Source organism: Pinus tabuliformis, chromosome 5_2, assembly GCF_031772625.1.
Source record: "Pinus tabuliformis cultivar Carrire ecotype Pingquan chromosome 5_2, CPIR1, whole genome shotgun sequence".
Taxonomy (NCBI): Eukaryota; Viridiplantae; Streptophyta; class Pinopsida; order Pinales; family Pinaceae; genus Pinus; species Pinus tabuliformis.
In genome coordinates, this window is record NC_142306.1 from 401,390,799 (window position 1) to 401,454,540 (window position 63,742).

The window sequence follows — 63,742 nt, forward strand, 5'->3', positions numbered from 1 at the left end:
TGTATTTGATTACTTGCTCTATATTCATTGATTTCATTTTAGATGGTGATTTCTAATCCTATTTGATTGCTTGGACTAGATGCACTAATTTCATTATAGATGTTGATTTCTAATTATATTTGATTGATTGCTCTAGATGCATTGATATTAGTGTAGTTGGTGATTTCTAATCCTATTTTATTGCTTGCCCTAGATGCATTGATTTCAGTATAGATGTTTATTTATAATTATATTTGATTGCTTACACTAGATGGATTGGATGTTGTTAATCTTGAGACTGTAAACTATTAAAAATATTTTTCAAGATTAGATGGAGGGGAGAGAGTGGGAATAATATTTCTTACACTAGATGCATTGGTTCCAGCGTAGATGTTGATTTATAATCCTATTTGATTGCTTGCATTATATGAATTAGATGTTGTTAATCTCAATGTTTTAGATAATTAAGAAAAAAATATTATCAAGATATATAGTAATACCTACACTATTAAGAATTAATTAGGTGTCAAAATTTGTGATACCAAGAATTAAAATGAAATAGATAGGGAGGATCAATCCTCCTGCAAAGTGAAAATTAATCCTCGATAAGATATTCTTCCTTCTACATCACCAACTAATTACTAAAAGACAATTACATATATTCAAAATTACTAATAGATAATTGCTTATAATAATGTATTCATAATGTTTATAAGAGGAAAATATATATTTATAAACATTCAAAATAAATCAAAATGTTCTTGAAGGAGATGTGATAATTTTTTGGAGAAACAAATATTGTAAATATTTTATAATTCTAGCCACTCATTTTTAAAAAAATCAAAAATACATTATTTCATGAATTTGTTGAATAGACTACAGATAATAATAAAAAAAAAATTAAAATAAAAAAGAAAATCATCAAAATATTCTTGAAGGAAATAAATTATTTCAAACACTAGCAAAGGAAAAGAATATTTCAAGAGTAACCTTGACACAATGTGTTATTACAACTAATCTTCAAGATGTATTTAGTAACACCTACAAGGACACTATTAAGAATTAACTAGTTGTTAGAAGTTGTGATTCCTAAAATTAAATGAAATAGATGTGCAATCCCCCTGAGAAATATTGACAATATTTTCTCCCTTCTTCATCACTAACTAATTACTAATTGACAATTGCATACACATAAAAATATAACACAACAAATGTAACATTCAAAAACATTATCATCCAAATCCAAACACATAAACACACAAACCACTTAAAGAGTCCAAACAAAGATGTACAAACCATTCAAGGCAAGAAACATAGACTAAATTAAAGAAGATAATGATATGTTCATGCCAAGAAAATAAAACATAATGTGAATTCTAAAGTTAATCTCAAATATATACATAATAATGATAATCTAAAAATGTGACATTGTTGTCCTAAACTGGAACCATCTTAGATCCATCTAACACTAGATCTATCATGTGCCGATAGGGATTAAATCACTGAAGGTGAAAACCTTCCATTTGGAGTGCATAATTTGAGGAAAGGTTTACACCTCGAGGGATTTTATCCCTCTCGGCACATGATAGATTTGTTGTTAGATGGATCTAAGCTGGTTACATATTCAATTTTAGTATAGCGTAGTATCAAAGAATTGACCCTCCAATCAACCCATTATGTATGTGTTTGTGGCCTCATTTGCATCACACTTAGAAAAAATATTTTCTCTACATAAATATCAATTTCCCCACACAATCCCTTCATCTAATATAGTTAAACAATCCACACACTCTCACCATATATCTTTCTCAATGACAACTATTGCCATTGCCACTGCTCCTCTCATCCCTAATGCCTTTTTCCATGTTGTTCAAGTATGCTACAGTTCGTGCAACCATCAATTAGACAATTACCATTATCGTTAGTCATCTTTTTATCTCCATCAACCAACATCATTTCCCTTGTCCCTCACCAATGTTGACAAATTGTTCCCCTTTTAAACTTCAACAAAATACCCCTCCACCGATGTTAACAAATTGGAGAACGAACCATAAGTAAAAATTTTAATTATTAGTTTTTTAATATTGTCTAATACTGAGTTTAGTTAAAATTATATTTAATAAAATAAACTATATATATTACACTTTTAAGTTAGTTTAATTTTTAGTATATTAGGATTTTAGTTACTAGTTATTAATCATAACATTTTTTTCTATGTGGTTCACAGACCTAGAGATTGGTGATCGTTACATCAATAGAATATTTTCACTAGGAAGATCTGCCTGAAGGCATCACTTCCTATAGGCTCAATCATAGGGTCAAAGGAATTGAACCCATGACCTCTGAATAGCAACAATGATTTAATGGTGGGAATCCACCAATTGAACTAACCCTAGAGGGTAATTATTAGGTATTAACTGAATAACAATAATAATAATAATAATAATAATAATAATAATAATAATAGTAAATCTTCAAGAAGAAATTCAAGATGGAGCATAACACACTACTAGTTACCCAAACAATGAGAGAATATTGGAAGAATTTGAGAAGAAAATTGTTGGTAATGAGACTGTAGCAACGAATTTTTTTAGCCATCTCATGTAATCAATTAATGATGTAACTACCAAAAAACAAGACTCTTTGTTAAACCTGGAAATCCCACCTCGCATTCCCAAGTCTCGATATTCATATTCCGTACCGAATCCTAAAATAAGAATACCTAATCCTCATAATATGATGATTCCTAACTAATTTCCATCATACCCCAACCAATCAATTATCACATACCAACAATGGTAAATTTTGAATTGTCGAAATTTGACAGTAATGTGAAGCATGATGTGGCATGGTTCAAATAAACAAGAGGAATATTTTGAAAATCATAACATCTATAGTGATGATGAAAACGTGAAGCATGAATCCATGCAAATTTAAGATGACACATATAACTAGTACATGTGGTGGAATAAGTAAACATATACAACCAATTCGAATAAATTCAAAGACGAATTCATTAAAAAATTCACGATATCAATGAAGAAAAATTCTTCAAAGAACTCACCAGAATACAACACAAAAAAAGTGTGGACGAGATACTCTAGAACGTGAAACACTCACTACAAGAGTACATGGATTATCAATTCAATACCTTATTCAATCATATAATATTTAACTTAAACCTTATCTCGAGAATGAATTTAGGCTTCAAGATATTACAAGTATGGAAAAATCAATTTGTAAAGCAAAAACAAATGAGAAATAATTTTAATTACCAAGATTTGATAAATTATAGTCAAGAAAAAATCATGTACAAACTACAAATATCAAAATTTTAAAATTTCTTCCACCTCATTTAAGAGAAGATGTAAAGATTAGGCTAGAAGTCTAAAGACTACAGGGAGGAAAGCATAAATATTATGGAGAAAAATGGGACCGCAAACATAAATGTATTAAAAGAAATAATACAAAAAACCTATGTACATATGAAGCAAAAAATGATTCAGATTGTGAAGAGTTAGATGAACGGGAAGACAGAAATACGCAAAAAAAATCTATATTTTGAAAATGAAGAAGAATTTCAATTGGTATGGGCACATGCAAAAAATGGTTCATACACTCCAAAGGAAGGGTACCTACAACTTATGCAACATCACCAGCCTGAAAATATACATCAGTGGTGGAAGGCTATTTGGCAGCTCAAAGCAGCCCCCATGACGTGCATGTTAATGTGGGCCATCCTATTCAATAAAATTCCTACTAGATCAAATTTGAAGAAAAGGTCTTTCCATGGACCCTTTTGGTGCCATTTATGTAGGAGAAATGACGAAGATACAGAACATCTTTTTTTGAATTGCCCTATGGTCATAGAGCAATGGACCCTTATCACCTCTCTTCTCCCCTCTCCCTCACAGATGGCAAGGGCAAACCATCATGGAAGCCTGGGCGCACTGGTTGGAACACCACTTGGGCAAAGAAAGGAACATCCCCCTCCTTGTGAGCTGTTCTATCTGGATGGTGAGAAATCGCTCTATTTTTTACCATAAGTCCCCATCCTGGCCTACCATCAGAGCACACAACATGGCAGATTATGCTCTCCTCCTTGATGATCCCCCATCGGCCCCGCCCCGAACCATCACCCCAGAGCACATTGACAAATCCTACCCTTGGGCCTATTTTGATGGCTCAGCACAAGCTGTAGGTTGTAAGGGGGCGCGCTTCTCTACCTTCGGGAGGCCCACTGTTTCAAACTACAAATGTTCTTGGGAAGAGGCACAAACAACTATGCTGAGCTCTCCACAGCCATGAACCTGATCCATTTTGCTCTTGAAAAACAATGCACAAAATTACAATTATTTGGAGACTCTCAAATTGTCTGTAATTGGCTCAACAAAAAATCTAATTGCAATGTCTTTTCTTTGAGACATCTACTGGAGGAAACACACAGGCTAACAGCTGCATTTGAAAAATTTGATTGTAAACACATTTACAGGGAGCGCAACTCAAGGGCAGACCTACTGTCCAAGCAAGCAGCGCAAAGGCAAGAGGAAGACTGGCTAATTGAGGAAGAAGTGGATGGAACTATCTACTGCCATTATCACAGGCCTTTTGTAGATCTACAAGCACAAAGAGAAAATCAGCATTAGAGATGGCTCCATCCCACACATACAGTCATTTTGTTTTTTACGGTTATTTTGTCACCATAGTTTGCTGCAACATGGTCGTTTTAAATATGTTTTATATTTACAGACTTTGTTACACATGGTCGTCATAGACCGAAACACTTCCAAATTATTTTGGTGTCTTATTTCTCCACAGTCCCTGCGCGGAGCTCAAAAACATAGCATATGACAGGAATTATAAATGTTTTTACAGAACTTGGAACTCCCTGCGCGGAGGCAAAAGACAATTATATTTTTTGGCTTTCGTTTTTGTGTTGAATATACATGGTGGGAACACTATGTATAACCTATGATACTGATCCGAGAGGAAGATGGCCTCACTTGGTATATGTTGTAAACTTCTACAGAATGTAACTTTCTATTGACTAATGGAAATTACGACTTTTTCTACGGGAAAAAAAGAAGAAGAAGAATTTCAAATATTAGTTGTGGCTATCATAGGTACTTCCAAATTACAAACATTAAAATTAAATTGACATACAAAAAATAATAATATGGTGGTCTTAATAGATATTAAAACTACATATAGTTTAGTAGACATGAAATTGGAAGAAGACTCAACCATTTGTATATCTGATGCCGAATATGAAATTCATAGTAGCAGATGGAAATCAAATTGAATGTGGGGAGGTTCCAAAAGGTTGAACTAAAAATTAAAAACTACAACTTAGAATCTCCTTTTCACATGCTGCGTCAAGGAGGAGTAGATGTAGTCTTAAGAATACGGTGGCTACAAAAATTAGGCACCTATTTTGCTAATCATCAAAATCACTTTCTTAATTTCAAATGGCAAGGACAAAGGTACAAATTATTTGTATTTCGACCACCCCATAATAAAATTGTATCTTCTAAGTGCATGATGAAGTTAATTTGGAAAGGAGCACCAACCTATATGATTCAGCATCGCATTACTACAAATGAGGGGTGTTTAGGATATTATTTCAGACAGTTTTTGGTAAATTATCCTAATTTGAGACCAAAAAAAATTATCATCTTAAATATTATCTTTAGGTGGGTGTCTCATATTATTGTCTTAAAAAATTGTCTCTATAAATACACTATATAGCACAAACATTATTGTCTCTTACGGGACAATTTCGTGTTTGTCTCTCAAGAGACAATAGTTGGGATTAAAGACATATTGTCTTTATAGAGACAATAAGTCTTTAATATTAGATATTGTCTCTCTAGAGACAATAAAAAATGTATTTAAAAGGAATAAAATATCACATTTGTCTCTTTAGAGACAATATAAGACAATGAATCTAGAAAAATATGTCACCATTGAAATCAATCAATATAAAATATATCTAATTTAAAATTAAAATATAATAACACTCGTTAATTCATGTTAGGACATAGTGGGATAGAACAAACAATATCCTACTTACAAGGAAAGTGGTGTTCCATTAAGCTAGCACCCTTTAAATAATTATGTGTGGAGTTATAGTAAACCTTGAAATTGAATATGTAGTCATTGATTTAAAAAATACTCGATGCATAATGGAACAATATTTATAAAATCTATAATCATGCAACACCTATTTTTAACTTAGTAAAAAATAGCTCCTTGGAGTTCACTAAATTTCACACCCTTGTAGCATGACCCACACAAAAAGATAATAATACATAATAATCTACAAATAATTTAATCTAGTCCTAAAAGAAAAGTAACTAGAATTAGCACAAGCTTGTTAATATATTACCAAAACTATCAAATTTCAAACTACTTTCTGCATTAGAATTTGGCAATAAATAAATACAAAAAAGGATCCCAAAAAGGCTTCAAATGGCTTCATTGAAACCATTACCGCTTGGTTTGATTGATTGAAACAAAATGAATAGTTCTTTTAACCAATTTGAACTCTCATGTCTATATGAAAACCTCATTTAGCAAACTAAATAGCTCCTTTAACCCAGCCTATGCTCGTCCCTGCCATGTCTATATCAAAACCTCGATTTTGTTATCTGTAAAATGATTTTAATATAAAAATGAAAACAATGAAAAGTCTCCTACATGATCTTAGATCCAAATTAATTTAATTAAATTCTTGAGATGAAATATTAATTTCATCTTAATTAATTTTCTTAAACAACCCCCTGCATACTAGTGCATAAATATTGCATATTCGTGTCTCCTGCTACCACTATGCTAGGTCCCTATAATACTAATGATGCCCCCATTAATATTGTAGTTGTATCCCTTATTAATATTGCTGTGCCCCTATTTTCCCCATATTGTTATTATTATGCCCGATAGAATCCCTCTATTCTTATTTTTGTGCCTTTATATTATTATTGTTAGGTCGACTTGGTTATATTGTGACCCCTTAGACTGCTATATATAGAAAGGAGGTTTTGTCATTTGAATCACCCAAGAATTATTCATTTATGTAATGTAAACGAGGTTGCACCCTCAAAGAGGCTGAATTCTAAGGCGTTGATCTATCTTTTCTATCCTTTTGTGAGCTGGTTTCGTAACATTTGGTATCAGAGCTTTGGATTCTAGGGTTTCACTACTACAAATAGGTCATCATGGAATTTATTCTCTAACTCTTTTTTTGCAACGTTTCAGAAGTGAAAAAAAAAACCCATTTGAGACGAAATCGCACTGAACCTCGGGTCTGAATTTCAGAGCTTTTCGCACTATATTTGTGGAGATATGATCTGCGGAAGTTGGCATTTTTGTAGACTCCTAAATTACATTCCAAACAGGTGACCTGGGGAAAATCATCATGACTTTCTCTCTGAGCATCAGATTGAAATTTTGTCAGAATTTACAGAAAGAAGACAGACTGTAGTTTATTGTATATATTTTTTAGAGCCAAAGGTCAAAAAAGTGATACATGGCATGTCGTACAAGTTCACTCTACTGAACTAGTCTATAATCAGGTCACTTTGGGAGATTTGGCATAACACTTCCCTGGAGAATCCAGTTTGGATCAAACTAGTGGCATTAGAAAGAGGACACGGAGGGTTACTGCAGATGGAAATTTTAGAATTGGATGATCTGAAATTACAGAGATACATCAGATTCAATATCAAGCTCCTATAAAGTGGAAAAAGGTGTGTAGTTTTTTTTGAATTTTTGCATAATCTTGGTTTGAAAAATTAGTTTGAAGGAATTCAAAGGCCATAGTAAAGAATTATTATTGGTAATTGATACCCCAAGGAAAGAAAATGCAAACACCTAGTAAGCAACCTAAAAGCTCTAGCATGACTCATGAAGAAGAGGAAGAAATGCAACATGATATATCAAAATTACGAGACCAAGTGCAACAAGTGTCACTTGCACAAAAAGTAACAGAATCTAAGATGTATGGTTTAAATAAAGGTGTAGAAGCTAAGATGGATTGTTTAAAGAAAGGTGTAGAAGCTAAGATGGATGGCATAGAAGCTAATATGAATGGAATGGATGCTAAAATATATGGCATGGATGATAAGATGGAAGAATTGAAGATAAATATGGATAAGTTGCTACAAGAAATGGTCACTAATGGTGAAAGGGGTAGTAAAGGAAACTCATGATGAGAATAAAAGAAATGTTAATCATGATTCCATAGAATCTAAAGTTGGATCGAAGAGCCACAATATTCCAAAAATTGATATGAGGAAGTTTGATGGCAAGGATCCCGCAACATGGATATTACAGATGAAGCAATTTTTCGATCTCAATAATGTGCAAAACACACAAGGGGTACATATTGCAACTTTATATTTGGAACAAAATCAGTTTGTATGGTATCAATGGCTTTGCTCTCATAAAAAAGTTATCACGGGCAATTTTTACGGAAGAATTGACAACACATTATGAGGATACAAAAAGCAACACTTTTTTTAGTCAATTCATAAGTCTCAAACAAAAGGGTTCAATAATGGAGCACATTGAGGAGTTCAAAAAATTGAACATAAGGGTAAAAAATATTCCAGGGGAGAATAGGATTGATGTGTTCATAGGGACTTTAAAGGATAATATCCAACATGACGTTCGCCCTTGGGAACCTGATTCATTAGAGAAGGCATTCAGGTTAGCAAGAAAAATGGAAAGAAAAATTATGGCAACCATGAAGCATAACACTCACAACTATAAAGATGGAAGTGTTGTTGCCCCTAGCCTTCCATAACCTATAAGGTTGACACCACAACAATTGGAAGAAAAAAGAGCAAAAGGGCTTTGTTACAGTTGTGATAGCAAATACACTAAAGGTCATAAGCGTGCTGAGAAGAAATTATTTTACATAGATTGTGAAGAGGAAGAACAAAAAGAGCAAGAAAGGTCAAAAGAAGAGGATATACTCCAGGAAAAATGCCTAGATAATGAAGAAATGAATCCGACCATATCTTGTAATGCATTGGCTTGAATTTCCACTCCTCAAACCATCAAGATAGAAGGACAAATCAAGAAGAAAAAGGTAATAGTTTTATTGATTCAGGAAGTACCCACAATTTTAATCATTGTAAGATAGCAAAAGAATTAAATTGCTTCCTATATCCAGCACCAGAGTGTCAAGTTACGGTTGCAAATGGAGGAACAATAAATTGCTCTAGAAAGCACCATAATATCAAGCTATCCATGGGATAATATGTATTGAAAATCCCAATTCTTTCCATTCCAATGGGAGGTGTTGATGTTGTACTAGGAGTCCAATGGCTACAATCCTTAGGTACAATAGCTTTTAACTTTCAATAACTTTTCATGAAATTTTATGTGGAAGGAAAGGAAGTTGCATTAAGGGGTATTACAGGGAAACCGGGAAAGATAATAAGCTCTAATGGTATGACAAAGCTTCTAAAAAAGGAACAATGAGGTGTAATTGCACAATTATGTTCGCTAGATGTTTCCACATCGAATTCATCTAGTGCTCCAGATCTCCAAAAATTATTGGACAATCATTCCAAGGTATTTGAGACTCCCAAAGGTCTCCCACCTATTCGTGATCATGATCATGCTATTCATTTGATTCCAGGAAGTGTTCCTCCAAACATCAGGCCGTACAGATATCCCTATGCCCAAAAGAGTGAAATTGAACGTATGGTTGGAAAAATGCTTGAGGCTGGTATGATTCAACCTAGCCAAAGTTCTTTCTCTGCTCTAGTAGTATTGGTGCACAAGAAGGCTGGATCATGGCACATGTGTCCAAATTATAGGGAGCTCAACAAGCTCACTATTAAAGATAAATTTTCCATTCCTGTCATTGATGAATTATTGGATGAATTGCATGGATAATTTTACTTCACCAATTAAGATATTCATTCAGGATATCATCAAATCAGAATGAAGACTCAAGACATTCCAAAAACAACATTTAGAACTCATGAGCGTCACTATGAGTTTTTGGTCATGCATTTTGGCCTTACCAGCGCACCTTCTACATATCAAGGTTTAATAAATTCCATTTTCAAACCCTTCCTTAGAAAATTTGTGTTACTATTTTTTGATGATATACTAATCTACATCAAGTCTTGGAAGGATCATGTTGAACACGTTGAAAGGGTGCTACAACTGTTGGATGAGAAACAATTATATGCAAAAAGATCCAAATGTTTCTTTAGAGTACAAGAGGTGGAATATCTAGGTCATATTATATCTCATGAAGGAGTTAAGGTAGACCCTAGCAAAATTAAAGCCATTAAGGAATGGGAAATCCCCATATCCATAAAGCATTTGTGAGGATTTCTCGTGTTGACAAGGTATTATTGCAATTTTGTTAAGAATTATGGGAAAATAACAACACCTCTAACAACATTGTTGAAGAAAGATGCATTTTCATGGAATCCAAAAGCAACCAAAGCCTTCGAAGATCTTAAAGAGGAAATGTGCCAAGTGCTGGTCTTAACTACAACAGACTTCACAAAAACCTTTATTGTGGAATGTGATGCTTTCAGAAATGTAATTGGTGTTGTTTTAATGCAAGACGAAAGACCCATTTCTCTCGAATGGCGTCCAATCAAGGGAAAGTATTTACACAAATCTATTTATGAGAAGGAAATGTTGGCAATACTACATGCACTTAAGAAATGGCGACCCTACCTAATTGGAAGACACTTCAAGGTAAAAATGGATCATGATGGCCTTAAATACATTTTAGAACAAATATTATCCTCTGAAGAACAACAAAAGTGGGTCACAAAGATGTTGGGTTATGACTTTGAAATCATATACAAAAAGGGGAAGAAAAATGTTGTGGTAGATGCACTCTCAAGAAGGGAAGACGATGTGGAAGCATTTTTGTGCACCATTTCTATTATCCAACCAGATTAGATAAATGAAGCAAGGGAGGAATGGAAGAATGGTGAAGAAGTGTGAGAACTTATTCGGGGATATTATACCTATGGGGACTCCCTATAGACAATGAGGGGATCTAAGGCACCCACCCACACCTTACTTAAACCCATAACCAAAGTGCTTCAACCTGCCTGTAAGTAAAGACAAATAATAGCATTTTGAAACACCGCCGAAATGAGAAAAATTTGCTCAGGGAGGCATTCGAATAGAGGTTGCTCGTGGCCAAGGAAATAAGTCGAAAGTTACAACAAGATTCCAATACATCTGATACATTTAGCTGGAAAAATGATTCGTTATGGTACAAAGATCACTTATACCTCTGTAAGAATTCCCAACTCAAACAAAATATTCTTCTGGAATTCCACGATTCTCCCTTAGGAGGGCACTCAGGATTTTTAAAAACTTACCACAGGGTTAAGAAGGAATTTTTTTGGGATGGCCTTAAATCGGATATTCAAAAGTTTGTGGCGGAATGTTTAGTATGCCAACAAAATAAAGCTAAAACAATTAAGACACCAGGTCTATTACAACCTTTATCCATTCCAAGCCAATTTTGGGAGGAGGTTTCAATGGATCTTATCACAGGTTTACCCAAGTCTGAGGGAAAGAGTGTCATCATGGTGGTAGTTGACAGACTTACCAAGTATGCACACTTTTGTGCATTATCACATCCATTTAAAACCAGTACAGTTTCTACGACATTTATGGAAACAATTCAAAAACTACATGGAAACCCAAAAATTATTGTAAGTGACAAAGATCCCATTTTTATAGGAAATTTTTGGACAAAATTATTTTATTGTCTTGGTACTCAGTTATTTCATAGCTCATCTTATCATCCTCAATCTGATGGGAAAACGGAGATAGTAAACAAATGTTTGGAAGGATATCTTTGTTGCTTTGTATCTGATAAATAGACACAATGGGTCAAATGGTTGCCTCTGGCTGAATGGTGGTATAACACTTCCTTCCATACTGCAACAAAAATGACCCCATTTATGGAACTTTATGGATATCAGCCACCATCCATCACATCATATTTAGGAGAAAATTCTAAGGTTCAAGCAATGGAACATCACATTGAGCATCAACAACAAGTTCTCCAACTCTTAAAGGATAACCTCGTGTTGGCACAGAATAGAATGAAACAACAGGCAGATCGACATCGCAGTGAAAGAAGTTTTGATGTAGGTGATTGGGTATTCCTACAGCTACAACCATATAAACAAATGTCCCTCAAGCAAGATAAGAAGGATAACAAATTTTCACCAAAGTATTAAGGTCCATACAAGGTGTTACAAAAGATTGGTACTATGGCATACAAACTGGAGTTTCCTGCAGCTTCTCGAGTGCACCCAGTTTTCAATGTTTCACGTTTAAAGAAGGTTATAGGTGACAAGCTCCCAGTTCAAACAATATTGCCAGAACTTGATGAGGAAGGAAAAATTATATTGGAACTGGAAGCAGTGATAGAAATAAGAACTCGACAACTAAGAAATCGATTCATTTCAGAGTATCTCATCAAGTGGAAGAACTTATCCTCTGAAGATTCCACATGGGATGATGAGAATTTTATACAGAAGCATCTAGAACTACTCAAGCGTTGAGGACAACACTTTTTTTGAAGGAGAGGGGCATGTTAGGTCCCTATAATACTAGTGATTCCCCCATTAATATTGTAGTTGTATCCCTTATTAATATTGTTGTGCCCCTATTATCCCCATATTTTTATTATTGTGCCCCATAGAATCCCTCTATTGTTATTTTTGTGCCTTTATATTATTATTGTTAGGTCGGCTTGGTTATATTGTGACCCCTTAGACTGCTATATATAGAAAGGAGGTTTCCCCCTCAAAGAGTCTGAATTCTAATGCATTTATCTATCTTTTCTATCTTTTTGTGAGCTGGTTTCATGACACACTATTTCTATAATTGGAACTACTGATAAGCATGTGATGAGGAGGATCATGCGCCTTGAGATTTTTCAATATTAGGTTTGACTTTGACTAGAAGTCCTTGTTTGGAAACAAGGAATGGGATATACTGAATTCTTCTCTCAGTTCCCACAACATCCCACGTGTGTGAAGTCCAAAAACAAGTATTAGAAGTCTAGATAGATCGCCATTAACAATAAGAAAACAAGAAATCCACCACCATGTCTTTGCCTTGCAATATTTTCCTATGTGCTTCTCCTTACAGTCAACTATTATGAGATTTAATGGGAATGGAGGCCATGATGAGACTTATGTCTTGATGAAATTGCATTATTATTATTGAGTAAATAATAAATTGCTTGGGATTCAAGAAGAGCACTAGAGTGTAGAAACAATATTTTGCATCATACATTATAACATTTGAACATCGTTTTGTTCCAACCTGAACATGAACTTACATAGAAACATTGACCTCATATATTGAATTACGATGTTAGATATGGAGAAAGAGTGTGTATTCTTTGTGGATGATATAGAGAGACAAGGGAAAGGCAGAGGGAGATAGAGATATAGATGGGAGGGGAAGAGAGGAGAGAAGAGAGAGACAGGGAGGTATATGTGTGTGTGTGTGTGGGGGGGGGGGGGGGGGGGGGTGGGGGGGGGGGGGGGGGGGGGGGGGGGGGGGGGGGGGGGGGGAGTGTGTGTGTGTTTTTGTGGGGATAAGATTAATATAGAGAGACAAAGAAGGAGAGATGAAGGGAGACATAGATATAGATGGAGGGGGGAGAAAGGGAAGAATATTTCTTGCACAAGATGCATTGATTTATCTATAGATAATGCTTTATAATCCTATTTGATTTATTGCACTAGATGCATTTATTTTAGTGTAGATGTTTATTTCTAATTATATTTGATTGTTTGCACTAGATGAATTGATTTCCATGTAAATGTTTATTTCTAATCTTATTTGATTACTTGCTCTATATTCATTGATTTCATTTTAGATGGTGATTTATAATCCTATTTGATTTCTTGGACTAGATGCATTGATTTCAGTATATATGTTGATTTCTAATTATATTTGATTGACTTCTCTATGGTGATTTCTAATCCTATTTTATTACTTGCACTAGATGCATTGATTTCAGTATAGATGTTGATTTCTAGTTATACTTGATTTCCAACATTAGATGGATTGTTAATCTTGAGACTATAAACTATTAAAAATATTTTTCAAGGTTAGATGGAGGGGAGAGAGTGGGAATAATATTTCTTGAACTAGATTCATTTATTTTAGTGTAGATGATGTTTTCTTAGAATTATATTCAAGTGCTTCCACTAGATGCATTGGTTCTAGTGTAGATGTTGATTTCTAATCCTATTTGATTGCTTGTTCTAGATGAATTGATTTCAGTATAGATATTGATTTTTAATCCTTTTTCATTGTTTGCATTAGATGCATTTATTTTAGTGTAGATTTGGATTTCTAATCCTATTTGATTGCTTTCACTCTATGCATTGATTTTAGTGTAGATGTTGATTTCTAATCTCATTTGATTGCTTGCATTATATGCATTGATTTCATTATAGATGTTGTTTTCTAATCTTATTTGATTGCTTGCATTATATGCATTGATTTCATTATAGATGTTGTTTTCTAATCTTATTTGATTGCTTGCATTATATGAATTAGATGTTGTTAATCTTGATGTTTTAGATTATTAAGAGAAAAATATTTTCCAGATATATAGTAATACCTACACTATTAAGAATTTTGAGTTTGACCTGGTGGATTTTTCCACATACTAGAATTTGATTACATCATTGATGTATTTGGTAAATACCATGTTGAATATTTTCTTTGTCATAAACAGTTTTAGCTAGTTTTAGATGGAATTGAGATGTGAGAATTGTATTGCAACAAAGCATATATTAATATATTTGCATGGTATTGTTGACTATTGTTTGAGATATGATTATAATGGTGAGATGCAACTGCAAGGATATATGGACTATGACTTGAAAGGGAGCGCGGACAACGGGAAGAATACATCTGGTGTATGCTTCAATTTGGGTTTTACTATGATATCCTATATGAGGAAAATGTGTAATGGCTTGAATTAATAATAATAATCAAAACAATAAAAAAAATGAAATAATAATATATAAATAAATAAAATAATAGATGAATATACTAAGTTTACAACAAAGTTCCTTAAAAAGGTGAAGTATGTAATGCTTAATAATAATAATAATAATAACAAATAACGAGAATATATATTAATAAATAAAATAACAAATAATGAAAAAGGATAATAATAATAAATAACAATGAAATATAATAATAAATAAAATTATGAATAAATATGGAAAAGAAATAAAAGTTGGCATGATGACACTGTTATGTCCCTATACTACTAGTGTAACCCCTTATTATTATTAGTATAACCCCCTTATTATATTATTGTGCCAATGTAATCCCCATATTGTTATTATTCTACCCCATAGAAGCCCACTATTATTATTATTGTGCCCTTACATTATTATTGTTATGTCGGCTCTCATTATATTATGACCCCTTAGACTCCTATATATAGAAAGGAGGCCTTGCCATTTGTATCATCCAAGAATTGTTCATTTGTGTAATTTAAAGGAGGTTGTCCCTTTGAAGAGGCTGAATTCTAAGGCGTTGATCTATCTTTTCTATCTTTTTGTGAGTTGGTTTCGTAACATTTGGTATCAAATCTGACATAACAATAATAATGTAAGGGCACAACAATAGCAATATGGGGACTACATGGGCACAATAATATAATAAGGGGGTTGTACTAATAACAATAAGGGGTTGGTTCCAGGTGTATATACTCTTCTTTTGACGTTTTTTTATCCTTTTCCTCCTCCTCTCCGCAATCAATGTAAAATAATTTCTTCTTAGCACACTTATGACCTTTAATGTATTTTTTATCACAATTGTAACAAAACCCTTTTTCTCTTTTTTCTTCCAATTTTTGTGGTGTAACCCTTGTAGGTTGTGGAAGGCTAGGAGAAAAAACACTTCCATAATTATAGTCGTGAGTTGTGGGATTCCTTGTTTCCATAATTTCACTTTCAATTTTTCTTGCCCACCTGAATGCCTTCTCCAATGAATCAGGTTCCCAAAGATGAACCTTGTGTTGAATGTTATCCTTTAAATTCCCTATGAAGACATAAATCATTTTCTTCTCTTGAATATCATTTACCCTCGTATTCAATTTTTGGAAGTCCTCAATGTGCTCTGCCATTGAACCCTTTTGTTTGAGATTTATCAATTGGCTAAAAAAGGTGTTTCTCTTTGTGTCCTCATAATGTGCCATCATTTCCTCCATGAAAATTGACCACGTGACAAGTGGTTCACGAGAACAAAGCCCTTTATACCATAAAAATTGATTTAGTGCTAAATAATTAGATGTAATACATACCTTTTGTAATAGTGGTACACCATGTAGGTCAAAATATTTCTCCATCTGAAGTATCCAATTTACCGGATCCTTGCCATCAAAATTCCTCATCTCGCTTTTTCTTGATTTTAGGTGCTCGATCTTGAAACGACTATAACTCTGTACTTTCAGATCTTTAATTTCTAAAATTTCAGTTTGTAATAGTCCTCTCAGTCCTCTTTCTAGCCTCGAAAGTATGATCAAGATTTGATTCTCCAATGAAGGGTTATGCCAAATCTACTTGAGTAGAGTAAACTTGTATGACATGTTGTAGGCCACTGTTTCCACCTTAGGTTCTGAAAATAATACCCAAAAAGCTACAGTTTGTACGCTTTCTGTAACTTCTTACAAAAATTCAATCTGATGCTCAAAGCAAAAGCTATGATGATTTTCCCAAGGTGACCTATTTGGAATGTAATTCGGGGGTCTACAAAAACCCTAACTTCTTCAAATTATATCTCCGCAAATATTGTGAGACAGGATATGAAATTTTGAGCCAAGGTTCAGACTGATTTCGTCTCCAATGGGGTTTTTTTAGCTTCTGAAACTTCGTAGCAAAAGAGTTGCAGCGAAAATTCCACAATGACCTATTTTAGATGAAATTCTGGAGCTTGCAAAATCCCTAACTTCCTTAGATCATATCTCTGAGGATATAGCGAGACAAAATCTGAAATTTGGACCCGAATTTTAGAGGTATTTCGTCTCAAATGGGTTACTTTTTTAGCTTCTCACACATTGCAGAAAAAAGTTATAGCGAAAATGCCACGATGACCTGTTTGGAGCAGCGAAACCCTAGAATCCAAAGCTTTGATACCAAATGTTATGAAATATCTGGAAGCATTGTTGTGTGCCATTTCTATTATCCAACCAAATTGGATAAACGAAACAAGGTATGAATGTAAGAAGGATGAAGAAGTGTGGCCACTCATTCAAAAGTTGCAAAACATCTTAGTTCAAACAATATTGCCAGAACTTGACGAGGAAGGAAAAATCATATTGGAGCCTGGAGCAGTCACAGAAACAAGAACCTTACATCTATGAAATCGATCAATTTCAAAGTATCTCATAAAGTGGAAGAACTTACCCGCTGAATATTCCACATGGGAGGACAAATATTTTATACAAAAGCATCAAGAACTACTCAAACATTGAGGACACCACTTTTTGAAGGAGAGGGGCATGTTAGGTCCCTATACTACTAGTGTAACCCCTTATTGTTGTTAGTATAACCCCCTTATTATATTGTTTTTCCCATGTAGTCCCCATATTATTATTATTGTTCCCCATAGAAGCCCACTATTATTATTATTGTGCCCTTACATTATTATTGTTATGTCAGCTCTAATTATATTATGACCCCTTAGACTCCTATATCTAGAAAGGAGGTCTTGTCATTTGTATCATCCAGGAATTCTTCATTTGTGTAATGTAAAGGAGGTTCCCCACGAAGAGGCTGAATCCTAAGACGTTGATTTATATTTTCTATCTTTTTGTGAGTTGGATTCATAGCAGACACATGGATTGTGAACATGTGGATCCCTTTCCAATCCCCTTACCAATTTTAGAATAGTTGGTTCTATTTAATGTTGAAAAACGAGATGAGAAGCATTCTTTCATTCATTTATTCTTTGATCATTATATCATATCTTTATTTATCTATGTTTTACTATTTGTTTCCACTCTTCTACCACTCATTTATATGTACCCCTTACATTAAATATATAGAGAGAGAGAGACACACACACACATATAGATCATCTATTTTATTAATCTTGCTATTATATATACCATCTCTTTGGCCTTGTTATCCTGCTGACTTTTCTTATTCATTCTAATTACTGCACTCGTTTATGTTTTTTCATTTATCAGAAACATTATTATTATTATTATTATAGGGAATTACAAAAAGTACACCTTTTTTGAACTTGGTACTATAGAAGCAAAGTATATTGTAGCTTGTTGCACATTGTGAAGGAGTATGGATTCATAAGCTACAATGTGGCTTGTTCGACTAGATGCTTGAATCGCCTATGTTTTTTTGTGATAGTCAAAGCTATGTGAAGCTCACAAACAATATAGTGTTTCATGCTACGATAAAACATATTAATATCAAGTACCAATTTATTCGTGATATGGTACATAAGGGAGTGGTGAGGCTCTAGTATGTCTCCATTAATGAGCAGATGGATGACATTCTCACAAAGCCTTTCTCTCAGGAAAAGTTTGTATATTTCAGAGACAAACATGGACTAGTGAATAACTCCTCTCTCAGTGAGAGGGAACATTGTTGTGACATCAATAGGGGTATTCCTCAAAATGTTGGTAATAATAGGAGCTTGACTCACACTATTTATCGGTGGATAACAAGGCTATGGCTCAAACTATTGGTTACAATAGGAGCATGAATCTAATTGTTGGTAAAATAGCATGAGAGATGAATATTCTTGAAAGAAATGTTATATGGGGCCTAGACACTCGTGGAGTGGTTACCTGTTCAATATCATGGCCTACAGAGAGGCCCTTGGATTTGGGACATGGGTTTCACTACCGTTTGACCGTGGGAAATGACCACCCTGAACTAGTTAGAGTACCAAGAGGTGAGACACCCACCAGATCATGGTGACTATTTGAATAAGTACAATCGTTTACAAGGGCTAATGTTATGAAACCAGCTCAAGAAAAGATAGATCAACGCCTTAGAATTCAGCCTCTTCGAGGGGGCAACCTCCTTTACATTACATAAATGAACAATTCTTGGATGATACAAATGAAAAGACCTCCTTTCTATATATAGGAGTCTAAGGGGTTTAACATAATCAGAGCTGACATAACAATAATAATGTAAGGGCACAATAATAACAATAGTGGCCTTCTATGGGGCACAATAGTAACAATATGGGCACTACATGGGTACATCAATATAATAAGTGGGTTATACTAATAACAATAAGGGGTTACACTAGTAGTATAGGGGCCTTACATGCCCCTCTCCTTCAAAAAGAATTGTCCTCAATGCTTGAGTAGTTCTTGATGTTTCTGTATAAAATTCTTGTCCTCCCATGTGGAATATTCAACGGGTAAGTTCTTCCACTTGATGAGATACTCTTAAATTGATCGATTTCATAGCTGTCAGGTTCTTATTTCTGTGACTCCTCCAGGTTCCAATATGATTTTTCCTTCCTCTTCAATTTCTGGCAATATTGCTTGAATTGGGATCTTTTGCAACTTTTGAATAAGTGGCCATACTTCTTCATCCTTCTTCCATTCATCCCTTGCTTCATTTATCCAATCTGGTTGGATAATATAAATAGCACAAAATAGTGCTTCCACATCCTCATCCTTGAAGAGTCTTCCCATTCGGTAAGGTCGCCATTTTTTAAGTGCATGTAGTATTGCCAACATTTCCTTCTCATAAATAGCTTGCTTGAGATGTAGCAGTAAAAATACCCAATCACCTACATCAAAACATTTTTCACTACGATGTTGATCTACCTGTTGTTTCGTTTGATTTTTCACCGAAGTGGCATTATCCTTTAAAAGTTGGAGAACTTGTTGTTGATGCTCGATGTGATCTTTCTCTGCTTGAACCTTTTTCTTCTTGATATGTCCTTCTATCTTTTGAGGAGTGGTAATTTCTTTCAGTCCTTTACAAGATATGGTCGGATTCATTTCTTGATGCTTGATGTGATCTTTCACTTCTGGAACATTTTTCTTCTTGATGTGTCCTTCTATCTTGATAGTTTGAGGAGTGGTAATTTCGTCCATTGAATTACAAGATATGGTTGGATTCATTTCTTCTTTCTCGATGTGATCTTTCACTTCTTGCACCTTTTTCTTCTTGATATGTCCTTATATCTTGAGAGTTTGAGGAGTGGTAATTCTTGCCAATGCTTTACAAGATATGGTCTGATTCATTTCTTCTTTCTCTGGGGTGGTGTCCTGGCGTATATCCTCTTCTTTTGATGTTTCTTGATCCTTTTCTTCCTCCTCTTCATATTCTATGTAAAATAATTTCTTCTCAGCACACCTATGACCTTTAGTGCATTTGCTATCACAATTGTAACAAAGCCCTTTTTCTCTTTTTTCTTCCAATTGTTGTGGTGTAACCCTTGTAGGTTGTGGAAGGCTGGGAGAAACAACACTTCCATCTTTATAGTTGTGAGGGGTATGCTTCCTGGTTTCCATAATTTTGCTTTCCATTATGTCACAAATCCCTTTTACTCTTTCCAATTGTTGTGGTGTTGCTCTAAAGAAGGTGTTGTTATTTGTATCCTCATAATGTGCTATCATTTCCTCCGTGAAAATTGACCACGTAACAAGTTTTTTACGGGAACAAAGCCCTTCATACCGTAAAACTGATCTGGTTCTAAATATGAAGATGCAATACATACCTTTTGTAACAGTTGTAAACCATGTAGATCAAAATATTGCTCCATTCGAAGTATCCAATTTACCGGATCCTTGCCATCAAACTTCCTCATCTTGCTTTTTCTTGATTTTAGGAGCTCGAACTTGAAACGACTGAACTTTTTACTTTCAGATCTTTAAGTCCTGAAATTGTGACCTGTAGTAGCCCTCTATGTCCTCTTTCCAATGCCACCAGTCTTATCGAAATTAGATTCTCTAAGAAAGAGTTATGCACAATCTCCCAAGATGACCTGATTATAGACCTTTCCAGAAGAGCGAACTTGTATGAAGTGCCACGTGTCACTGTTTCAACCTTTCGATCTAAAACATGCACACAAGAAACTACAGTTTGTCCTCTTTCTATAACTTCTTACGAAATTTCAATCCGATCCCCAGAGAGAAAGTTATGACGATTTCCCCAGGTCACTTGTTTTGAATGTAATTCAGGAGTCTGCAAAAAGACCAAATTCCTCAGATCATATCTCCGCAAATATCGCACGAAAAGCTCTGAAATTCGGACCCAAGGTTCAGCGCGACTTCTTATCAAATGAATTTTTTTTACGACTTCTGAAACGTCAAAGAAAAAAAGTTATAGCGAAAATGCCACAATGACCTTTTTGGAGTAGCGAAACCCTAGAATCCAAAGCTCTGATACCAAATGTTATGAAACCAACTCAAGAAAAGATAGAAAAGATAGATCAACACCTTAGAATTCAGCCTCTTCGAGGGGGAAACCTCCTTTACATTACATAAATGAACAATTCTTGGATGATACAAATGAAAAGACCTCCTTTCTATATATAGGAGTCTAAGGGGTTTAACATAATCAGAGCTGACATAACAATAATAATGTAAGGGCACAATAATAACAATAGTGGCCTTCTATGCGGCACAATAGTAACAATATGGGCACTACCTGGGTACATCAATATAATAAGTGGGTTATACTAATAACAATAAGGGGTTACACTAGTAGTATAGGGGCCTAACAGCTAACCAAAGTTGTGGTACACATTTATGATGATGCTCATGTAGGTCAGGGGTATTGACTTAGATAAAGGTGTTATCGATGAGATTTACCTTTGTTTTAGAAAGTTCATGTACATAGAAAACATTTGGATAATCATTATGAATACCTACCAAGTTAAGAGGGAGTGTTGAAGAATGCAATTATAGTCAATATTCATAATCCTTGATGTATTTATAATATTATGTAAAAACACGAAAGAAAATGATATTTCGAAACAAACGAAGGAAAACTAAAAGAAAGGAAATCAACGAGAAAACCTAAAATTAAGATCTTTGATAGTCCATACTATGGTAAATAACATATTTACTATCATTTATTACTCGTAATAATTTAAGCAAGTATTTTCATAAAATATGTAATAAGAACAAAAAGTAAATAAATTTACTTACAAAGAGTTACTCGTCGCCATTATTTACGTGATCTTCAACACTTTAACAAATATGAGAATGTAAAAACTTACTAGAATCTAATTTACAAAGATATATGATTTTATTTAAGAAACATGTCTCTTGTATATATTGGGTATTAAATACACTCGAACCTTTTCATTTTACAAAAGGACTTATCACACACATATCTCTATCTCTCACACATTGTGATAAATACATTTTAATTTCATGGTTATTAGTTGAATTTCTAAAGTGTGATTGTTTGATGAAGATAAAAGAAATATAATATATATTCACAAGTAATTACCACGATTCATAAATAAAGTAGTTGTATCAATTGCACTGAAAGATGAACAAGAGATCAAACTGAGCAAAACAAATTGCCAAAATATTTTGCAAAAATAATTACAAATTGCATGGATTTCCGAAGATCATTGTGAGTGATAGGGATACCAAATTTAAAGGAAACTTTTCTAAAGGTTTTTTCAAACAAATGAGGACATCCCTCAACGTGAGGTTAGCATACCACCCCAAACATGTGACCAATATGAAATTGTCGATAGATGTTTGGAAGCATATCTCTGTCATTTTGTAAGAGATTAACAAAAAAATGGTTTGAATAGTTACATCTAACACCATGGTGGTAGAATTCCACTTATCACGTTTCAATAAAACTAATGTCATTTCAATCTCTCTATGATTATACACCCCCTAAATGGAAAGAGTTAACCTTAAATAATATAAAAATTCCAACAATAAAGAATCAATTTGAGGATAACTAAAAGGTTGCTCGAACACTAAAGGAAAACTTAAATATTGCAAGAAACCACACGAAGTAGCAAGATGACCAATGTAGTTTAGAAATAAAATTTAAGTAGATTGGGTGTATGTGAAGTTTCAAACCTTACAAACAATTATCGTTAAAAATATATGGGAAAAACAAGTTAGGCCCCGAGTTCTATGGTCCATATCAATTTGTGAAGAAACTCACTCAAGTTGTGAAGAAAATTGATTATGTTCTTAAGTAATTAAAAAATACCTCAACAAGTTGAAGGGCCTAATGGAAGGTGTTTCTCGGGAGACAGAGGATTTTTGTTAACATCCCTCATTACCTATGCTTTGAGCATAAAATATTTCTTTTGAAAGCAATGTAATCTTTTATATATATATATATATATATATAATTTTAATTATATATTAATTATGTAGAGAGGCACCACTAAACATAATGACCTTTGGTGAAAAGGCGCTTAAGACTATTTATGCTAGAGCTTTCATCGTAAAAGAATATTGATCTATAAATTATTATTCAATTTGTATAAACACATTTAATTTTATTATTTTTGATTTAACATGATAATCGTTAATTAACTACATTTCAATAAAAATATATAAATCTGAAATAAATTTTAACCATTATTATTAATAAAAAGCAAAACTAAAGTAATGTTAACAAAATTTGAGAAAAAAAACCAAAAATTTAATTTTAATTAATAAAATTATTAATAAATAACAATAAAATCACTAACATTACATTAAACTTTTTATTAAATATATATTTTATCTCTTAAATAACGTATTTATTTAATTAATTTAATTATTCTCTTTATGTGTTATTCAATTAATATAATTATACTCTTTAATCAGTAATATATTTATTATTTATTAATATATTTATTTAATTACTCGAGCATTCACGGTTATGAAAAAACTAAGAAACGTCACACCATGTTTCACGGCAATTAAGAAATGTAAAACCATGTTTCTCTTCCATTCAATGTTGTGAAAAATACGGCGCCGACCCATGAAGAGAAAACCTAAAACATATTTATAGAAGAATTGGTGCGGCACTCTCACAATTATACCTTTCCATATTGAATCGAAGTGGAATGTTTCAGCGTTGAAGTCTATTTTCAGCGTGGAAAATCGATATAATCTTCGCCTGTTGTACAGAAATAAGCGGTTTTGATTTTGCGATCTACACCTGCTGTGGTTTCGATTATTTCGGTTGAATTGGGTTTGGATTTTTATTTCCGTTGAGTTGGCGTTAGGAAGTTGTGCTTTCTGCTTTTCCGGGGTCAGTGAGTAGAGAGGCGATGGCACAAAATCAAGTCCAATCAGCAGAACACCGTGTCGCACAACATCAACAAGCAGTTGCTAACGGCAACAACAATCGATTACTGCCGAAATCTCTGTATGTGGGGGATTTGGAGCCCAATGTGACCGAGGCCCAGATATATGATCTCTTTGGGCGGATTGGCCCGGTGCTCACTGTTCACATATGCAGAGATGCCACTACCAACACTTCTCTGGGATACGCTTATGTCAATTATAGATGCTAGTGAGGCTTTACGTTTATTGAATTCTGCGCCCCTTAATGGAAACCATATTCGGGTAATGTACTCACCCCATGACCCCAGCATCCGTAACTTTGTATCAGCTAAAATTTTTGTAAAGAATCTTGATAGAACAGTAGGCGAAGATGCTTTCTATCGTACTTTCGCTATGTGTGGGCCCATTCTCTCTTCTAATATTGCAACAGATGCATCAGGGCAATCCAAAGGATATGGATTTGTGATTTATGAACATGAAGAGGGAGTGCAAAATGCAATAAAATATTTGAATGGTCAGTTTATCGATGGGGAACGGGTTTATGTTGCTCCATTCATGAAAAAGGAGCAGCGAGAACGAGAAAATGGAAACACCAAGTTCACTGAAGTTTTTGTTAAGAATTTATCAGAGTCAATGAAAGATGAGGATTTGAGATATTACTTTAGTGTGTACGGACCAATTACAAGTGCCAAAGTGATTAGCGATGCCGCAGGTAATTCAAAGTGTTTTGGATTTGTTAATTTTGAGAATGGAGATGATGCCGCAATCTGCGTTGAGAATTTAAATGGAAAACAATTGATGGTAAGGAATGGTATGTTGGAAGGCCATTGAATAAATCTGAATTGAGGAGGCAATATGGATTAAATTTTTATTTAAAATATTTGGATGACAACAAGTTGAAAGAACTATTCTCTATTTATGGCACAATCACTTCATGCAAGGTAATGAGAGACTTTCATGGATACAGTAAAGGTTCAGGGTTTGTGGCATTTTCATCTCCTTTACAAGCATCGCAAACTAAGGTAGAAATGAATGGAAAACTTGTTGCTGGAAAATTTCTCACAATCCAATTACTATTACTACCACTTTCTCCATGTATAAGCGTCGTTAGACGAAACCATCCAATTAGCATGGCACTAGATTTTAGTCTTGCATCATAGTTATATTTTACTCATTTATTTAATTATCTTTCTTTCCTCTTTCTAGGTGAGTTAGTTATCTTTCATGTAAAAGGAGGCGGGGAAGATAATAACCACTACTCACTACCACACTAGCTGTAACTTGTAAGCACTTCAATCTTTAATAGTTTCTATTTGGAAAAGGAATGAATACTTAATTATTTAATTAGATTTGAAAGATGATTACTAAATTGGTTTAGTTACATGTTTACATCATATGATAAGTTAATTGTGCATTGGTATGACACAATTGATCATATTAGTTTATATGATTTAGATAATTTGAAATTAGTTGAAGGGCACCCAATGAAGCTATAACATTATTTCTAAGTGGCCATTAACTTCTTAGCAAAGGGCAACAAGAATGATAATAGGGTTTCCACAACTGTATCATTTTCCAGCCAAGAAAGCTAAATACTTTCAAGGCATGTGCTAGATAACAGTTGTGGGAATTAGGGATGATTAGAGATACTTCCACAATGAATAATATTGAAAAAATATGAAATATAATAATATGAATAGACTTTCTAAAAATATAATTTCTATTAATAAAAGCCATGTAACTATTTAAATTTTGACTTTTTCTAATGATGACATGTTTTGTGTGATGCAAAATGTAATATATATGTTTCCAATACCGTTAGATTTTATCACTTAATTAGTTTTAATTTTATATTTTTTTTATTAATTAAAATCAATACATTTTTTAAATAACAAGGCCTTTTATTTTTTATGCTACATGTTCCATTTCATCACTTAGATATTCTTATCCATTACCAAGATAATCCCCCATAGATTTTGTGAGAAGAAACCAAATTGTAGCTAACGAATAAGATCAAAGCCATAAAGAAATGCCCTCAAAGCTTATTCACATAATAGGTGTTCATGATTCTCCCTAATAGTTCCTCTTGTCTCAATTTATCTCATGCATTTTTACATACCAAGTAGTTTCACTATTCTCTTGTATATTATATGACACATAGAGCTATACAGTGGCATCTTTTTGTTACTTTCATTAGTTTGATCACTTTGCTTCCCTATTAAAGGGCCATTGGAACTAGTGGCATGATTGTCACATTGAATAATGAGGAAAAGCTTGTATTATAATACCTCAACAAGTGGAAGAGTCTAATGGAAGAAGATGCTTCTTGAGAGAGAGAAGATTTATATAAACAACATGTCTCATTTCCTATGCTTTGAGCATAAAATATTTCTTTTGAGGAAAAGGTAATCTTATGTATAAAAACTAAAATAATTTTAATTATGGTTTGAGCCTAAAATATTTCTTTTTAAGGAAAAATCGATATTATGTATAAAACTAAAATAAATTTAATTGTATATTAACTATATAGAAAGGCTCTAATAGAAGTGAAAAAGCACTTAAGGCTATATTTAAACATGAGCTTTTATGGTAAAACAAACTTCATCCATCAATTATTATTGAATTTGTATAAATATATTTCTATTTATTAAGTTTTCTTTAATAAAATAATGATTAATTAATAAAGTTTCAAAAAAATATATATAAAAAGTGAAGAAAATTAGAAAAAATATTATTAAATAAAAAATAAACGATTTAAAATAATAATAATAATAATAATTTAAAAAATAAATCACTAGAGGTTACCATATATCCTTCATGGTACATCCTTCATTTTATATATATTTTGTGTATTAAATAACATATTTATTTAATTAATATATTTAGTCTTTAATGTTTAATATATTCAATAATATATTTATTTAATTAGTCAAGTATTCACGGGTATGAAGAAACTAATAAACCTGAAACCATGATTCTCCCAGTCTGTTTTGAATTGTCAGGATTGATTTTGCTATTCAATCTTATGAAAATTAGGATGCCCACCAATGAAGAGAAAACCTAACCTTGCACCTATTTCGAAAATCCGATCCGCCACATATTTATCCCTCTCCACATGCCTAGTGAAGAAAGACATTCATGAAAATCGATGTCATCTTCACCCGCGGTAGAGAAATAAGCGGTTTTCATTCTCCATCGGTGGATTTTTGACCTACACCAGCCGTGGATGGATTTCTGTTTTTATTTAGGTTTAACTGGTATTTCGGTTGAATTGGGTTTGGACTTTTATTTCGATTGAGTTGGCATTTGGGAAGTTGTGCTTTCTGCTTTTCCAAGTATCAGAGAGCAAAGAGCAATGGCAAAGATTTAAATCCAACCAGCAGAACACCGTGTTTCGCAGCAATACCTAGCAATTGATAATGGCAACAACAACCAATTACTACCTAAATCTCTGTATGTGGGGGATTTGGAGCCCAATGTTACCGCGGCCCAGATGTATGATCTCTTTGGGCGGCTTGGCCCGGTGCTCACTGTTCACATCTGCAGAGATGCCATTACCAACACTCCTCTGGATACGCCTACGTCCATTACAGCTTGGCTGAAAATGCTAGCGAGGCTTTAAGTTTCTTGAATCCTACACCCCTTAATGGAAACCCTATTCGGATAATGTACTCACCCCATGACCCGAGCATCAGCAACTTTGTATTAGCTAAAATATTTGTTAAGAATCTTGATGAGCAAATTTGTATTAGCTAAAATATTCGTTAAGAATCTTGATAAAACAGTAGATGCAATAAAATATTTGAATGGTCAGTTTATCAATGGCGAACTGGTTTATGTTGGTCCGTTCATTAAAAAGGAGCAGCCAGAACGATAAAATAGAAATGCCAAAGTTTAATAATGTTTTTGTTAAGAATTTATCAGTCTCAGTGGGGAACGAGTTTATGTTGGTCCATTCATGAAAAAGGAGCAGCTAGAATGATAAAATGGAAATGCCAAAGTTTAATAATGTTTTTGTTAAGAATTTATCAGACTCAATGAATGATGAGGAATGATGAGGATTTGAGATATTAGTTTGGTGTGTAAATGAAATTCAAAAGCGTTTTGTATTTTCTAATTTTGAGAATGTAGATGATGCAGTAAATTCCTTCCAAAATTTAAATGAAAGAAAATTAAGGCAAGTAATGGTATGTTGTAAATATGGAACAACTCTTTATTTAAAGTATTGGATGATAATATTGATGATAACAAGTTGAGAGAGTTGTTCTCTATTTATGGCACAATTGCTTTATCCAAGGTAATGGAGGACTTTAATGGACACAGTGAATGTTCAGGATTTATGGCATTCTCATCTCCTTTTCAAGCATGCCTAGCTATGATAGAAATGAATGGAAAAGTTGTTGCTGGAAAACCTATTTATGTTGCTTGGGCTAAGCTAAAAGATGTGAGAACATAAATGCTACAATCTCATCACTTAAGTTACTTAATCGAATTGGCAGTGCAACATAATCCATCATTTTCTTATAGCTATAGCTTACACATCTTGCCTGTGAGTGGTTTCTAATTTAGCTATCCTCTTTTATAACCATCTCTTGTGCCCTACAACAACCCCCCATTTCATATCATTCTTATTTACAAAAAAATTAACATATGGAATGGGTCCCTTTTAAAAAAAATTTGGCATCAATTCTTGTATGTTCAAAAAAGGCCGGATAATCAAATGAGTTTTCATGTATTTAGGCCTTTTTGAATATTAATGTTTCAAATAATAAATAATCTTTTGTTATTGCGATAAAGCGATCACAAGATCGCATATCGCAATAACATGAGAGATGCATTCAAGTGGCATTTTGGTCTCCGCCGATGTGATATCGCTATCGGCGATTGGCAATGTTACATGCACACCAAGTAACGGCACATAACTCATGCCCCGACGCGATGCGATATCGGCGATCGGCTATCGGCGATACCTCATGTGGAACCACTTTATGTTATAAATCCCGACCCGATGCGATATCGCTATCGGCCGTCGGCAGAATTCCATGCACTTTAGTAAGGCACCCGGTTCCTACCCCCGATGCGATGCGATATCGCAATCGGTAACCCCCGAACCACTTTATATGCACCTAGCTCTGTTACCATGCGCTAGCCCAATGCGATATCGCTTATCGGCTGTCGGCAAGATCTTTTGGTGATAATTGTGCAGCACTTATTCACCGAAGCGATGCGATATCACTCATCGGTGGTCAGCATTCTTAAAAGCCATTACTTAAAGCTTTAATTTTATATTCATATCCGGTTGACAAAGCGCGAATCCCAAAATGCCGTTAAATGCAAGGGATAAGGTAATGCGTGTGTATTTAAAAGATTTTGCCCCTTCGATTAACGAACACCTGCGCTTAACCGCCAGAATATCTGTTGCACGCTTAAGGGAGTCATTCACCCGGATAACGGTGTAATCATCACATTTAATGGGTAGCAGGCCTCAAATCACCATTAATGCATCTGCAATATCCTCTCAGCGATTGGATCCGCAGCCACTTTTGAAAATTAATCTTAGCACGCTTCAAATGATATATCTATCCCGCCGTGAAGTGTCATTGTTATTGTGTTGTTACGATTTCTCTTGCAATTGTGTAGAATTCGTCTTTTGAGAGAAGCTTGAACATGATGGGGAAAAGATCCAAGAGGACTATGGGCTCTGCTATTACACCTGTAGCAGGTCAAGCTGCCGCAGATAAGAAGAAAGGCCTCATTTCAGACACTACGTGCACTGGTCTTAACAAGACTACATGGCAGGGCACATATAATTTATTAGAAGTTGAGCAACCGGAAGTTTCAGTGACAGAGGCTACTGCGGACTCACTCAAAAAGTCCGATGCAACTCTCAAAGAGTTGGCTGATTCCTTTCTTCACAGAATAGCGACCAGAGAGCAAGTCCTTCCCTACACTAATGTAGTGCGATGGGAAATCGAGGAAATTCCAATCATTGACAGAACGCTCCACACAAGAGACGGACGGATTTTCGGGTCGTTTAAGCCAGAGCACCTAAGGCAAATGTATCATTTGCCTGAGCTAGAGAAAATCTACAACAAAGACTTCGTGGAGAAGTTTGCAGCTGAAAATGAAGTACCATCCGAGCCCATTCGGGATTGGAGGTAGAACCTGGCCAAACACAAGCACGAAAGCTCGGGTAAGTACTCCGTTTATTCTTTGGCTTCTCCCTATTGCTATGCGGGAATTATGATGTGTAGGCTATGGGGATTACATGACTCTGCCAATTTTGATATAGAAATGGTTCCCCTGATGGAGGCCGCTGTTAATAGTATAATCATGGATTGGGCCACCATTCTTTCTGATAAGTTGACTATAGCTGTTCGGGATTTTAGAGCTAAATCTGTAGTCACCGAAAGGAAAATCCCCCCATTTTATTATAGTGCCTACATTATGGACACATTGTGTTTTAACTCTGAGTTTCCCATCCTCGGTTGGAGATGGACCACCCAAGACCCTTCGCCCATTCATTTGTATCATCAGAAACTGTGGAAGTCCTCTTACAAGGACCATTTGTATCAAATTTGCAATGGTTTTATGATTCCCATTCATTATTCCATTTTTGATCGGCCTATTCCCAAAATTTCCTATCTCGCTTCCTTCGACTTACCAGCTGTAGCAGGTTGGTTTGGAGAAGAGCATTTTACCTATATTAGGGTTTATGGGAGCCAAGCCAAGCCGCATGTTCTCCCTCTATATGTTCCAGACAAACTGTTAGCCCGAGAGATCTCCTACCAAATTATGGCCAAGAGTGTAACCCAAACTCTCAAGAAAGAGAAGAAGAGGGGCTGGCCCCCTTTTCCCTTGAGGATGGGTGTTTTTACTTTGCATAATCTTCAGCATGCAGAAAAGGAGGCTATAAAGATGCAAGCTTTATCCCTGCCCACTATGCCAGCCAGACTCTATGATCCAAGGAAGACTGCTTTCATTGCCCTAGAACAGGCCAAACTGACAAAGATTGACCATCAAGAGGATGAGTTTGATGACCTGTTCGTAGCTGCCGATACAATAAGCCAAACCAAAGAGCTTGCCAGGATGAAATACAATGATGAGAATTTAACTGAGTTCAATAAACTTAGAGAGCAGAGGTTGCAAACTCTGCCTCTAGATTTATTGTCATTAACCTCAGCGTCCTCCTCAAGCGAGCCTGGTCGGAAACAGACAAGCCAACCTCCTGTTATAACTAAGGAACAAAAGAAACAACAGGAGGAAAGGCAAAAGAAGCAGCAGGCAGAGAAGCAGAGAAAGGAGCAATCTGAAAGGCAAAAGAAGGAGCAAATGGAAAAGCAGCAGAAAGAGCAGAAGGAACAAGAACAGAGAAAGCAGAAGCAGATGGAGGAACAGCGGAAGAAGAAGAAAAACAAAAGAAAGAACTGGCAGATAGGCAGAAAAAGGAATTAGCAGATAAGCAAAGAAGAGAGCAAGAAGAGAAACAGAGAAAGGAGTTAGAGGAGCAACAACGGAAAGAGCTGGAGGAGCAGAAGAGGTTGGAACAAGAAAAGGAGAAGAGTAAATCCCAGACGGAGCAACACAAACAGACCTCCATAGATCCTGAATTGCTTAAACAATGGAATCAATTCGATTCCATTATCAGTGGAAAGGAAGGCTCCAAAGACACAGACACCTCTAAGACAAGCGACGGACCAGACACCACTTCTTCTCAGGTTCTAAGCGGAACCAGCGGCCCACCCACTTCAAAGGATGTCGAGGTAATCACCAAAGACCCTTCCGATCAGATTGTGCTCCAGGTGGAAGATATTCCTCCCCTGGACGTTTTCTACAGCCCTAGGCACAAAGCAATTGTTAAGCGCTCAAGGAAGAGACGAAGGCTTGATCAACCTTCCATCTTTCCTGAGCAAACAGTCACGGGGAATGTAGTCTGGAAGGAGGAATTGGACCCCTCCTGTTGGTAAGGTAAATCCCCTCTGCGGACAGAGGCGATCCCACTAGCCTATCACATAACTAGCCACAAACAAACCACGCTGCTACGCAAGTTCCTAGTTATGCATCAAAGGTGAATCAAGAAGACTAACCTGGAGCCCAACGCTATGATTGAAGCAGAGTTGATATCCTCGATCCCTTGCTTCAACAGATCATAATGAATACCTGCACATGCAAAGGAAGAGACAAATACCAACATAAAAACTACCAAGGCACAACTATATTTCAGTCAGAAAGGAAATAAATCAACATATCACCATGACAGATAATGAGATTGGAACTATAATAGCAGTCGCTCATCAATTAATGAACAGGAAAAGTTACAACCATTGTTTTGACGTCGACCCTTCTCCTGGCTGGGTGAGTAACTATATGTGTCTTGACATGCAACTCCTCTCCGGCAACATAACCTCTCTAGCACTCATTAGCATTCTCTCCATGACCAATAATCATCACTACTATAACTCAATTACCAAATCACTAGCATAACACTAACACCAACACTCTCTCTTGCACTAGCACTAGCTTGTCCAATGCATAATGACAAGCTTATATAGATGGAGAAGGGATGAGGATGCGATGAACCGAGACACCTTTTGTGGAATTAGCAAAAGCCATAAAGATGGATAAAGCTCGACAAAAGACTGATTTTCTATCCTCAGAAAAGCTCCATGTAATGAAGGAAACAACAGTCGGATGTGCATTAAGGCAAAAAGCATGACTAAATTTGGTTGGCGCAATCGTTGCTCTGAGACAGAGCGCCAATGGTCGCGCCCTCTTTTGAGGATCTCCATCATTGGCGCGGGTAGGATACTGTGGACTTGCGCCAATGGAAAAAGAGCACTTTTTAGGGATGATCTGCAGAAGGTGTCTTCAGGGAACATGGAGTACATACTCAGGGGAACATAATGCAAGTGTTTTTAGCCCTTGTCACTTCTTATAACTCCCGGAATGAGTCCTCCAAGGTACGACAAGAGGAGTAATAGGGATGGTGACAAATTACTGTGTAACACCTCCGATGATCTGACAAAGTTGTCGCAGTATGTGGGAGCTTATTCCGTAGCGACTATTGACAAAGCATCGGAGGTAAGTCTTCTATTAAAGACCAAGGACCAGGAAATTGGTGCATTACAAGCAGAACTAGCAGAGGCGAAGAACAAGGCAGCGCAGGTAGAAGAGCAGTTGCTGACACAACAGCAAGAAAACAATATATTGACCCAGCAACTGCAAACTGGAAAACAGAGGATTGACCAGAGCGCAATCCAGAAGCAGAAAGAATTAACGGAGGCATTGGCACAATTGAGAGCGGCAAATGAGCTAATGACGAAGTCAAAGGATGAGCAAATCGCTCAACTGTTAGCACAGCTCGAAGATATCAAAGGCACCAAGAAAGTAGAGACTTTCATAGCAGAAGCAGCTGAAATAAATGGCGCATTAATATCTCTGGTTAGACTCCTATGCCGACAACTTACCGAGGTTGAGCCATTATGTGAAATATCTACAACAGTATGTAAGTAGATAGAAAGGGCTAGAAATGAGCTGGATCAAGCCGAAGAAACTATAGCCGAATATCTTGATTGGCAAGATTCTGATGTGGGGAAGGCAGCGAACTTGCCTAGAATCTATGAAACATACAAAGACATACTCTTCATGGAATGGAACACTCAGATGATGAAAGCGGAAAGGGCAGCTTCAAGGTGTAAATTGATTGCTAACAATATTGTTGATTTAGTCAACAATACACTCTATTTGGCCAACATGATCTCTCAGTGCACACCTGGAAGCATAACCACGGCGAACATGATTGAACAAACAAATTATCATGAACTAGAGGAAAAGAGAAAGTTAATTGCTGGAGTAAATACTTTAACCTCCGACGCATATTGGCTCTTTCTAATCAAGCCACACACTCAAAGGTCGACCCTCAAGTGTTTAACATATGCTCTCGGATGCCTGATCCCCAACATTAAGGATGCCACATATGATGCCCAGCTCACTTCGTGTCTCAACACTCCACCGGAAGTAGAGCCAATGCTGGTGATATGTCAGCTGAGGTTTAAAGGCAAAGAGCCCACCGAATGAAGCATTGCTGCCGACTGCCAGATCGCCAAAAAAGATGGAAAATATTTATTGATGCCAATTTAATAGCTTTTCAGTTTTTTCTTAGATATTTAGATTAGATTAGTATTTATAGACCCTTTCATTGTTTTGGAAAGGGTCGTAAATTTTTTTAATAGACTTAAAGGCTGAAGTTTTCACTACTGTGCTTCAGTCTATATTCTTTTATGAAACTCGACCGATAGTCCTTAATTTGACAAGAAGGTTGTTTTATGCAATTGCGCACTATTGTCTCTTGTTTGGAATGCTTTCTGGTTTGAAGAAAGGACTGCGACATAGCGATTTATATAATGGATTGTTGAGCGGCTTACATGGTACTTTTATCTGCATCTGTCCTCTTTCCTCTCATATGAATTGCTGTGTTATTATTTTTGCTATTGTTGAATACATGTATGCGCTGTAACAGCAAATCTTCATTTCATTCCACTATTGGATGTTTTGTGATATGCCCTTTCTTTTAATCATGCATGTAGCAATGATATGAATGACAATGTGTAGTAATTCGCTAGTATCGCTCTGCATAACTAATTATGCAGAGCAATCTTAAATGGTTTAAACATCTATGCTTTAGTGTTAGAGTCATCTATATGCCTGCCTTAAAGCACAGATTATCAAACGCTACGCTTTAAAAAGATTGATAAATCCCGGGATTAGATTATAGTTAATATATTTCGCTGATAGTTTTAGTTGTTAGCTTATCACCATCATACATCATAAGTTACTCATCCATCCCACTTTTATCCATTATTGGGAAACTGGTCCCATTATCCCCAGTCGGAGCCATTATTCCAAACGGAAAAGGAGCTGTACTAAGGTCCGGACCGGGTGGTTTCCCCTTTGTTGTGGCAGCGATTTTCGAGGCCTCAACACCATCCAGTAATATGTGTTTGTGTGTGTGTTTAGATATTTTTTTTTAATCAAAAAAATATTAGTATTATTGGATATTTATAGTTTTTGTAATGATATTATTTCTAAAAAGTTTCCCTTTAGCAAATTTAATTTTATATATATATGAATTCTAGTTTTATTGGTTTCGTAAAGATATAATTTTTAAAATAATTTCTTTCTAGGAAATTTAATTTTCAATAGTTTGTTTTTGTTGTTGTATTTTTTTTAAGAATTCTTTTTGTAATGATATTATTTCTTAAAAAAAAATATTTTCCTAGCAAATTTAATTTTCATTATATGTTTTTTTTAAATAGTGTGGTTCATTGTATTCAAGATCCATACATATCCATTAAAAACCCACCTAAGCCTAATTTTAGAGGTATTTCGTCTCAAATGGGTTACTTTTTTAGCTTCTCACACATTGCAGAAAAAAATTATAGCGAAAATGCCACGATGACCTGTTTGGAGCAGCGAAACCCGAGAATCCAAAGCTTTGATACCAAATATTATGAAATATGTAGAAGCATTGTTGTGTGCCATTTATATTATCCAACCAAATTGGATAAACGAAACAAGGTAAGAATGTAAGAAGGGCGAAGAAGTGTGGCCAATCATTCAAAAGTTGCAAAACATCTCAGTTCAAACAATATTGCCAGAACTTGACGAGGAAGGAAAAATCATATTGGAGCCTGGAGTAGTCACAGAAACAAGAACCTTACATCTATGAAATCGATCAATTTCAAAGTATCTCATCAAGTGGAAGAACTTACCTGCTGAATATTCCACATGGGAGGACAAATATTTTATACAAAAGCATCAAGAACTACTCAAGCATTGAGGACAACACTTTTTGAAGGAGAGGGGCATGTTTGGTCCCTATACTACTAGTGTAACCCCTTATTGTTATTATTATAACCCCCTTATTATATTGTTTTTCCCATGTAGTCCCCATATTGTTATTATTGTTCCCCATAGAAGCCCACTATTATTATTATTGTGCCCTTACATTATTATTGTTATGTCGGCTCTAATTATATTATGACCCCTTAGACTCCTATATATAGAAAGGAGGTCTTGTCATTTGTATCATCCAGGAATTCTTCATTTGTGTAATGTAAAGGAGGTTCCCCCACGAAGAGGCTGAATCCTAAGACGTTGATTTATATTTTCTATCTTTTTGTGAGTTGGATTCATAACAGACACATGGATTGTGAACATGTGGATCTCTTTCCAATCCCCTTACCAATTTTAGAATAGTTGGTTCTATTTAATGTTGGAAAACGAGATGAGAAGCATTCTTTCATTCATTTATTCTTTGATCATTATATCATATCTTTATTTATCTATGTTTTACTATTTGTATCCACTCTTCTACCACTCATTTATATGTGCCCCTTACATTAAATATATATATAGACACACACACACACATAGATCACCTATTTTATTAATCTTTGTATTATATATATACCATCTCTTTCGCCTTGTTATCCTACTGACTTTTCTTATTCATTCTAATTACGACACTCGTTTATGTTTTTTCATTTATCAGAAACATTATTATTATTATTGTTATTATTATTATTATTACAGGGCATTACAAAAAGTACACCTTTTTTGAACTTGGTACTACAGAAGCAAAGTATATTGTAGCTTGTTGCACATTGTGAATGAGTATGGATTCATAAGCTACAATGTGGCTTATTCGACCAGATGCTTGAATCAACTATGTTGTTTTGTGATAGTCAAAGTTATGTGAAGCTCACAAACAATATAGTGTTTCATGCTACGATAAAACATATTAATATCAAGTACCAATTTATTCGTGATATGGTACATAAGGGAGTGGTGAGGCTCTAGTATGTCTCCATTAATGAGCAGATGGATGACATTCTCACAAAGCCTTTCTCTCAGGAAAAGTTTGTATATTTCATAGACAAACATGGACTAGTGAATAACTCCTCTCTCAGTGAGAGGGAACATTGTTGTGACATCAATAGGGGTATGCCTCAAAATGTTGGTAATAACAGGAGCTTCAATCACACTATTTATCAGTGGATAACAAGGCTATGGCTCAGACTATTGGTTGCAATAGGAGCATGAATCTAGTTGTTGGTAAAATAGCATGAGAGATGAATATTCTTGAAAGAAATGTTATATGGGTCCTAGACACTTGTGGAGTGGTTACCTGTTCAATATCATGGTCTACAGAGAGGCCCTTGGATTTGGGACATGGGTTTTGTTAGTGTCAGTCTTTCCAGCCTTCCTCCAGTGATCAAATATGCTCTTACAAAGTGGTCTTAGAGTTTCCAAGTCAAATTTTGTCATTTCAAAGAGTTTTCAAACAAAATTTTGTCACTAGGCATTAGGTCTAGGGTTTGCTTTAACTCCTTCTAAAGTTGTCCAAATGTCAGTCCATGTCACCATTCAGCTGAGTCTATCATCATTCATAGGGTTTTCATTACCATCTCAGTGTCTAATGACTCATTGTACACCTTGTTCATGCTTCAGTTGTGCCTTGGCAAGGTCATTTCCCTCTCCTAGGGTTTTGAAAGCCAATTCCTCTTGGACGGTCAAATCATCGAAAAAACTTGTATCCTGATGTTCATACACCTTCCCCTATCCTTAAAGTACCTTACCAAATTCTTCCCATCCCTTAGATCCCCCAAATTCCTCATTTTGGCACAAACCTTAGTTTCTAGCTACAACGTGGCAATTTTCTAAGTTGGGCCTATGTTTTGCCCTTTTGGACCCCTTCCCCTCGCTCAATATCTGAGATTCCACTTTCCTCTGCTTCCTAACATCCCTCCCCACTACCAAAAATTTCCCCAAGAATTTAGAAGCCCCCTATCCCCTTCGTTTCGCTCCATTTCGACAAAATTCCTTGTTTCACACATCGGGACAAGTCGCACTCAAATGATGTTCCAGAGCAATAAAAGATGAATTTTTCAAAACTGAGAGAGATTTTTGTCCAAAACATGCCAAAGAAGAAAAACCTCCTTCACTTTTTGCATAGGTGTCATGGTTTGAGAGAAATGTCAAGAATACCGTTGCCTCAAGAGAATCAAAGACACCTCTGAAGTGACCTTGGGAAAATCAAGTTTTCTCCTATATTGGTTGGCTAAATGATTTTCTTGATGGGTAAAATGATATCTAGACACAAAGAGATTTCCAATGAGCTATAATGAGCTAAATTTGGGGTTAAGGAAGGTATTCAAAAGTTGACTGCAACAGCACTCTTCCTTGAGGCAGCCTCATTTGGCACTTTTTGACTAGTCTTGGGAGATTTGATTTTTGACAGATAAAATTAACTCCAAATTAAAAAATTCCAGTTGGGTTGGAAATTATACTCAAAGACCTTTCCAACAAGCTATCATGCACCTGATTCTGACACCGGGAAGACCTCCAAAATCCTCCTGCAAAAGCGCGACCCGTTGAGCCTGGCACGTGACCCGTTGAGGGCGCGCGACCCGTCAGGGCACCTCCAGCAGTGTAAAAATTACACAGCCGCACCCGTTGAGGGCGCGCGACCCGTTGGACAGTGCGCGCGACCCATCAGTGTTTCCTCCACAGAAAATTACCAGCAAGCTGCCAAGGAACCACAAATTGCCAAATTTTGCAAGGTAGGCCCTCCATCATAAAAAATTATTGCTTGCTACAGTTCAAGAAGGTCATGATTGTATTTGTAAAAGTTTCCATTTGCAAGTGAAAGTCTCCATTGTGCTTTTGGTTTGAAGTTGTCAAATTGCTAGGGTTTTATATGTTGTTTTGAGGTATCCCATTGTTCTCATTTTTCTTCCATCTCCCATTTCATATTCCTTATCATTCCATGTAAATTTCCCTTCCAAATATGTGAAAAGCCATAAACCCTACCCCTTTTCCCTAAAAAATGAAGAATCAAGACCTAACCCTACCTCTTATTATACCCATGTAAACAATGTATATAATTATGCATATGCAATGATTTTTGCAAAGTTTTTTCCCTTGAATCCCTGTTTTATATATTTATTCCCATTTTCCCTTTAAAAGTGTCCCTTCCCTAACATTTCCCTCGTGCTCCTTGTCCCCTTAAAACAGAATTTTAATCAGCAGTTTTCAAAGCAAAAACAGCAGTACATTTCAGCCACTTTGCTCTTGAAACCATGTCAGAAACCGAAACCGACTATGAGCAAAGTGATGACTGTGAGTCAACACCAGAAGTTGAGCCTGCTCCGGAACATGAAAACCCACTATTGGGCCCGAAAGAGGCCTGATCCCCTCCATATCCTGGCCGAGGCTTCACTGAAGGACCAAGGCACTAAATAGCCCAGCCACAGCACAAATCCCAAGAAATTTTGAACATTTTGGGTCAATTTTGATTTTTCAGGCAATTTACAGGTTTTGTCGATTAACGGGTCTCACCCCCCACGCGACCCTTCATCCTGGCAACTCCATTTTGCAAAAACTCAGCATTTCCAGATTTTTCATGAGAAGTTACATATGCTCATCAATGGACTTGAGATTTTATGAAGTTTTGGGCCTCCAGAAAGTCAAAAAATGAGCAAAAAATGACTTTCTACCACATTTTTGAGACACAGAAAGCAGTCTTGGGAGATTGCAATTTTGGAGGGGAAAATGACCACCAAATTCAGAAATTCAAGTTGGGTTGGAAAGTAGACTCACAGACCTTTCGAACAAGCCTACTCTTGCTCAATTTGGACACCTGGAAGTTCCCCAAAAGTGGTCCCAAAGTCGCGGGACCCGTCAGGCAGAGGCACGCGACCCGTCAGGCAAATTTCTCCAAATTTCAGTGTACAGCTCAGAAAAACGCAGTTTGACCCTGTTTGACTTTTTGGGGTGGATTATTATCCTCTTTGATGTAATTAATGTACTTTTATGACACTTTTACACTTATGTACCTCTTCTCGAAGATTCATTCATGAGATAGGTGAAAATTAAATGAATGAATTGGTTTCCTAGCTTATAGAGGCAAGTTGTTTTGACTGCCTAGATTTTAGTGCTCAGTTTAGAATTAGTTAAAACAGCTCCTAGAAGGATGAGCTCGACCCCTAGAAGCAAGGGAAGAGGTTGGCTTGCCTATATTATGATTTTTCTTAGTCATTTTCAGGGGTTGGAAGGTTGGACTCTTGAGGAAGAAGCTATCATTGTATTATTCACTGTATCTCTGCAATTTTTGGCTAAGGAAGACTAGGGTTTTGTAGTCTTTTTTGGGATTCTTGTGGTTACATGTATTGATGGTGTGTTTCTCTATGTACCTGTAAGTGTGTTATGTGAATAATTTCCTTTCTTTTCCTTCTACACATTAAGCAAACGAAGTGTTAAAGTAAGAATTCATGACTGTCATGCTCTGCTTTTAAGTTTGTTTAATTTCAATGTTTTCTACTGTTTAAGGAGAATTCAAAGTTATTGTTTGCTCTCCTTAGCTCCTCACCTATCATTCCTGACCATCCACCTCAATCAAAGGCATCAATATTTTCTCCTACCTCGCCCCAAAGAACCCCCTGCAGAAACTGTGTCCAATCCCCGCACCCAAAATTGCCATCCCCTCAATTTGCCACCAAAAACCCTAAAAACCCCAAATCAACGTTTTTGATAAGTTTACTAGCCTAAAATCAGTTTTACCCTATTGGTCATCTCATCCATTGAAGATTTCACTGAGATAGACCGGAGAGAGCCCTCTCCAGCCCCGTAGGGCTAGCTACGAGGCTAAGTGGTTTGATGTTGCCTTGAGGTTTACCTTTCTCAGCCTGAGGTGAAATTTCAAGCTCTAACAGGTTTCACTACCGTTTGACTGTGGGAAATGACCACCCTGAACTAGTTAGAGTACCAAGAGGTGAGATACCCACCAGATCATGGTGACTATTTGAATAAGTACAATCGTTTACAAGGGCTAACCAAAGTTGTGGTACACATTTATGATGATGCTCATGTAGGTCAAGGGTATTGACTTAGATAAAGGTGTTATCGATGAGATTTACCTTTGTTTTAGAAAGATCATGTACATAGAAAACATTTGGATAATCATTATGAATACCTACCAAGTTAAGAGGGAGTGTTGAAGAATGCAATTATAGTCAATATTCATAATCCTTGATGTATTTATAATATTATGTACAAACACGAAAGAAAATGATATTTTAAAACAAAAGAAGGAAAATTAAAAGAAATGAAATCAACGAGAAAACCTAAAATTAAGATCTTTGATAGTCCATACTATGGTAAATAACATATTTACTATTAGTTATTACTCGTAATAATTTAAGCAAGTATTTTCATAAAATATGTAATAGGAACAAAAAGTAAATAAATGTACTTACGAAGAGTCACTCGCCGCCATTATTTACGTGATCTTCAACAATTTAACAAATATGAGAATGTGAAAACTTACTAGAATCTAATTTACAAAGATATATGATTTTATTTAAGAAACATGTCTCTTGTATATATTGGGTATTAAATACACTCGAACCTTTTCATTTTACAAAAGGACTTATCACACACATATCTCTATCTCTCACACATTGTGATAAATACATTTTAATTTCATAATTATTAGTTGAATTTCTGAAGTGTGATTGTTTGATGAAGATAAAAGAAATATAATATATATTCACAAGTAATTACCACGATTCATAAATAAAGTAGTTTTATCAATCGCACTGAAAGATGAACAAGAGATCAAACTGAGCAAAACAAATTGCCAAAATATTTTGCAAAAATAATTACAAATTGCATGGATTTCCGAAGATCATTGTGAGTGATAGGGATACCAAATTTAAAGGAAACTTTTCTAAAGCTTTTTTCAAACAAATGAGGACATCCCTCAACATGAGGTTAGCATACCACCCCAAACATGTGACCAATATGAAATTGTCGATAGATGTTTGGAAGCATATCTCTGTCATTTTGTAGGAGATTAACAAAAAAAGGGCTTGAATAGTTACATCTAACACCATGGTGGTAGAATTCCATTTATCACGTTTCAATAAAACTAATGCCATTTTAATCTCTCTATGATTATACACCCCCTAAATGGAAAGAGTTAACCATAAATAATATAAAAATTCCAACAATAAAGAATTAATTTGAGGATAACTAAAAGGTTGCTCGAACACTAAAGGAAAACTTAAATATTGCAAGAAACCGCACGAAGTAGCAAGATGACCAATGTAGTTTTGAAATAAAATTTAAGTAGATTGGGTGTATGTGAAGTTTCAAACCTTACAAACAATTATCGTTAAAAATATATGGGATAAACAAGTTAGGCCCCGAGTTCTATGGTCCATATCAATTTGTGAAGAAACTCACTCAAGTTGTGAAGAAAATTGATTATGTTCTTAAGTAATTAAAAAATACCTCAACAAGTCGAAGGGCCTAATGGAAGGTGTTTCTCGGGAGACAGAGGATTTTTGTTAACTTCCCTCATTACCTCTGCTTCGAGCATAAAATATTTCTTTTGAAAGCAATGTAATCTTATATATATATATATATATATATATATATATATATATATATATATTAATTATGTAGAGAGGCACCACTAAACATAATGACCTTTGGTGAAAAGGCGCTTAAGACTATTTATGGTAGAGCTTTCATCGTAAAAGAATATTGATCTATAAATTATTATTCAATTTGTATAAACACATTTAATTTTATTAATTTTGATTTAACATGATAATCGTTAATTAACTAGATTTCAATAAAAATATATAAATCTGAAATAAATTTTAACCATTATTATTAATAAAAAGCAAAACTAAAGTAATGTTAGCAAAATTGGAGAAAAAAAACCAAAATTTTAATTTTAATTAATAAAATTATTAATAAATAACAATAAAATCATTAACATTACATTACAGTTTTTATTAAATATATATTTTATCTCTTAAATAACTTATTTATTTAATTAATTTAATTATTCTCTTTATGTGTTATTCAATTAATATAATTATACTCTTTAATCACTACTATATTTATTACTTATTAATATATTTATTTAATTACTCGATCATTCACGGTTATGAAAAAACTAAGAAACGTCACACCATGTTTCACAGCAATTAAGAAATGTAAAACCACGTTTATCTTCCATTCAATGTTGTGAAAAATACGGGGCCGACCCATGAAGAGAAACCTAAAACATATTTATAGAAGAATTGGTGCGGCACTCTCACCATTATACCTTTCCATATTGAATCGAAGTGGAATGTTCAGCGTTGAAGTCTATTTTCAGCGTGGAAAATCGATATAATCTTCGCCTGTTGTACAGAAATAAGCGGTTTTGATTTTGCGATCTACACCTGCTGTGGTTTCGATTATTTCGGTTGAATTGGGTTTGGATTTTTATTTCCGTTGAGTTGGCGTTAGGAAGTTGTGCTTTCTGCTTTTCCAGGGTCAGTGAATAGAGAGGCGATGGCACAGAATCAAGTCCAACCAGCAGAACACCGTGTCGCACAACATCAACAAGCAGTTGCTAACGGCAACAACAATCGATTACTACCGAAATCTCTGTATGTGGGGGATTTGGAGCCCAATGTGACCGAGGCCCAGATATATGATCTCTTTGGGCGGATTGGCCCGGTGCTCACTGTTCACATATGCAGAGATGCCACTACCAACACTTCTCTGGGATACGCTTATGTCAATTATAGGTTCGCTGAAAATGCTAGTGAGGCTTCACGTTTATTGAATTCTGCGCCCCTTAATGGAAACCATATTCGGGTAATGTACTCACCCCATGACCCCAGCATCCGTAACTTTGTATCAGCTAAAATTTTTGTAAAGAATCTTGATAGAACAGTAGGCGAAGATGCTTTCTATCACACTTTCGCTATGTGTGGGCCCATTCTCTCTTCTAATATTGCAACAGATGCATCAGGGCAATCCAAAGGATATGGATTTGTGATTTATGAACGTGAAGAGGGAGTGCAAAATGCAATAAAATATTTGAATGGTCAGTTTATCGATGGGGAACGGGTTTATGTTGCTCCATTCATGAAAATGGAGCAGCGAGAACGAGAAAATGGAAACACCAAGTTCACTGATGTTTTTGTTAAGAATTTATCAGAGTCAATGAATGATGAGGATTTGAGATATTACTTTAGTGTGTACGGACCAATTACAAGTGCCAAAGTGATTAGCGATGCCGCAGGTAATTCAAAGTGTTTTGGATTTGTTAATTTTGAGAATGGAGATGATGCCGCAAGCTGCGTTGAGAATTTAAATGGGAAAACAATTGATGGTAAGGAATGGAATGTTGGAAGGGCATTGAAGAAATCTGAATTGAGGAGGCAATATGGATTAAATCTTTATTTAAAATATTTGGATGACAGTATTGATGACAACAAGTTGAAAGAACTATTCTCTATTTATGGCACAATCACTTCATGCAAGGTAATGAGAGACTTTCATGGATACAGTAAAGGTTCAGGGTTTGTGGCATTTTCATCTCCTTTACAAGCATCGCAAGATAAGGTAGAAATGAATGGAAAACTTGTTGCTGGAAAATTTCTTTATGTTGATTTCGCTGAGCCAAAGGAGGAGAGAAGTGAAAAGTTACAGAGTCATTTATTCAAGTCTCACAATCCAATTGGTAGGGAACCTACTATTACTACCACTTTCTCCATGTATAAGCGTCGTTAGACGAAACCATCCAATTAGCATGGCACTAGATTTTAGTCTTGCATCATAGTTATATTTTACTCACTTATTTAATTATCTTTCTTTCCTCTTTCTAGGTGAGTTAGTTATCTTTCATGTAAAAGGAGGTGGGGAAGATAATAACCACTACTCACTACCACACTAGCTGTAACCTGTAAGCACTTCAATCTTTAATAATTTCTATTTGGAAAAGGAATGAATACTTAATTATTTAATTAGATTTGAATGATGATTACTAAATTGGTTTAGTTACATGTTTACATCATATGATAAGTTAATTGTGCGTTGGTATGACACAATTGATCATATTAGTTTATATGATTTAGATAATTTGAAATTAGTTGAAGGGCACCCAATGAAGCTATAACATTATTTCTAAGTGGCCATTAACTTCTTAGCAAAGGGCAACAAGAATGATAATAGGGTTTCCACAACTGTATCATTTTCCAACCAAGAAAGCTAAATACTTTCAAGGCATGTGCTAGATAATAGTTGTGGGAATTAGGGATGATTAGAGATACTTCCACAATGAATAATATTGAAAAAATATGAAATGTAATAATAGGAATAGACTTTATAAAAATATAATTTCTATTAATAAAAGCCATGTAACTATTTAAATTTTGACTTTTTCTAATGATGACATGTTTTTTGTGATGCAAAATGTAATATATATGTTTCCAATACCGTTAGATTTTATCACTTAATTAATTTTAATTTTATATTTTTTTATTAATTAAAATCAATACATTTTTTAAATTACAAGGCCTTTTATTTTTTATGCTACATGTTCCATTTCATGACTTAGATATTCTTATCCATTACCAAGATAATCCCCCATAGATTTTGTGAGAAGAAACCAAATTGTAGCTAATGAATAAGATCAAAGCCATAAAGAAATGCCCTCAAAGCTTATTCACATAATAGGTGTTCATGATTCTCCCTAATAGTTCCTCTTGTCTCAATTTATCTCATGCATTTTTACATACCAAGTAGTTTCACTATTCTCTTGTATATTATATGAAACATAGAGCTATACAGTGGCATCTTTTTGTTACTTTCATTAGTTTGATCACTTTGCTTCCCTATTAAGGGGCCATTGGAACTAGTGGCATGATTGTCACATTGAATAATGAGGAAAAGCTTGTATTAGAATACCTCAACAAGTGGAAGAGCCTAATGGAAGAAGATGCTTCTTGAGAGGGAGAAGATTTATATTAACAACATCTCTCATTGCCTATGCTTTGAGCATAAAATATTTCTTTTGAGGAAAAGGTAATCTTATGTATAAAAACTAAAATAATTTTAATTATGGTTTGAGCCTAAAATATTTCTTTTTAAGGAAAAATTGATATTATGTATAAAACTAAAATAAATTTAATTGTATATTAACTATATAGAAAGGCTCTAATAGAAGTGAAAAAGCACTTAAGGCTATATTTAAACTTGAGCTTTCATGGTAAAACAAACTTCATCCATCAATTATTATTGAATTTGTATAAATATATTTCTATTTATTAAGTTTTCTTTAATAAAATAATGATTAATTAATAAAGTTTCAAAAAAATATATATATAAAGTGAAGAAAATTAGAAAAAGTATTATTAAATAAAAAATAAACGATTTAAAAAAAAAAAAATTTAAATTTAAAAAATAAATCACTAGACGTTACCATATATCCTTCATGGTACATCCTTCATTTTATATATATTTTGTCTATTAAATAACATATTTATTTAATTAATATATTTATAGTCTTTAATGTTTAATATATTCAATAATATATTTATTTAATTAGTCAAGTATTCACGGGTATGAAGAAACTAATAAACCTGAAACCATGCTTCTCCCAGTCTGTTTTGAATTGTCAGGATTGATTTTACTATTCAATCTTATGAAAATTAGGATGCCCACCAATGAAGAGAAAACCTAACAAACCTTGCACCTATTTCGAAAATCCGATCCGCCACATATTTATCCCTCTCCACATGCCTAGTGAAGAAAGACATTCAGGAAAGTCGATGTGATCTTCACCTGCGGTAGAGAAATAAGCGGTTTTCATTCTCGATCTGCGGATTTTTGACCTACACCAGCCGTGGATGGATTTCTGTTTTTATTTAGGTTTAACTGGTATTTCGGTTGAATTGGGTTTGGACTTTTATTTCGATTGAGTTGGCATTTGGGAAGTTGTGCTTTCTGCTTTTCCAAGTATCAGAGAGCAAAGAGCAATGGCAAAGATTTAAATCCAACCAGCAGAACACCGTGTTTCGCAGCAACACCTAGCAATTGATAATGGCAACAACAACCAATTACTACCTAAATCTCTGTATGTGGGGGATTTGGAGCCCAATGTTACTGCGGCCCAGATGTATGATCTCTTTGGGCGGATTGGCCCGGTGCTCACTGTTCACATCTGCGGAGATGCCATTACCAACACTCCTCTGGATACGCCTACGTCCATTACAGCTCGGCTGAAAATGCTAGCGAGGCTTTAAGTTTCTTGAATTCTACACCCCTTAATGGAAACCCTATTCGGATAATGTACTCACCCCATGACCCGAGCATCAGCGACTTTGTATTATCTAAAATATTTGTTAAGAATCTTGATGAGCAACTTTGTATTAGCTAAAATATTCGTTAAGAATCTTGATAAAACAGTAGATGCAATAAAATATTTGAATGGTCAGTTTATCAATGGGGAACGGGTTTATGTTGGTCCATTCATTAAAAAGGAGCAGCCAGAACGATAAAATAGAAATGCCAAAGTTTAATAATGTTTTTGTTAAGAATTTATCAGTCTCAGTGGGGAACGAGTTTATGTTGGTCCATTCATGAAAAAGGAGCAGCCAGAACGATAAAATGGAAATGCCAAAGTTTAATAATGTTTTTGTTAAGAATTTATCAGACTCAATGAATGATGAGGAATGATGAGGATTTGAGATATTAGTTTGGTGTGTACAGGAAATTCAAAAGTGTTTTGTATTTTCTAATTTTGAGAATGTAGATGATGCAGCAAATTCCTTCCAGAATTTAAAGGAAAGAAAATTTAAGGCAAGTAATGGTATGTTGTAAATATGGAACAAATCTTTATTTAAAGTATTGGATGATAATATTGATGATAACAAGTTGAGAGAGTTGTTCTCTATTTATGGCACAATTGTTTCATCCAAGGTAATGGAGGACTTTAATGGACACAGTGAATGTTCAGGATTTATGGCATTCTCATCTCCTTTTCAAGCATGCCTAGCTATCATAGAAATGAATGGAAAAGTTGTTTCTGGAAAACCTATTTATGTTGCTTGGGCTAAGCTAAAAGATGTGAGAACATAAATGCTACAATCTCATCACCTAAGTTACTTAATCCAATTGGCAGTGCAACATAATCCATCATTTTCTTATAGCTATAACTTACACATCTTGCCTGTGAGTGGTTTCTAATTTAGCTATCCTCTTTTATAACCATCAAGTAATATGTGTTTGTGTGTGTGTTTAGATATTTTTTTTTAATCAAAAAAATATTAGTATTATTGGATATTTATAGTTTTTGTAATGATATTATTTCTAAAAAGCTTCTCTCTAGCAAATTTAATTATATATATATATAAATTCTAATTTTATTGGTTTTGTAAAGATATAATTTTTAAAATAATTTCTTTCTAGGAAATTTAATTTTCAATAGTTTGTCTGTTGTTGTATTTTTTTTAACAATTCTTTTTGTAATGATATTATTTCTTAAAAAAAATATTTTCCTAGCAAATTTAATTTTCATTATATGTTTTTTTTTAAATAGTGTGGTTCATTGTATTCAAGATCCATACATATCCATTAAAAACCCACCTAAGCCTAATTTTAGAGGTATTTCGTCTCAAATGGGTTACTTTTTTAGCTTCTGACACATTGCAGAAAAAAGTTATATCGAAAATGCCACGATGACCTGTTTGGAGCAACGAAACCCTAGAATCCAAAGCTTTGATACCAAATGTTATGAAATATCTAGAAGCATTGTTGTGTGCCATTTCTATTATCCAACCAAATTGGATAAACGAAACAAGGTATGAATGTAAGAAGGACGAAGAAGTGTGGCCACTCATTCAAAAGTTGCAAAACATCTCAGTTCAAACAATATTGCCAAAACTTGACGAGGAAGGAAAAATCATATTGGATCCTGGAGCAGTCACAGAAACAAGAACCTTACATCTATGAAATCGATCAATTTCAGAGTATCTTATCAAGTGGAACAACTTACCTGCTGAATATTCCACATGGGAGGACAAATATTTTATACAAAAGCATCAAGAACTACTCAAGCATTGAGGACAACACTTTTTGAAGGAGAGGGGCATGTTAGGTCCCTATACTACTAGTGTAACCCCTTATTGTTATTAGTATAACCCCCTTATTATATTGTTTTTCCCATGTAGTCCCCATATTGTTATTATTGTTCCCCATAGAAGCCCACTATTATTATTATTGTGCCCTTACATTATTGTTGTTATGTCGGCTCTAATTATATTATGACCCCTTAGACTCCTATATCTAGAAAGGAGGTCTTGTCATTTGTATCGTAATGTAAAGGAGGTTCCCCCACGAAGAGGCTGAATCTTAAGACGTTGATTTATATTTTCTATCTTTTTGTGAGTTGGATTCATAACAGACACATGGATTGTGAACATGTGGATCTCTTTCCAATCCCCTTACCAATTTTAGAATAGTGGGTTCTATTTAATGTTGAAAAACGAGATGAGAAGCATTCTTTCATTCATTTATTCTTTGATCATTATATCATATCTTTATTTATCTATGTTTTACTATTTGTATCCACTCTTCTACCACTCATTTATATGTACCCCTTACATTAAATATATATATAGACACAAACACACACACATAGATCATCTATTTTATTAATCTTGCTATTATATATGTACCATCTCTTTGGCCTTGTTATCCTACTGACTTTTCTTATTCATTCTAATTACTGCATCGTTTATGTTTTTTCATTTATCAGAAACATTATTATTATTATTATTATTATTATTATTACAGGGCATTACAAAAAGTACACCTTTTTTGAACTTGGTACTACAGAAGCAAAGTATATTGTAGCTTGTTGCACATTGTGAAGGAGTATGGATTCATAAGCTACAATGTGGCTTGTTCGACCAGATGCTTGAATCGACTATTTTGTTTTGTCATAGTCAAAGCTATGTGAAGCTCACAAACAATATAGTGTTTCATGCTACGATAAAACATATTAATATCAAGTACCAATTTATTCGTGATATGGTACATAAGGGAGTGGTGAGGCTCTAGTATGTCTCCATTAATGAGCAGATGGATGACATTCTCACAAAGCCTTTCTCTCAGGAAAAGTTTGTATATTTCAGACACAAACATGGACTAGTGAATAACTCCTTTCTCAGTGAGAGGGAACATTGTTGTGACATCAATAGGGGTATGCCTCAAAATGTTGGTAATAACAGGAACTTGACTCACACTATTTATCGGTGGATAACAAGGCTATGGCTCAGACTATTGGTTGCAATAGGAGCATGAATCTAGTTGTTGGTAAAATAGCATGAGAGATGAATATTCTTGAAAGAAATGTTATATGGGGCCTAGACACTTGTGGAGTGGTTACCTGTTCAATATCATGGCCTACAGAGAGGCCTTTGGATTTGGGACATGGGTTTTGTTAGTGTCAGTCTTTCCAGCCTTCCTCCAGTGATCAAATATGCTCTTACAAAGTGGTCTTAGAGTTTCCAAGTCAAATTTTATCATTTCAAAGAGTTTTCAAACAAAATTTGGTCACTAGGCATTAGGTCTAGGGTTTGCTTTAACTCCTTCTAGAGTTCTCCAAATGTCGGTCCATGTCACCATTCATCTGAGTCTATCATCATTCATAGGGTTTTCATTACCATCTCAGTGTCTAATGAGTCATTGTACACCTTGTTCATGCTTCAGTTGTGCCTTGGCAAGGTCATTTCCCTCTCCTAGGGTTTTGAAAGCCAATTTCTCTTGGACGGTCAAATCATCGGCAAAACTTGTATCCTGATGTTCATACACCTTCCCCTATCCTTAAAGTACCTTACCAAATGCTTCCCATCCCTTATATCCCCCAAATTCCTCATTTTGGCACAAACCCTAGTTTCTAGCTACAACCTGGCAATTTTCTAGGTTGGGCCTGTGTTTTGCCCTTTTGGACCCCTTTCCCTCGCTCAATCTCTGAGATTCCACTTTCCCCTACTTCCTAACATCCCTCCCCACTCCCAAAAATTTCCCCAAGAATTTATAAGCCCCCTATCCCCTTCATTTCGCTCCATTTCGACAAAATTCCTTGTTTCACACATCGGGACAAGTCACACTCAAATGATGTTCCAGAGCAATAAAAGATGAATTTTGAAAACCTGAGAGATTTTTTTTTCCACAACATGCCAAAGAAGAAAAACCTCCTTCACTTTTTGCACAGGTGTCATGGTTTGAGAGAAATGTCAAGAATACCGTTGCCTCAGGAGAATCAAAGACACCTCAGAAGTGACCTTGGGAAAATCAAGTTTTCTCCTAGATTGGTTGGCCAAATGATTTGTTTGATGGGTAAAATGATAACTATACACAAATAGCTTTCCAATGAGCTATCATGAGCTAAATTTGGGGTTGAGGAAGGCATTCAAAGGTTGACTGCAACAACACTCTTCCTTGAGGCAACCTCATTTGGCACTTTTTGACCAGTCTTGGGAGGTTTTATTTTTGACAAGGAAAATGAACTCCAAATCGAAAAATTCTAGTTGAGTTAGAAAGTAGACTCAAAGACCTTTCCAACGAGCTATCCTGCACCTGATTCTGACACCGGGAAGGTCTTGAAAATCCTCCTGCCATAGCGCGACTCGTTGAGCCTGGCGCGCGACCCGTCAGGGCACCTCCAGCAGTGTAAAAATTACACAGGCGCGATCCGTTGAGGGCGCGCGACCCGTTGGGCAGTGCGCGCGACCCATCAGTGTTTCCTCCACAGAAAATTGCCAGCAAGCTGCCAAGGAACCACAAATTGCCAAATTTTGCAAGGTAGGCCCTCCATCATAAAAAATTATTGCTTGCTATAGTTCAAGAAGGTCATGATTGTATTTGTAAAAGTCTCCATTTGCAAGTGAAAGTATCCATTGTGCTTTTGGTTTGAAGTTGTCAAATTGCTAGGGTTTTATATGTTGTTTTGAGGTATCCCATTGTTCTCATTTTTCTTCCATCTCCCATTTCATATTCCTTATCATTCTATGTAAATTTCCCTTCCAAATATGTGAAAACCCTAAACCCTACCCCTTTTTCCTAAAAAACGAAGAATCAACCTCTAACCCTACCTCTCATTATACCCATGTAAACAATGTATATAATTATGCATATGCAATGATTTTTGCAATGTTTTTTCCCTTGAATCCCTGTTTTATATATTTATTCCCATTTTCCCTTTAAAAGTGTCCCTCCCCTAACATTTCCCTCATGCTCCTTGTCCCCTTAAAACAACATTTTAATCAGCAGTTTTCAAAGCAGAAACAACAGTACATTTCAGCCACTTTGCTCTTGAAACCATGTCAGAAACCGAAACCGATTATGAGCAAAGTGATGACCATGAGTCAACACCAGAAGTTGAGCCTGCTCCGGAACATGAAAAACCACTATTGGGCCCGAATGCATGTGTGCAAGGCAAAGATGAAAATGTTCCAAAGGCGATTGGCCAAGGCACAAAAAAGGAGAAAGAGGCCTGATCCCCTCCATATCTTGCCCGAGGCTTCACTGAAGGACCAAGGCACTAAATAGCCCAGCCACAGCACAAATCCCAAGAAATTTTGACCATTTTTGGTCAATTTTGATTTTTCAGGCAATTTACAGGTTTTGTCCATTAACAGGTCTCACCCCCCGCGCGACCCTTCATCCTGGCAACTCCATTTTGCAAAAACTCAGCATTTCCAGATTTGTCATGAGAAGTTACATATGCTTATCAATGGATTTGAGATTTTATGAAGTTTTGGGCCTCCAGAAAGTCAAAAAAGGAGCAAAAAATGACTTTCTGCCACATTTTTGAGACACAGAAAGCAGTCTTGGGAGATTGCAATTTTTGAGGGGCAAATGACCACCAAATTCAGAAATTCCAATTGGGTTGGAAAGTAGACTCACAGACCTTTCGAACAAGCCTACTATTGCTCAATTTGGACACCTGGAAGTGCCCCAAAAGTGGTCCCAAAGGCACGCGACTTGTGAGGCAGAGGCATGCGACCCGCCAGGCAAATTTCTCCAAATTTCAGTGTACAGCACAGAAAAACGCAGTTTGACCCTTTTTGACTTTTTGGGGTGGATTATTATCCTCTTTGATGTAATTAATGTACTTTTATGACACTTTTACACTTATGTACCTCTTCTAGAAGATTCATTCATGAGATAGGTGAAAATTAAATGAATGAATTGGTTTCCTAGCTTACAGAGGCAAGTTGTTTTGACTGCCTAGATTTTAGTGCTTAGTTTAGAATTAGTTGAAACAGCTCCTAGAAGGATGAGCTCGACCCCTAGAGGTAAGGGAAGAGGTTGGCTTGCCTATATTATGATTTTTCTTAGTCATTTTCAGGGGTTGGAAGGTTGGACCCTTGAGGGAGAAGCTATCATTGTATTATTCATTGTATCTCTGCAATTTTTGGCTAAGGAAGACCAGGGTTTTGCAGTCTTTTTTGGGATTCTTGTGGTTACATGTATTGATGGTGTGTTTCTCTATGTACCTGTAAGTGTGTTATGTGAATCATTTCCTTTCTTTTCCTTTTGCACATTAAGCAAACGAAGTGTTGAAGTAAGAATTCATGACTGTCATGCTCTGCTTTTAAGTTTGTTTAATTTCAAATTTTTCTACTGTTTAAGGAGAATTCAAAGTTATTGTTTGCTCTCCTTAGCTCCTCACCTCTCATTCCTGACCATCCACCTCAATCAAATGCATCAATATTGTCTCCTACCTCGCCCCAAAGAACCCCCTGCAGAAACTGTGTCCAATCCCCGCACCCAAAATTTCCATCCCCTCAATTTGCCACCAAAAACCCTAAAAACCCCAAATCAACCTTTTTGATCAGTTTACTAGCCTAAAAGCAGTGTTACCCTATTGGTCATCTCATCCATTGAAGATTTCACCGAGATAGATCGAAGAGAGCCCTCTCCAGCCCCGTAGGGCTAGCTACGAGGCTAAGTGGTTTGATTTTGCCTTGAGGTTTACCTTTCTCAGCCTGAGGTGAAATTTCAAGCTCTAACAGGTTTCACTACCGTTTGACCGTGGGAAATGACCACCCTGAACTAGTTAGAGTACCAAGAGGTGAGACACCCACCAGATCATGGTGACTATTTGAATAAGTACAATCGTTTACAAGGGCTAACCAAAGTTGTGGTACACATTTATGATGATGCTCATGTAGGTCAAGGGTATTGACTTAGATAAAGGTGTTATCGATGAGATTTACCTTTGTTTTAGAAAGATCATGTACATAGAAAACATTTGGATAATCATTATGAATACCTACCAAGTTAAGAGGGAGTGTTGAAGAATGCAATTATTGTCAATATTCATAATCCTTGATGTATTTATAATATTATGTACAAACACGAAAGAAAATGATATTTTAAAACAAAATAAGGAAAATTAAAAGAAAGGAAATCAACGAGAAAACCTAAAATTAAGATCTTTGATAGTCCATACTATGGTAAATAACATATTTACTATTAGTTATTACTCGTAATAATTTAAGCAAGTATTTTCATAAAATATGTAATAGGAACAAAAAGTAAATAAATGTACTTACAAAGAGTCACTCGCCACCATTATTTACGTGATCTTCAACACTTTAACAAATATGAGAGTGTGAAAACTTACTAGAATCTAATTTACAAAGATATATGATTTTATTTAAGAAACATGTCTCTTGTATATATTGGGTATTAAATACACTCGAACCTTTTCATTTTACAAAAGGACTTATCACACACATATCTCTATCTCTCACACATTGTGATAAATACATTTTAATTTCATGGTTATTAGTTGAATTTCTGAAGTGTGATTGTTTGATGAAGATAAAAGAAATATAATATATATTCACAAGTAATTACCACGATTCATAAATAAAGTAGTTGTATCAATCGCACTGAAAGATGAACAAGAGATCAAACTGAGCAAAACAAATTGCCAAAATAATTACAAATTGCATGGATTTCCGAAGATCATTGTGAGTGATAGGGATACCAAATTTAAAGGAAACTTTTCTAAAGATTTTTTCAAACAAATGCGGACATCCCTCAACATGAGTTTAGCATACCACCCCAAACATGTGACCAATATGAAATTGTCGATAGATGTTTGGAAGCATATCTCTGTCATTTTGTAAGAGATTAACAAAAAAATGGTTTGAATAGTTACATCTAACACCATGGTGGTAGAATTCCACTTATCACGTTTCAATAAAACTAATGTCATTTCAATCTCTCTATGATTATACACCCCCTAAATGGAAAGAGTTAACCATAAATAATATAAAAATTCCAACAATAAAGAATCAATTTGAGGATAACTAAAAGGTTGCTCGAACACTAAAGGAAAACTTAAATATTGCAAGAAACCGCACGAAGTAGCAAGATGACCAATGTAGTTTAGAAATAAAATTTAAGTAGATTGGGTGTATGTGAAGTTTCAAACCTTACAAACAATTATCGTTAAAAATATATGGGAAAAACAAGTTAGGCCCCGAGTTCTATGGTCCATATCAATTTGTGAAGAAACTCACTCAAGTTGTGAAGAAAATTGATTATGTTCTTAAGTAATTAAAAAATACATCAACAAGTCGAAGGGCCTAATGGAAGGTGTTTCTCGGGAGACAGGATTTTTGTTAACATCTCTCATTACCTATGTTTTGAGCATAAAATATTTCTTTTGAAAGCAATGTAATATTTTATATATATATATATAAAATAAAATAATTTAAATTATATATTAATTATGTAGAGAGGCACCACTAAACATAATGACCTTTGATGAAAAGGCGCTTAAGACTATTTATGCTAGAGCTTTCATCGTAAAAGAATATTGATCTATAAATTATTATTCAATTTGTATAATCACATTTAATTTTATTAATTTTGATTTAACATGATAATCGTTAATTAACTAGATTTCAATAAAAATATATAAATCTGAAATAAATTTTAACCATTATTATTAATAAAAAGTAAAACTAAAGTGATGTTAGCAAAATTGGAAAAAAAAAACCAAAATTTTAATTTTAATTAATAAAATTATTAATAAATAACACTAAAATCACTAACATTACATTACACTTTTTATTAAATATATATTTTATCTCTTAAATAACGTATTTATTTAATTAATTTAATTATTCTCTTTATGTGTTATTCAATTAATATAATTATACTCTTTAATCACTAATATATTTATTACTCATTAATATATTTATTTAATTACTCGAGCATTCACGGTTATGAAAAAACTAAGCAACGTCACACCATGTTTCACGGCAATTAAGAAATGTAAAACCATGTTTCTTTTCCATTCAATGTTGTGAAAAATACGGCGCCGACCCATGAAGAGAAAACCTAAAACATATTTATAGAAGAATTGGTGCGGCACTCTCACCATTATACCTTTCCATATTGAATCGAAGTGGAATGTTCAGCGTTGAAGTCTATTTTCAGCGTGGAAAATCGATATAATCTTCGCCTGTTGTACAGAAATAAGCGGTTTTGATTTTGCGATCTACACCTGCTGTGGTTTCGATTATTTCGGTTGAATTGGGTTTGGATTTTTATTTCCGTTGAGTTGGCGTTAGGAAGTTGTGCTTTCTGCTTTTCCAGGGTCAGTGAGTAAAGAGGCGATGGCACAGAATCAAGTCCAACCAGCAGAACACCGTGTTGCACAACATCAACAAGCAGTTGCTAACGGCAACAACAATGGATTACTGCCGAAATCTCTGTATGTGGGGGATTTGGAGCCCAATGTGACCGAGGCCCAGATATATGATCTCTTTGGGCGGATTGGCCCGGTGCTCACTGTTCACATATGCAGAGATGCCACTACCAACACTTCTCTGGGATACGCTTATGTCAATTATAGGTTCGCTGAAAATGCTAGTGAGGCTTTACGTTTATTGAATTCTGCGCCCCTTAATGGAAACCATATTCGGGTAATGTACTCACCCCATGACCCCAGCATCCGTAACTTCGTATCAGCCAAAATTCTTGTAAAGAATCTTGATAAAACAGTAGGCGAAGATGCTTTCTATCGTACTTTCGCTATGTGTGGGCCCATTCTCTCTTCTAATATTGCAACAGATGCATCAGGGCAATCCAAAGGATATGGATTTGTGATTTATGAACGTGAAGAGGGAGTGAAAAATGCAATAAAATATTTGAATGGTCAGTTTATCGATGGGGAACGGGTTTATGTTGCTCCATTCATGAAAAGGAGCAGCGAGAACGAGAAAATGGAAACACCAAGTTCACTGATGTTTTTGTTAAGAATTTATCAGAGTCAATGAATGATGAGGATTTGAGATATTACTTTAGTGTGTACGGACCAATTACAAGTGCCAAAGTGATTAGCGATGCCGCAGGTAATTCAAAGTGTTTTGGATTTGTTAATTTTGAGAATGGAGATGATGCCGCAAGCTGCGTTGAGAATTTAAATGGGAAAACAATTGATGGTAAGGAATGGTATGTTGGAAGGGCATTGAAGAAATCTGAATTGAGGAGGCAATATGGATTAAATCTTTATTTAAAATATTTGGATGACAGTATTGATGACAACAAGTTGAAAGAACTATTCTCTATTTATGGCACAATCACTTCATGCAAGGTAATGAGAGACTTTCATGGATACAGTAAAGGTTCAGGGTTTGTGGCATTTTCATCTCTTTTACAAGCATCGCAAGCTAAGGTAGAAATGAATGGAAAACTTGTTGCTGGAAAATTTCTTTATGTTGATTTCGCTGAGCCAAAGGAGGAGAGAAGTGAAAAGTTACAGAGTCATTTATTCAAGTCTCACAATCCAATTGGTAGGGAACCTACTATTACTACCACTTTCTCCATGTATGGGCGTCGTTAGACGAAACCATCCAATTAGCATGGCACTAGATTTTAGTCTTGCATCATAGTTATATTTTACTCATTTATTTAATTATCTTTCTTTCCTCTTTCTAGGTGAGTTAGTTATCTTTCATGTAAAAGGAGGTGGGGAATATAATAACCACTACTCACTACCACACTAGCTGTAACTTGTAAGAACTTCAATCTTTAATAGTTTCTATTTGGAAAAGGAATAAATACTTAATTATTTAATTAGATTTAAATGATGATTACTAAATTGGTTTAGTTACATGTTTACATCATATGATAAGTTAATTGTGCGTTGGTATGACACAATTGATCATATTAGTTTATATGATTTAGATAATTTGAAATTAGTTGAAGGGCACCCAATGAAGCTATAACATTATTTCTAAGTGGCCATTAACTTCTTAGCAAAGGGCAACAAGAATGATAATAGGGTTTCCACAACTGTATCATTTTCCAACCAAGAAAGCTAAATACTTTCAAGGCATGTGCTAGATAACAGTTGTGGGAATTAGGGATGATTAGAGATACCTCCACAATGAATAATATTGAAAAAATATGAAATGTAATAATATGAATAGACTTTCTAAAAATATAATTTCTATTAATAAAAGCCATGTAACTAATTAAATTTTGACTTTTTCTAATGATGACATGTTTTGTGTGATGCAAAATGTAATATATATGTTTCCAATACCATTAGATTTTATCACTTAATTAATTTTAATTTTATATTTTTTTTATTAATTAAATCAATACATTTTTTAAATTACAAGGCCTTTTATTTTTTATGCTACATGTTCCATTTCATGACTTAGATATTCTTATCCATTACCAAGATAATCCCCCATAGATTTTGTGAGAAGAAACCAAATTGTAGCTAACGAATAAGATCAAAGCCATAAAGAAATGCCCTCAAAGCTTATTCACATAATAGGTGTTCATGATTCTCCCTAATAGTTCCTCTTGTCTCAATTTATCTCATGCATTTTTACATACCAAGTAGTTTCACTATTCTCTTGTATATTATATGACACATAGAGCTATACAGTGGCATCTTTTTGTTACTTTCATTAGTTTGATCACTTTGCTTCCCTATTAAGGGGCCATTGGAACTAGTGGCATGATTGTCACATTGAATAATGAGGAAAAGCTTGTATTAGAATACCTCAACAAGTGGAAGAGCCTAATGGAAGAAGATGCTTCTTGAGAGAGAGAAGATTTATATTAACAACATCTCTCATTGCCTATGCTTTGAGCATAAAATATTTCTTTTGAGGAAAAGGTAATCTTATGTATAAAAACTAAAATAATTTTAATTATGGTTTGAGCCTAAAATATTTCTTTTTAATGAAAAATCGATATTATGTATAAAACTAAAATAAATTTAATTGTATATTAACTATATAGAAAGGCTCTAATAGAATTGAAAAAGCACTTAAGGCTATATTTAAACATGAGCTTTCATGGTAAAACAAACTTCATCCATCAATTATTATTGAATTTGTATAAATATATTTCTATTTATTAAGTTTTCTTTAATAAAATAATGATTAATTAATAAAGTTTCAAAAAATATATATAAAAAGTGAAGAAAATTAGAAAAAATATTATTAAATAAAAAATAAACGATTTAAAAAAAAAAAAATTTACTTAAATTTAAAAAATAAATCACTAGACGTTACCATATATCCTTCATGGTACATCCTTCATTTTATATATATTTTGTCTATTAAATAACATATTTATTTAATTAATATATTTATAGTCTTTAATGTTTAATATATTCAATAATATATTTATTTAATTAGTCAAGTATTCACGGGTATGAAGAAACTAATAAACCTGAAACCATGCTTCTCCCAGTCTGTTTTGAATTGTCAGGATTGATTTTGCTATTCAATCTTATGAAAATTAGGATGCCCACCAATGAAGAGAAAACCTAACAAACCTTGCACCTATTTCGAAAATCCGATCCGCCACATATTTATCCCTCTCCACATGCCTAGTGAAGAAAGACATTCAGGAAAGTCGATGTGATCTTCACCTGCGGTAGAGAAATAAGCGGTTTTCATTCTCCATCCGCGGATTTTTGACCTACACCAGCCGTGGATGGATTTCTGTTTTTATTTAGGTTTAACTGGTATTTCGGTTGAATTGGGTTTGGACTTTTATTTCGATTGAGTTGGCATTTGGGAAGTTGTGCTTTCTGCTTTTCCAAGTATCAGAGAGCAAAGAGCAATGGCAAAGATTTAAATCCAACCAGCAGAACACCGTGTTTCGCAGCAACACCTAGCAATTGATAATGGCAACAACAACCAATTACTACCTAAATCTCTGTATGTGGGGGATTTGGAGCCCAATGTTACCGCGGCCCAGATGTATGATCTCTTTGGGCGGATTGGCCCGGTGCTCACTGTTCACATCTGCGGAGATGCCATTACCAACACTCCTCTGGATACGCCTACGTCCATTACAGCTCGGCTGAAAATGCTAGCGAGGATTTAAGTTTCTTGAATTCTACACCCCTTAATGGAAACCCTATTCAGATAATGTACTCACCCCATGACCCGAGCATCAGCAACTTTGTATTATCTAAAATATTTGCTAAGAAACTTGATGAGCAACTTTGTATTAGCTAAAATATTCGTTAAGAATCTTGATAAAACAGTAGATGCAATAAAATATTTGAATGGTCAGTTTATCAATGGGGAACGGTTTATGTTGGTCCGTTCATTAAAAAGGAGCAGCAAGAACGATAAAATAGAAATGCCAAAGTTTAATAATGTTTTTGTTAAGAATTTATCAGTCTCAGTGGGGAACGAGTTTATGTTGGTCCATTCATGAAAAAAGAGCAGCAAGAACGATAAAATGGAAATGCCAAAGTTTAAAAATGTGTTTGTTAATAATTTACCAGACTCCATGAATGATGAGGATATGAGATATTAGTTTGGTGTGTACAGGAAATTCAAAGTGTTTTTGTATTTTCTAATTTTGAGAATGTAGATGATGCAGCAAATTCCTTCCAGAATTTAAATGAAAGAAAATTTAAGGCAAGTAATGGTATGTTGTAAATATGGAACAAATCTTTATTTAAAGTATTGGATGATAATATTGATGATAACAAGTTGAGAGAGTTGTTCTCTATTTATGGCACAATTGCTTCATCCAAGGTAATGGAGGACTTTAATGGACACAGTGAATGTTCAGGATTTATGGCATTCTCATCTCCTTTTCAAGCATGCCTAGCTATGATAGAAATGAATGGAAAATTTGTTGCTGGAAAACCTATTTATGTTGCTTGGGCTAAGCTAAAAGATGTGAGAACATAAATGCTACAATCTCATCACCTAAGTTACTTAATCCAATTGGCAGTGCAACATAATCCATCATTTTCTTATAGCTATAGCTTACACATCTTGCCTGTGAGTGGTTTCTAATTTAGCTATCCTCTTTTATAACCATCCAGTAATGTGTTTTGTGTGTGTGTTTAGATATTTTTTTTAATCAAAAAAAATTATATTAGTATTATTGGATATTTATAGTTTTTGTAATGATATTATTTCTAAAAAGTTTCTCTCTAGCAAATTTAATTTTATATATATATGAATTCTAATTTTATTGGTTTTGTAAAGATATAATTTTTAAAATAATTTCTTTCTAGGAAATTTGATTTTCAATAGTTTTTTTTGTTGTTATATTTTTTTTAAGAATTCTTTTTGTAATGATATTATTTCTTAAAAAAAATATTTTCCTAGCAAATTTAATTTTCATTATATGTTTTTTTTAAATAGTGTGGTTCATTGTATTCAAGATCCATACATATCCATTAAAAACCCACCTAAGCCTAATTTTAGGGTATTTCCGTTCAAATGGGTTACTTTTTAGCTTCTGAGACATTCAGAAAAAAGTTATAGTGAAAATGCCACGATGACCTATTTGGAGCAGAAACCCTAGAATCCAAAGCTTTGATACCAAATGTTATGAAATATCTAGAAGCATTGTTGTGTGCCATTTCTATTATCCAACCAAATTGGATAAACGAAACAAGGTATGAATGTAAGAAGGATGAAGAAGTGTGGCCACTCATTCAAAAGTTGCAAAACATCTCAGTTCAAACAATATTGCCAAAACTTGACGAGGAAGGAAAAATCATATTGGAGCCTGGAGCAGTCATAGAAACAAGAACCTTACATCTATGAAATCGATCAATTTCAGAGTATCTCATCAAGTGGAACAACTTACCTGCTGAATATTCCACATGGGAGGACAAATATTTTATACAAAAGCATCAAGAACTACTCAAGCATTGAGGACAACACTTTTTGAAGGAGAGGGGCATGTTAGGTCCCTATACTAATAGTGTAACCCCTTATTGTTATTAGTATAACCCCCTTATTATATTTTTTTTCGCATGTAGTCCCCATATTGTTATTATTGCTCCCCATAGAAGCCCACTATTATTATTATTATTGTGCCCTTACATTATTATTTTTATGTCGGCTCTAATTATATTATGACCCCTTAGACTCCTATATCTAGAAAGGAGGTCTTGTCATTTGTATCATCCAGGAATTCTTCATTTGTGTAATGTAAAGGAGGTTCCCCCACGAAGAGGCTGAATCCTAAGACGTTGATTTATATTTTCTATCTTTTTGTGAGTTGGATTCATAACAGACACATGGATTTTGAACATGTGGATCTCTTTCCAATCCCCTTACCAATTTTAGAATAGCTGGTTCTATTTAATGTTGAAAAACGAGATGAGAAGCATTCTTTCATTCATTTATTATTTGATCATTATATCATATCTTTATTTATCTATGTTTTACTATTTGTATCCACTCTTCTACCACTCATTTATATGTACCCCCTTACATTAAATATATAATATAGACACACACACACACACACATGATCATCTATTTTATTAATCTTGCTATTATATATATACCATCTCTTTGGCCTTGTTATCCTACTGACTTTTCTTATTCCATTCTAATTACTGCACTCGTTTATGTTTTTTTTCATTTATCAGAAACATTTATTATTATTATTATTATTATTATTAATTATTATTACAGGGCATTACAAAAAGTACACCTTTTTTGAACTTGGTACTACAGAAGCAAAGTATATTGTAGCTTGTTGCACATTGTGAAGGAGTATGGATTCATAAGCTACAATGTGGCTTGTTCAAACAGATGCTTGAATCAACTATTTTGTTTTGTGATAGTCAAAGCTATGTGAAGCTCACAAACAATATAGTGTTTCATGCTACGATAAAACATATTAATATCAAGTACCAATTTATTCGTGATATGGTACATAAGGGAGTGGTGAGGCTCTAGTATGTCTCCATTAATGAGCAGATGGATGACATTCTCACAAAGCCTTTCTCTCAGGAAAATTTTGTATATTTCAGAGACAAACATGGACTAGTGAATAACTCCTCTCTCAGTGAGAGGGAACATTGTTGTGACATCAATAGGGGTATGCCTCAAAATGTTGGTAATAACAGAGCTTGACTCACACTATTTATTGGTGGATAACAAGGCTATGGCTCAGACTATTGGTTGCAATAGGAGCATGAATCTAGTTGTTGGTAAAATAGCATGAGAGATGAATATTCTTGAAAGAAATGTT

General features: G+C 34.8%; 3 pseudogenes; all 3 read left to right on the forward strand.

Annotated features, from left to right (window-relative positions):
* The first annotated feature begins 24,580 nt into the window (after window positions 1-24,580).
* LOC149159199 (polyadenylate-binding protein 2 pseudogene) lies at window positions 24,581-27,917 on the forward strand (annotated as a pseudogene).
* A 15,794-nt stretch (window positions 27,918-43,711) lies between these two features.
* LOC149159200 (polyadenylate-binding protein 4 pseudogene) lies at window positions 43,712-47,454 on the forward strand (annotated as a pseudogene).
* Window positions 47,455-56,859: 9,405 nt separating this feature from the next.
* LOC149159201 (polyadenylate-binding protein 4 pseudogene) lies at window positions 56,860-60,604 on the forward strand (annotated as a pseudogene).
* Window positions 60,605-63,742: the final 3,138 nt, after the last annotated feature.